The sequence below is a fragment of the Lontra canadensis genome, unplaced genomic scaffold (genome assembly GCF_010015895.1).
Source record: "Lontra canadensis isolate GAN:19392208 unplaced genomic scaffold, GSC_riverotter_1.0 scaffold100, whole genome shotgun sequence".
NCBI classification, from domain to species: Eukaryota; Metazoa; Chordata; class Mammalia; order Carnivora; family Mustelidae; genus Lontra; species Lontra canadensis.
The window spans coordinates 7,336,666-7,408,754 of record NW_022631094.1 but is presented as its reverse complement, the minus strand read 5'-3'; the positions used below and the strand labels follow the sequence as shown (position 1 = coordinate 7,408,754).

Here is a 72,089-nt window from a genome sequence, read left to right as displayed (position 1 = left end):
CTTCCAAAGAACAAGCTTCTGGTTTCAGTGATGTGTTCTGCTGAATCTCTAGTTTCTATCTCATTGATGTCTGCTCTAATCTTGATTATTTCCCTTCTTGTGTTTGGGGTTGGCTTAATTTGTTGTTGATTTTCCAATTTTTTAAGGTGTAAAGAAGGCTGGTAGAGTTGGGGTTGTTCAGTTTTTTTGAGTGAGGTTTGGATGGCTATGTATTTCCCCTTAGGACTGCCTTTGCCATGTCCCATAGATTTTGGACCTATGTGTCTTAATTCTCATTGTTTTCCAGGAATTTTTTAGGTTCTTCTTTTATTTCCTGGCTGATCCAAACATTCTTAATCAGGGTGGTCTTTAGCTTTCAAGTGTTTGAATTCCTTCCAAACTTTTTCTTGTGGCTGGGTTTCAGTTTTAGAGCATTGTGGTCTGAGAATATGCGAGAATAATCTCAATCTTTGTTGAGTTGAGGCTTGATTTGTGACCCAGTATGTTTTCTATTCTGGAGAAAGTTCCATGTGCACTTGAAAAGCATGAGTATTCTGTTGTTTTAGAGTGGAATGTTCTGTGTATACCTCTGAGGTCCATATGTTACAATATATCATTTAAAGATCTTGTTTCTTTGTTGATATTCTGCTTGTTGATCTATTACTGATAGTGTCATGTTAAGATCCCCTAGTATTAATGTATTCTTGTCAATATGACTCTTTATTTTGATTCATTGTTGGCTTATGTACTTGGCTGCTCCCATGTTGGGGGCATAAATATTTACAATTGTTACATCTTCCTGGTGGATAGACCCTTTAAGAATGATGTATTGTCTTTATTTATCTCTAACTATAGTCTTTAGTTTACAAGACCAGTGCTCTATCCCCTGTACTATGGAGCCTAGACTTTAGTTTAAAATGTAATTTGTCTGATATGAGAATCACTACCCCAACTTTCTTTTGAGGCTCATTGACATGAAAGATGTTTCTCCATCACTTTCAGTCTGGATGTATCTTTATGTCTCTTGTAGATTGCATATGAACAGGTCCTATTGTTTTATCCAATCTGCAACCCTGTGCTGTTTTATGGAAACATTTAGGTGGTTCACATTGAAAGAGATTATTGAAAGTTACATTTTTATTGACTTCATGTTGCCTGTGAAGTCCTTGTTTCTATAGATTGTCTCTGTACATTTCTGTTCTATGTCACTCTTGAGTTCTTCCTTCTTTTATAGAAACTCCCCTTTAAAATTTCTTGTAGTGCCAGCTTGGTGGTCACATGCTTTTTTATACCTTGCCAGTCTTGGAAGTTTTTTATCTTTCCAAACACTTTGAATGTCATCCTTGCTGGATAAAGTATTCTTGGCTGCACATTCTTTTCTTTTAGTGTCCTGAATATGTCTTGCCAACCCTTTCTGGTTTGCTAGATTTCTGTGGACAGGTTTGTCATTATTCTGATGGACTTTCCTCTGTACATAAGGAATCTCTTCCCCCTAGCTGTACTCAGAAGCTGTGGTCTAAAATTATGATTTATGGGTTTCACAATTAAGTGTCTTGATGTCTTTGTAGAATTGTTGATCTTGGTAGGTGTTCTTTCTGCCTCCAGGACACATACGGTTGTTCCATTCCCAGACGGGAAAATTTTCATCCAGAATTTGTTCAAGTATTTCTTCTAGTCTTCTCTCTTTCTCCACCCCCTCAGTGATCCCAATAATTCTGATGCTGGAATGTTTCATGGAATCATTTCTCCCCTAATTCTGTTTTCATGGCTTCGAAGCTGTTTATTCCAGTCTTCCTCCTGATTCTTTTTCTTTATCAGTTTGTCTTCTAGATCACTAATTCTATCTTCTGCCTCAGTTACCCTAGCTGTTAGAGTATTTAGATTAGATTATATCTCATTGATAGCATTTTTAACTTCTGTCAGGTCAGCTCTCACTTTTGCCCTTAGAGATTTTATGTTGTCACTAATGGTTTTCTCCAACCTAGCATTTGCCTCAATAATTATTGCCCTGAATTCCCTTTCCAACATATTGTGTCCATAACCAACAGTTCTAATGGAGAGGACACAGTCTCTGAATTTCTCCTCTGTTGGGTGTTCCTCCTCCTAGTCATTTTGGTTAGAGATGGTTGAGGGGATGTATATCTGAATATATTACCCACAATCCAGGCAAGATACACCCTGGAACGTTTCAAAGCAATTGGAAGTCACCACTAAAAAGAAAGAAAAAAGAGAAAGAGAAAAAAAGAAAATCCAGCCAAAATGATTCCCCAAAGTAAGATTTATAAGGTATATAAACTAAAACGGACAAATAAAAAGACCAATAAAAATTAATGACAAAAAAAAAAAGAACCTAGCCAAAATGAATCCCAAGAATAGGATTTATATAATACCAGAACAAAACACATGCACAGAAGCACTGACAGAAGAAAAAGATGGGAGAGTGGTTATAAATCTTTGATGTAGTTGAAGAAGTTTATTTTGATTCTTCCTTGATGTATCTTGATATCTTTGTTAAAGGACTCAACTTTCCAGAGATAAAGGGAAATTAAAACTGGTTTATATATCGTGGTAATATTGACTAGGGAAAGAGGATTACCTTGAAGTTTATATCTATATGTACATTAAAAAAATAGAAAAGAAAAAGAAAAAAACACAGGTATATGTATGAAAAAAGTTCAAGTTAAAAGGTTATTATGGAATATATTGTATTAAACCTCTAGTTGTAATGGTAACTAGGTTAAAAAAATTAGAAAGAACAAGAAGAGCAAGAACGAATTAAAAATAAAAGTTGTATCTGTGAAATATACAGGTTTTAGGGCAATACCATGAGCTTAATATACTGTTTTCCCCTGACACTGGGGTTTTACAGTCTTATGGAAACCCTGTGGTGGTTGTCCTCTCATTCTTTGGGCTGGCTTTCTGGGGGAGGGGCCTGCCTCTTTGTTTTTCAGGAAGTCTTGCTTGAGTTGAGTCCTCCTTTCCTCTATCAAAGGGCTGGGCTCTGTGGAAACCAGTTTTTCAGGATTTTATTTTCTGTAGGTTTTTGTTCTTTGGCAGCTTTTTGTGGCATTTTGGAGCTTTAGTGGAAAGCAAACTGCACCCAGACTTCCACCTCAGAGAGAAGCCTCAGTATCCTACCCTCTGGGTGGTCCAGAACACACTGACTCCCCATTTGCAAACTTCGCTGAATAGCGCAGCCTCCTACAGGCAATGCCCATCCCCAGCCACCATCTCAATGGTCGCCTGAGGTGCCCTCTTGTGTCTACACCCCTTTACCACAAAACCACAAGCAATATTGGTCCAGGGAGCTGACTTTTGGTTGCTGCCTTTGTTGGGACTGCTGTCTGGGTTCCAGGCCCATGCAAAAAACACTCAGACCCTTTTGTTTTACAGGTTGCAGAAGACTAACCCAACCAGAGAGCACGCCAGGTTCTCCTGCAAGGGCTGGGAGAATCTAGACCTTGGCCAGTCCTAGAGATTGTGCCCATACCAAGTTCTCTCAGGCATGGGTGGGGAATACTCTCTGACCTTGGGCACACAGTACTCACAGAGCAGAAAGGCTGTGGTTGTAGAGAGGTCTGGCTTGTGCCCACACCAGACTCTCTCATGTGCAGATGGAAGTGAACCTAGCTGAGTGGTGGTGCAAGCAGCGCAAAGCTGGGGGCTCGGGGACCAGGAACTGTAGGCTCTGCTGCACTCTTCCTGGGATGTGTGGTCACCAGCAGTGGCCATCCTCTGTCCATGGGCGTAGGCTCATGCCAGTGACCGCCCAATTCCACCAGCTCTCCCTTAAGATCTTTGCTCTTTTTGAGTGCTTTTAACCAGACTCCAAGTTAATGCTGGTCCCCAACCACAGGGCACTTTCATATGGGGCATTACTTTCCAATGGGTCACTTCTGGTGGCTCCCCCCACTCTGTTTATCCTCCAATATCAGTCCAAGTGTTCCCACTCTGCTTTACCTCTCCACTGATGTCTTCTGCCCCCGTAGAGATCCAGAAGTGTATAATCTTACATCTCAGGCTGATTTCATGGGCATACAGTGTGTTCTGGTAGATATTTAGCTCACTTTAGGGGACGAATTGTAACAGAGTCTTGTACTTCTTTGTCATCTTGCCTCTCCTTCCTACACTTTCTTTTTAAGTGAATGTGGAACATTCTCCATCATGGATCAAGTATTAGGCCATAAGACAAAACTCACCAAATTCAAGAATATTAGAGTCATACAATGCATCTTTTCTGACCACAACTCTGTAAAACTAGATGGAAGAATATTGACATTTTATCACTTTTTTTGTGTATTTCTTTTTTCTTTTTATCTTTTCTGTGATATTCTCTTGTCTTTATTTCATGGTATGCTGATTTCATTTAGTGATATACTTGGATTCATTTTTAATTATTCTTTGCATATCTATCAGTGGTTTTTTATTTATATTTACCATTAGGTTTATACATAACCTTTTCTGCATATAGCAGTCTATATTAAGTTGATGGTCATTTAAATTTGAACCCATTCTTTTCTCCTTTCTTCCCCATGTTTTAGGTGATTGCTATTATATTTTATATCTTTTTTGGTGAGCTTCTTCACTGATTTTTTACAGAAATATTCACTCACTGTTTTTTGTTTCTTATGTCTATACTGTCACATTTGGTCTCTCCATTCCATTCAGAGTCCCCTTTAATATTTCTTGCTGGGTTGATTTAGTGGTCACGAATGCCTATAGTTTCTCTTTCTCTGGGAAATTTATCTGTCTTTACAAAGGGTTTTTCTTTGTAAACTAATGACTTATTTGTCTTGCTACTTCTAAGATTTTTTTTTCTTTATTGCCATATTTTGCCAATTAAATTACAATTTGTCTTGGTATGGGTCTTCTTTTGTTGATTTTGATAGGAGTTTTCTCTCTCTCCTGAATCCGGATATGTGTTTCCTACTTCAGTTAGAGAGGTTTTCAGCTATTATTTCTTCAAATAAATGACCTGCCACCTTCTCTCTTTTTCTTTTGGGTCACCTCTAATGTGAATGCTATTACATTTGCTGGAGTCACTGAGTTTCCAAAGTCTTTCTTCATTTTGCATAACTCTTTTTTCTCTTGTTCAGTTTGATTACTTCCCATTACTCTGTCTTGTAGGTCAATAATCATTCCTCTACTTCTTCCATCCTGCTATTAATTCCATCAAGCGTGTTTCTCATTTCATTTATGTCATTCATTATCTTAGTGTTAAGTGTTTCACTCATGTCTTCCATTAGTTTCTCAAGTCAATGAGTATGCTTATGATTATTGCTTTAAATTCTCTATCAGGCATATTACTTTTATCTCTGGTTGTCACCTTGTCTTGTTCTTTCATTGGATATAAATTTCTGTCCTCTCATTGTCTGCTGCTCTGTGTCTGTTTCTGTATGTTGAGAAAGTCAACTATATTTTCTGCTCTTGAAAGCAATATTTTTTTAAGATTGTATTTATTTATTTGACAGAGAGAGATCCAAGTAAGCAGAGAGGCAGGCAGAAAGAGAGGGGAAGCAGGCTCCCTGTTGAGCAGGGAGCCTGATGTGGGGCTGGATCCCAGGACCCTGGGAACATGACCTGAGCCAAAGGCAGAGGCTTTAACTCACTGAGCCACCCAGGTGCCCCAAAAGTAGTAGTTTTATAAAGAGATCCTGAAGTGCCCTGCAGTGCAGTATTGTCTGTTCACCAGAACTTAAGAGGGCATCCTATGTGTGTTGCTTATATCTTACTGTTTTGTCTGACTTTTCTTCTTAGTGCAGTCATCTTCACTGGCTCTCTGTGTGTCATTATTTGTACGTGTTTTCTGTGGTCTCGTTGGAACCCAAGCAGGTCAGCTGTGAACTTGAGAGTGAGGTTGCTAGTTGCACACAACTGAGCATATTTTGGTGGCTTGGCATGGTGCATGCTAACAAAATTTGACCTGAGTATAGAGTCAAAGATAGCAGGCTTTGAGTGGGTGAATTTATTGGGCATGGCACAATCATGGACATGGCACACTGTTACCAGCTTAGCTTGCAAGCATCTCTCCAGTTTCACCTCCTGCAGGTGGCTCTATGTTTAGGCTTGAGGGTGAGGAAGTAAATGGTGCCTTCAAGTTCTCATGTTTTCAGCAAAGTTCTTAAACATGCTCTGAAATCTGTATGAAAAGAAAAAAATCTGTCATTTGTCCCTGACATTGCATACACTGCCATTTTAATGATGTTCTCAGCTCAGGCTGTTCTCTCTTTTAGGGTGGCAACACAGCTATCTCTTGCCCTTCCTGATCACTGAGTGCTGAGTCAACTAACTTTCAAATCTTTAGGCTCCAAGTCTCAGTTGTTTTTGAAACACATGGAATTCAGCTCCTCTGTTTTTTCAAGCCATACATTATGGAAATGAATTTTCCCCATGTCAGCTTTCTGGTATGACAGCCCATTCCTCTGCCACTCTTTGCAAAGCTCCCTCCCTCCAATGGACAGCCTCCCTCCATTTTTCTAACCTTCCTAACCTTGCAGATCCAGCTTCTTCTCTATATTTAATTATGGAGTTTGTCCTGTCAGTTTGGATCATTCTCTCTGGTGTATTGACTTGGATGTGGATGATACCTAGTTGTAAGCATGGGACAGGATGGTAATCTTCTCACTGGATAAAATCAGCATTAAAACAAGGACTGTAACAAAAGACAAAGAACAACACTATGTAAAAATAAGAGGACAATCCATCAAGAGGATGTAATAGTTGTAAATATTTATGCACTAACATGGGAGGAGCATAATACATACAACAATTAGTAAAAAACATAAAGGGACACATCAATAGTCATACAATAATGGTAGGAGACTTTAACACCATACTTAGATTAATGATCAGATCATCCAAAAAGAAAATTAACAAGAATACATTGACTTCAAATGACATACTGGAGCAGATGGATTTAACAGATATATGCAGAACATTCCATCCTAAAATAGCAAAATACACATTATTTTTAAGTGCATGGGGAGCATTCTCCAGAATTGATCACATATTAGGCCAGAAAACAAACTTTATCAAATTCAAGAAGAGTGAAGTTATAACATGCATCTTTACTAAACACAATTATTATAATTATTATTATAATTATTCCATAAAATAAAATAAATAAAATAATAAAATCTGGAAAGACAACAAATACAAGGAGGTCAAATAATATGTCACTAAATAATGAACAGGTCAACCAAGATATCAATTAAGAAATCAAAAAGTACACAGCAACAAAAGAAAATGAAAACACAACAATCTAAAAAACCTTTGGGGGGGGGGAAACAAAAGCAGTTCTAAAAGGAAAGATTATAGCAATAGAGGCTTAGCTCAAGAATCAAGACAAATCTCAAATAAACACCTTACACCAAAAGATCTAGAAAAAGAACAATGAATGAAACTAAAACTAGCAGAAGGAATGGAATAATAAATAGTAAGAGAGAAAAAAATGGTACAGAGACAAGGAATAAAAAATAGATTAATGAAACCAGGAGTTGATTCTTTGATAAATTCAGCAAACTTGTTAAGTTTCCACACAGACTCATGAAAAGAGAGTGAAAGAGAGAGAGGGAGAGAGACAGTATTTAAATAGAGTCACAAATGAAAGAACAGAAATAACAACAATCACTTCAGAAATACAAAAAATTGTAAGGGAATATTAAGAAAAAATGATAGGCCAACAAAGCAGACAACCTATAGAAAATGGATAAGTTTCTAGAAATAAACAGAAAAAATATCAAGACAAAAGATAGAAATTTTGAACAGATCATTTACCAGCAAGGAGACTGAATCAATAATCTAATAAAAGAACTCCCAACAAACAAAATTCCATGACCAGTTGGCTTAAATTCTATCAAATGTTTAAAAGAGTCAATACCTGTTCTTTTCAACTTATTCCAAAAAATAGAAAAAGGAAAACTTCCAAATTTATTCTATGAGGTCAGTACCTTGCAGAAGACATGGACAGACACTTCTCAAAAGAATGCATAAAAATGACTAACAGACACATGAAAAAATGTTCTTCATCATTATCCATCAAGGAAATTCAAATCAAAACCACATTGAGATACAACCTTACACCATTGAGATACACCTTACACCTTAATGTGGCAGGAAACAACAAATGTTGAAGAGGCTGTGGAGAAAGGGGAAAACTTTTACACTGTTGGTGAGAATACAAGTTGGTACTACCACTTTGGAAAACAGTTTGGAGGTTCCTCAAAAAATTAAAAATAGAGTTATCCTCTGACTTGGCAATTGCACCACTGTGTATTTACCCCAGAGATACAGATGTAGTGAAAAGAAGGGCCATATGTACCCTAATATTTATGACAGCAATATCCACAATAGTCAAACAGTAGAAAGAGAGGAGATGCCCTTCAACAGATGATTGGATAAAGAAGATGTTGTCCATATATACAATGGATATTACTCAGCCATCAGAAAGGATGAATACCCAACTTTTTCACCAACATGGTTGGGACTGGAGGAAATTATGCTAAGTGAAATAAGTCAAGCAGAGAAAGTCAATTATCATGCGATTTAATTTATTTTTGGAACATAAGGAATAGCATGAAGGACATTAGGAGAAGGAAGGGAAAAATGAAGGAGGAGGGAGAATCAGAGAGGAAGATGAACCATGAGAGACTAAGGGCTTCAAAAAACAAACTGAGGGGTTTAAAGGGGAGGGGTGTGGGGAGATGGTTAGCCAGGTGATGGGTATTAAGGAGGGCATGTATTGCATGGAGCATTGGGTGTTATACACAAAAAATGAATCATGGAACACTACATCAAAAACTAATGATGTACTGTATGGTGACTAAGATAATATAACAAAAAAATTAGCAAACCAAATCCAACAATATTCTAAAAATTTATTCACCATAATTAAGTGGGATTTATTCCCAGGATGTAAAGGTGGTTCAATATTCACAAATTAATCAATGTGATACATCACATCAATAAATGAAGGATAAAAACCATATGATCATTTCATTAGATGCAGAAAAAAAATTGGCAAAGTATAAAATCCATTCATAATAAAAGCCCTCAACAAAATAAGTATAGATTGAACATACTTCAACATAATAAAAACCCACAGCAAACATCACACTCACAGGGGTAAAACTGTTGAATAAAGGGTGTGAGAGTAGACATTTTTGTCTTGTTCCTGACCTTAGACGAAAAGCTCTCAGTTTTACTGAGTACTGGAAATCTCACTACAGCAATCAGACCACAAAAAGAAATAAAAAGCGTCCAAAGGAATGCCTATGTCAAAATTTCACTCTTCCCAGATAACATATACTCTACATTGAAAACCTTGGTGAACAAATTCAGTAAAGTTATAGATTACAAAATTAATGTTTACAAATCTGTTACATATCTATAGACAACTAATAATTAAGCAGCAGAAAGAGAAATTAAGAAAACAATCATATAACTGAAATATGAGAAAAGTCTAAAAAAGTGAAACTGTACCAGTTTCCTTCACCATACACAAATATAAACTCTAAATGGATCAAAGATCTAAATGTGACACCTGTAATTGTAAAAATCCTAGAAGAAAGCACAGGCAGTAATATCTCTGATATTGTTCATAGCAACATTTTCTAGATTTGTTTCCTGAGTAAAGAGAAACAAATGCAAAAGAAAAGTTTGGGACTATGTCAAAATAAGAAGCTTCTACAAGTAAATGAAACAATCAACAAAACTAGAAGGGAACCTACTGAATAGATGAAGGTATTTGTGAAAGACATAAGCAATAAAGGATTCTCCAAAGAAGACATACAAATGGATAAGAGACACATGAAAAAAGGCTTATGATCATTAGCCATCAGGGAGATTCAAATCAAAACCACATTTAGATACCACCTTACACAAGTTAGAATGGCAAAAATTAACAAGACAGCAAACAACATGTGTTGAAGAGGATGTGGAGAAAGGGAGGCCCTCTTACACTGTTGGTGGGAATGCAATTTGTTGCAGCCACTTTGGAAAACAGTGTGGAAATTCCTTAAGAAATTAAAAATAAGGAGCACCTGGGTGGCTCAGTGGGTTAAGCCTCTGCCTTCGGCTCAGGTCATGATCCCAGGGTACTGGGATCGAGCCCCACATTGGGCTCCCTGCTCAGTGGGGAGCCTGCTTCCTCCTCTCTCTGCCTGCCTCTCTGCCTACTGTGATCTCTCTCTGTCAAATAAATAAATAAAATCTAAAAAAAAAAAAGAAATTAAAAATAGAGCTTCCCTGTGACCCTGCAATTAATTGCACTACTGGGTACTTACCCAAAAGATACAGATGTAGTGAAAAGAAGGTCCATCTGTACCCCAAAGTCCATAGCAACAATGGCCACAGTCACCAAACTGGAAAGAACCAAGATGCCCTTTAGGACAGATGGATAAAGAAGATATGTTCTATATATACAATGAAGTATTATGCCTCCATTAAAAAGGATGAATATTCAACTTTTGTATCAACACGGACAGGACTGGAAGAGATTATGCTGAGTGAAATAAATCAAGCAGAGAGAGTCAATTATCATATGGTTTTACTTAGTTGTGGAGCATAAGGAATAACATGGAGGACATGGGGAGATGAAGAGGAAAAGTGAGTTGGGGGAAATGGGAGGGGGAGACAAATCATGAGAGACTGTGGACTCTGAGAAACAAACTGAGGTTTTTGGAGTGGAAGGGGGGGTTGGGTGAGCCTGGTGGTGGGGATTATGGAGGGCACGTATTACATGATGTGCTGGGTGTCGTGCATAAACAATGAATTTTGGAACACTGAAAAAAATAAAATAAAAACTTTTAAAAAGTATTAGTATTCAAAATATATAAAGAACTTATAAAACTTAATACCCCCCCAAAATAATCCAATCAATAATGGTAAGAAGACAAGAATGGACATTTTTCCAAAGAAGACATTCATATGTCAAAATCATCAGGGAAATGCAAATGAAAACTACAGTGAGATATCACCTTACACTTGTTAGAATAACAAAATCAACACATACAAAAGGTGCTGGTGATAATGTGGAGAAAGGAACCCTCTTGCATTGTTGGTGGGAATGCAAACTTCAGCAGCCACTGTGGAAAACAATACAGAGGTTCCTTAAAACATTAAAAGTAGAAGTACCCTATGATTCAGCAATTGCATTACTGATTATTTCCCCAAAGAATACAAAAACAGTAATTCAGAGAGATAAATCCATCCGTATGTTCCTAAGATCATTATTTACCATAACCAACATATAGTTGCAGCCTAAGTGCCCAATGACAGATGAATGCATAAAAAAGATGTGATATATAAACATATATACAATGAAATATTATTCAGCCATAAAAAGAATGAAATCTTACCATTTGCAATGATATGGATGGAATTAGAATGTATAATGTTAAGAAAAATAAGTCAGTCAGAGAAAGACAAATACCATATGATTTCACTCATATGTGGAATTTAAGAAACAAAAAAATTGTGCAAAGGAAAAAAAAAAAAGAAAGAGAGAAAGAGAGAGTGACAAACCAAGAAACAGACTCTTAACTACAGAGAAAACAAACTGATATTTACCAGAGAGGAGGTGTGTGAGGGGATAGTTAAGATAGATGATGGGGATTAAGGAATACACTTGTCACGTTGAGCACTAAGGGATGCATAGAATTATTGAATCACTATATTGTGCATATATATAATGATATATATAAATAATGATATATATTTATATATAAATGATAAGTAATATATATTTATATATAAATAATAATATAAATTATATATTAATATAAATAATGACAATGAATGATAAATAATAAATACACAAATAATGATATAAAATTATGTTTAAATAATTATTATTATTAATATGAGAAATAGAAGTGGTACCATCACTACTAATCTTTTTGACATTAAAAGGATAATAAAATATTAGGAACAAATTTATGCTCACAAATCTGATAACCTAGATATAATTGGTCAATTTCTTGAAAAATACAACCTATCAAAACTCACTCAAGAAGAAATAACCTGATCTGTTAGAGAAATTGAATCAATATTTAGTAACCTTCCTAAAAGGAAGACGCCAGACTCAAATGGGTTCACTGGTGAATTCTGTCAAACATGTAAGCAATAAATTATTCTAATTCTTTACTATATTTTGTGAAGATAGAATCAGAATAAATACTATCTCATTCTTTGTAGTCAGGCTTACCCTAATACCAAAACCGGACAAAGATATTATCAGAAAAGAAAACTATAGACCAATATAGTTCATGTTATAAACTGAATGCTCTCATCCCCCAAAATTCATGTGTTGAAAGTCTAATCATTAAAATGATGGTGAAAGAAGTGAGGCCTTTGGGAGTCAATTGGATTGACTATGATATGAGCATGAAATTCCACGAATGGGATTAATTCCCTTATAAAAGGAAACCCCAAGGAAGAGTTTTCATCCTCTTTGTATCAAAAGAGAATACAAGGAAAAACAGTCTATCTGCAACCTGGAAGGTTGCATTTGCATTTTTCAGAAACTGACTATGCTTACTCCCTGATCTTAGATTTCCATCTTCTAGAATTGTGGGAAATAAATGTGTTGTTTAATTCATCCAGTTTATAACTTGTTACATCAACTGAACCTAATACATCTCATAAAGATACAAAAATCCTCAATAAAATATTTACAAATTAAATACAACATTGTACAAAAAGAATTCTACAACATAACCAGTGGGATTTAACTCAGGTGCTCAAGCTGGTTCAACTTTCAAAAATCAAGTAAACTATCAAACCAACAGGTTAAAAAAGAAAAACTATAATCATATCAATATATGTAGGAAAAAAAATATTTGACAAACATCAATTCATGATAAAAATTCTCAGCAAAGTAGGACTAGAGAGGAGGATCCTTAACATTAAAAAGAACATCTAGGGGTTCCTGGGTGGCTCAGTCATTAAGTGTTTGACTTTGTCTCAAGTCATGATCCCAGCATCCTAGGATGGAGCCCTATGTCAGGCTCCCTGCTCAGTGCAGAGCCTGCTTCTCCCTCTCCAGCTCCCCTCTGCTTGTGTTCCCTCTCTCATGGTTTCTCTCTGTCAAATAAGTAAATAAAATCTTTAAAAAATAAAAGGAACTTCTACAAATACTCTATAGCTAAACATCATACTTAATGGTAGGAAACTAGACACTTTCTCATTAAGATCCAGAACAAAACAAGGATGTCCCCTCTTACCACTCCTTTGTTAACACTATATGAGAAGTTAAAACCAATGCAATAAAACAAGAAAAGGAAACAGAAATTTATAAAGAGTAGGGAGGAAAAACAAAACTTTTTGTCACATTTGGCATGATTATCCATGTACAAAATATGAAAACATTAAAGAAAAAAAAATAAACTTCCTGCAACTAACAAGTAATTATAATGAGGTTTTAGGAGATTGTATACACACACACACACACACACACACACACACGTATGTATGCATATATATTTATATATTAGTGCAATAAAGTGCAATAATTTAGGTAATGCAGTAACTGAATTTTCAAAAGACTAATCCACCATTTTATGAAGATAGCTACTTTGAATAGTGGGGAACATGGCAAAAACAGTGATTTCCATAAGCATGAGCTCATTGCTGCATTTGCATTTGTTGTGAAGTCCTTGACAATGAAAAGATTCTTAATGCCATACATCACTAGGGAATTACAAATTAAAACTATATATGTATTATTATATGTATTAGATATAAATGTATTAGAATGACTAAAATTCAAATCACTGCCAGCACCAAAATCTGGTGAGGGTATGGTCAACAGAAATTCTAATTCATTGTTGGTTGGAATTCAGAATGGTACAGCCACTTTGGAAGACACTTTGGCAATTTTTTTTGGGGGGGGGGCACTTTCTCATTTTATTTTCCTTTTTATTTTTGTTTTTTTGGAAATTTTATTTTTTTTCAGTGTTTCAAGATTAATTGTTTATGCACCATACCCAGTGCTCCATGCAATACATGCCCTCCATAATACCCACCACCAGGCTCACCCAAGCCCCCACTCACCTCCCCTCCAAAACCCTCAGTTTATTTCTCAGAGTCCAGAGTCTCTCATGCCTTTTCTCCCCCCTCCAATTTTGCCCAACTCACTTCTCCTCTCCAACTCCCAATGTCCTCCATGTTATTGCTTATATGCCACAAGTGAAACCATATGATAACTGACTTTCTCTGCTTCACCCATTTCACTCAGCATAATCTCTTCTAGTCCCGTCCATGTTGATACAAAAGCTGGGGATTCATCCTTTCTGATGGAGGCATGATATTCCATTGTAAATGGACCATATATTCTTTATCCTTTCATCTGTTGAAGGGCATCATGGCACTTTCCATAGTTTGGCAACTGTGGCCATTGCTGCTATGAACATTGGGGTACAGACAGTCCTTCTTGACTTCATCAAGCTCAAAAGCTTCTGCACAGCAAAGAAAACAGTCAACAACAACAACAAAAAAGAGTCAACCCACGGGATGGGAGAAGATATTTGCAAATGACACTACAAAGGGCTGATATCCAAGATCTATAAAGAACTCCTCAAACTCAACACGCACAAAACAGATAATCACATCAAAAAATGGGCAAAAGACATGAATAGACACTTCAGCACTTTCTTACAAAATCAAATATACTGTCACTATAGGATCCAACAATTGTGCCATTGGTATTTACCCAAATTATTTGGAAACTAATGCACACTTATAAACCTGCACAAGCACAGTTATAGCAGTTTTATTTATAATTGTCAAAATTTAAAAGCAACAAATATGTCCTTTGACCAGTGAATGGTTAAATAAACTGTGCTACATCAATAAAGTAGAATATTATTAGTGCTGAATAGAAATGAGCCACCTAAAAAGAACATGGAAAAATCTTAAATGTAAGTGAAGAAAAAAAAAACTGAGAAAGTTACACACTACGTGATCCCAACTGTATAACATCCTAGGAAAGAAAATAATACTATTAAGCAGTAAAAAGATTAGTGGTCTAGATTTTTTGGGAAGTGGTGGCGGGGGATAAGAATGAACTGATGGAGCACAGGGGAGTTTTAGGGAAGGGAAACTATTCTGTATGATATAACAATCAATATATGCTATCGTGCATTTCTTAAAACCTCTAAAGAAGTACAACACCAAGTTTGAGCCCCATTTGAAACTATGAACTATGGTGGATAACATGTGACTATTCATCCTCTAATTGCAGCAAATGTACCACACTGATTTGGAATGTTGATGGTGGAGGAGATTGTGTATTTATGTGACAGGGATCATGTGAACTCTCTCTGTACTTAGTGTTCAATTTTGCTGTGATCCTAAAACTTCTCCAAAAACCTCAATATATTAATTTTTTTGGATAGTCAAGATGGCGGAGAAGTAGGAGACCCTGTTTCAACTGGTCCCCTAAAATGAGTTAATTATCTACCAGAACACTCTGAACACCCATGAAATCAGCCTGAGATGTAGGATTATACACTCCTGGATCTCTGTGGGGACAGAAGACTCCAGTGGAGAGGTAAAGTGGAGTGGGAATGATCAGACTGATATCAGAAGATAAACAGGAGGGGAAGAGAGCCACCAGAAGTGACCCATTAGAAAGTAATATCCCAATATGAGAGTGCCTTGTGATTGGGGACCAGCATTAACTTGGAGTCTGGTTAAAAGCACTGAAAAAGAACAAAAGATCTTAAGGGGAAACTGGTGGAATTGGGCAGTCACAGGTACGGACCTAAGCCCATGGTCCCAGAATGGCCACCGCGGTCAACCACCCATCCGAGGGAGAGTGTAACAGAACCCCCGGGGTCATGCATGTTGCATCATGGTTGGGCTGGGCACACTCCTGCCCTCTCATGAGGGAGCCTGGTAATAGCGCCAGCCTGCTTTCCCTAGAACTTTCACACACTGCTTGGCCAGGGTCTGACCCACTCCCCACTGGTGCCTGAGAAAGCTCCACCTAGAAGTAGCTGGAGGTCTCTCAGACCCTCTGAAGTTTCTTTCCACCGAGGTTGGGTAGAAAGAAACTCAGTGCAATCTCCTGTGATGGCAATCTGAGGTCTGGACCCCAGCAGTCCTGGCAAAGGCAGCCACCTGAAGCAGGCTCCCTGGACCAATATTGCTCATGGTTTTAGTAGCATGGGGGTGCAGGGACAAGTGGGTGCTTTGGGTGACCCCTGAGATGGTGGCTGTGGATGTGTTCTGCCTGTGGGAGTTTTTGTGGCTCAGTAGAGTTTGTAGAGGAGGTATGTGTGTTCTGGACCACCCAGAGGGTAAGATACTGAGGCTTCTCTCTGAGGTGGAAGTCTGGGTGCAGTTTGTTTTCCACTAAACCTCCTAAAAGCCACAAAAATCTGCCAAAGGAAAAAAAAAACCTCCAGAGAACAAAATCCTGAAAAACCAGTTTCCACTGAGCTCAGCCCCTTGAGAGAGGGCAGGAGGACTCAACCCAAGCAAGACTGCATGAAAAACAATGAGACAGGCCCCTCCCCCAGAAAGCCAGCCTAAAGAACGAGAGGACAACCACCACAGGGTTCCCATAAAACTGTAAAACCCAAACATCAGGGAAAAACAGTATATTAAGCTCATGGTATTGCCCTAATACCTAATTCCACAGACACAACTTTTATTTTTAAGTCATTCTCACTATTCTTATTCTTTCTAACTTTTTTAACCTACTTACCATTATAACTAGAGGTTTAATACAACATATTCCATAATAGCCTTTTAACTTGAACTTTTTTCATATATATACCTGTGTTTTTTTCTTTTTCTTTTCTATTTTTTTTTATATACATATAGATACAAGCTTCAAGGTAATCAATACTACTCCTATATATAAACCAGTTTTAATCTCCCTTTAACTCTGGAAAGTTGAGCCTTTTAACAAAGATACACCAAGGAAGAATCAAAATAACCTTTTTTGCCCACATTGAGGATTTATATAACCACCCTCCCATCTTTTTCTTCTGTCATTGTTTCTCTATTTGTTTTTATTCTGATATTATATAAATCTTATCATTGGTGTTTATTTTGGCTGGTTTCTTCTTCTTCTTCTTCTTTTTCTTTCTCATTTACTTTTGTCAGTCTTTTTCTTTGTCCGTTTTTGTTTGTATACCTTATAAATCTTACCTTTGGGGACCATTCTAATTGGGCCTTCTCTCTTTTTTTTTTTTTTCCTGTCTCTCTCTTTCTCTCTTTTTTTCCTTTTTTTTCTTTCTTTTTGTTGTTGACTTCTGATTGCTCAAAGCATTCCAGGGTGCACCTTGCCTGGATCACAGTTGATATATTCAGCTACACATCCCCTCAACCACCTCTCACCAAAATGACTACTGAGGAACACCGAACAGAGGAAAAATTCAGAGACTGTGCCCTCTCCATCAAAGCTATTGGATATGGACATAAACAATATGTTGGAAAAGGAATTCAGGGTAATAATTATCCAGGCAATGGCTAGGTTGGAGAAAACCATTAGTGACAACATGGAATCAATTAGGGCAGAAGTGAAAGCCACCTAGGAAGAAGTTTAAAAATACTGTCAATGAGGGGCACCTGGGTGGCTCAGTGGGTTGGGCTGCTGTCTTTGGCTCAGGTCATGATCTCAGGGTCCTGGGATTGAGCCCCACATCGGGCTCTCTGCTCAGCAGGAAGCCTGCTTCCCTTCCTCTCTCTCTGCCTGCCTCTCTGCTTACTTGTGATCTCTCTCTGTCAAAGAAATAAATAATATCTTAAAAAAAAATGCTATCAATGAGATCCAGTCTAATCTAAATACTCTTAACAGCTAGGGTAACTGAGGCAGAAGATAGAATTAGTGATCTAGAGGACAAACTGATAGAGAGAAATGATCAGGAGCAGGCCTGAAACAAATAGCTTAGAAGCCATGAAAACAGAATTAGGAAAATAAATGATGCTATGAAATGTTCCAACATCAGAATTATTGGGATCCCTTAGGGGGAGGAGAAAGAAAGAATATAAGATATAGTCAATATATTAATTTTTAAAATTTAAAGAAAATAATTGTTGAGTTGTTTGAACATGAAGCACAGATTCAGAAGACCTGAGATTCTAATTTACTTCTTGAAAATTCCATAGATTTGGACATGTCTTCAAATATTTATTCCTTAATGTCTTCTTTTAAAAAGTGATATCATGTTTACAACATCCTATACATTTTTGCAAAGGTATTTACTAATTATCAATTTAGGTGGAAAAATAATCAAGATATCTTTATTCTCAGGAATCCTAGGTACTTCTTTTTTTATTTTACTGTATCTGTCATATATAATAACTCAATTTAAACTTAGAGTATGTGAAGACTCTCAGATGTTAAAGGCTAAATTATCTCATTCAATGCTTCATCTCTTTTTACTTCAAAATAATAAGAGAATGGTGCACCTGGGTGGCTCAGTGGGTTAAAGCCTCTGCCTTTGGCTCAGGTCATGATCCCAGGGTCCTGGGATCAAGCCCTGCATTGGGCTTTCTGTTCAGCAGGGAGCCTGCTTCCCACTCTCTCTTTTTGCCTGCCTCTCTGCCTACTTGTGATCTCTGTCAAATAAATAAATAAAATCTTTAAAAAAATAATAAGAGAATGTGGGAAAAAATGAGAGACAATATTTTGTAATTTAATGCTTAGATTCTATCTATCTGTGAGATAGAAAATGACTTGCAATCTGTACTAAACTCAAAGGATGTGGAATGGATAAATCGATTAATTAAAAATTAAAAAATGTCAAGGTGCCTGTAATCAATAGTATGAATTTAATCTCTCATTAACAAGAGAAAAAAAATAAAAACTAAAAAATGTCAAGATTCCTGTAATCAATAGTATGAATTTAATCTCTCATTAACAAGAGCCTTGAAACATAAATCTATTGCCTTTTGTAGCTAGTCATTCAATGCACATGGACAGTGACACTGATATGAAAACTCAAGAGGCCAAATTGATATTTCTGTTTTGAATGTAAATTTTAAGAAGACTTTTTTTAAGGGATGCCTGGGTGGCTCACTGGGTTAAACCTCTGTCTTCAGCTCAGGTCATAATCTCAGGGTCTTGGGATCAAGCCCCACATCGGGCTCTCTGCTCAGCAGGGAGCCTGTTCCACCCCCCTTTTCTCTGCCTCTCTGCCTTTGTGATCTCTCTCTCTCTGTCAAATAAAGTCTTTAAAAAAATAAAGTCTTTTAAAAAAAGACGTTTTTAGGTTAATTATTTGTGAATTCTTTGGTAAATTGATAAACCACCTGGGAAGCTTTCAGGGTAAAAGCAGATTATAACATATGTTAAGATGAGCATTTGGTAATCAGTGCTATCTCTGTTGAGCCCAGAAAAAATAGAGAAGCATAGACATCAATCAGTGTCTCAATAAACAATAATTTATCATGGCTGTGTAATTACTGTAGTGTTCATTATACTTTTTTTTTTTTTTCTTTTTGGAGGTTTGTTATAAATGAAAGTAGAAATTTGATAATACACTTTCTACTGATTTAAAAAATCTTCACAACAGGGTGTCTTCTCTGCCTTCTTTTTAATACTGACTTGGATGGCACCTTTGACTCATACATTAAGAGAAAATAGAAAATTAAAAGTATCCAAGTGAGGTGAAAATGAGTTCAGGAAATGAATATTATATAGCAAGCACCCTATTGTTATCAGGCTAAGAAGTTCCCAAACAGCAGCCAAAATATGATAGCACTTAAAATTAGATTCTGCTTATTCAAAGTTAACTGAAAATAAGAAGTTTTGAAGTAAGGAATCTATCAAAACAAAAACAAAAACAAAAACACCACAAAGTTTCAAATGATCGCCAGAGGGCATAATGCACTTTTGAATAACTGTTACAAAGTACTTTAAATTTGTTCAGACAGGATAGCAAGACTCATAAATGCTATAGTGTGGGCAGCTAAATATATGACCAGCTTCCTTTGTTACCATAAAACATATATAGTTCAATGTAGTACTTATGAGTATAGATAATTACCTTCTTTACCCAGAGTCACATAGAATAAAGGAAATTTTTATTCTATTTTAAGGGAAGAATAAATGAACCTTAATCAATACATAATGGTTAAATGTTTACTTCACTTGAGTTTATCATCATGGATGTTATTTCAAAGTGCATCTAACATGACCATATTGAATTTTCTTTAAAAACAAATAAAATGTAACTATATCATTAAGACATAAAAATATATTGATAATGGATTTTTTAGACTCATAACTGCATAGGAAAATAGGATTGACATAATTATATTATCACCCCATTTCAAAAATTTAATCACTTACCTACAACAATAATACTCAACATTTTGGCTTCAGGAATCTTATACTTCTATGAATTATTGAGGAACTCAAGCAACTTTTGCTCATACATATTATGTGTGTCTAACTCCATGTACTATGTTAAATTGTAAAATTGAAAACATTTTAAAAATAAGAATACATAAACTCACATTGCATTTCCCATCAAAATAATGATTTCATTGCAGGTCATGTAGATTGGAAAACTTCACTGGATCTCATGAGAGAAGAAGAGGAAAAATTAATATATTGTTTTAGCATTTTTGCAAAAATAGTTTTGATGTCATGAATGTCTTGAAAGGGTCTCAAAAAGCCCTGTGGCACCACAAAGACTTTGGGAATTGCTGGCTTAGGAGACAAAAATTCTTGCTATAATGTACTTCACAACCCCTTCAGGTCTTCTTTTTCAGAACTATTTCTATCCATTATTCTTCTGTATCTCTTACCATACTATGTATACTTTAGTAATTTCAATTTATTCATCCTTTAAGACAAATGTTTACTGCATACCTATTTGCCTGGCTTTCATTTAGGAAAATAAAAAAGTTATAATCTTTGATCCCATAATGTGAGATTATACTGAGCAGATAACTTAATAATTACATATATTTTGTAGTTTTTATAATAGAGACATATATACAGTGGTGCAGAAACAAAGGAGAAAGTCTTGTCAGATTATTGACCAGCCATAATGACTCATTGTCTTTCCTGACCTTTTTTGCTTCCCCTACTCCTACAAACTGAAAATTCTTATCTATCATCCAAGTCCATGGTCAAAGATTTCTTTCCCTGTAAGTTTTATCCTGATGCTATAATCAACTTCAACTATGCTTTTTTACTACATAACACAACAGTAAGGACATAAGGGATATTGACATTAAGTGCTGTGATGGATATTCTATTTTACAAGGTGAATTCTCCTTAAAAAGTTGGTACAGCTTATGCAGATCATCTAGGAGGAAAAGAGCCACAAGGAATGGATATCCAAACCAATGTAGAACTAGTGGCCCTGGTGGGGCTTGTGCTTCTAGTAGTGGGAAGTAAGAGACACAACACCAGACATCTGCTTGTTTTTGACCTCCCTTGGCTTTTAAGGAAGAGATTTGTTTCCCACTGAAGTCTCAGGATGGCAGAGTGCCCTCCCCTTAGTAACTGGCCTCAAAGGAAAAATTCTGAACAGAACTGATAAAGCAGCAAAACATCATACTATAATGGTTATATTCATTCATTCTAGAACTAGTTTGTGTGAGTTCAAATTAACCCCTTACTAGCTATGGAAAACTGAGCAAATTATTTAACCTGTTTGTGTTACACTTTTCTCATTTATAACTTTGGGATAATAATTTTTCTTCATTGGAAAGAGTATCTATCTATATAAACATACATAGTATCTGATGTTAAATGTTATTGTCATTAGAATGTAAGGTTTGTAAAAACAAACACCATTGTTTGTCTAGGTGCTGTATTTCCAGCATTTAAAACATAAATATAATTATAACATCAATTAATAATACTTGTTGAGTGAATAAAAGAATCAACAGTCAAAATGCACAGGATGCATTGTCAATAGCCACATCCTTTTACTGAATAATAAATTCTAGTTGCAGATCTGTGTCTCACCATGGTTGTGAAGTAGAGCAGCATCCCCACATTTAGACTGTGGAAATCTCTTTGACCTTTGATGCATTTAGGAGATAGAGAAATTCGACATAGAGATAATGGATTTATAGCAATTTTGACATGTGGGTTCAAACCAGTATTAATATAATTGGAATAAAGTATAAGGTGACCATTTTTTCCTAAACAAACAAACAAAAAATTTGTTTGAGTATAGTTGATACACAATGTTACATTAGTTTCAGGTGTACAACTTAGTGATTTGACAAGTTTATATATCATGCTATGTTCACCACAAATGTAGCTACCATCTGTCCTGTTACATTGCTATTATAATATTATAATGTTGACTATTCCTTATGACTATATTTTATCTTTGTTTTGTGATGTAGTTTTGTTGGTTTTATCACCATTGCAATACTTATCACATTGTATTATACTTTCTACATGTACATATCACAAACTAACAAGAAAAATATGATAGATTTATAGAAACCAAACTAAGTTTTGAGGGAGAGATTTTACCTTCCTTGTGCTATTAGGCAGGGGGATGAATTGCTGAGGAAAAGGAAGGGGTCTTCTTTTATGTAAATCTCCCAGAATAAGACGTTGCTCAATTTGAATACTAAAAATTTATGTTGTCTTTTAAAAATATTCCCTTTTGCCTTTATCCTCTGTTCTACCCATAGTATTGTGGGAAGATAGATCACATTAAATGGAAAAGAAAGCTATTTCCAATAGCTCTCTGACAGTGTTGTAATTTAGAAATGTCCTCCTTTTAAAGTATATATATTTTTTTCATAGGAAAACACTGAAAGGTAAACAAGAATTAAATACATATTAGATTTGGTAAAGGAAAATTTGTGGGTACAAAAAAAATCTACAAAACCATTGCAGGCATTATGTTGTCAATATATCAACCAAAAGGAAACACAGCCTTTATAAACACTGTAATGGTCTTGAAATTCTTCCTATGTAAACAAATGAAATGCCAGCCCTTTAGGAGGAAGAGTTACAGAGTTGCTTACACAGGGGAAAAAAATAAAAAAGATTTAAAAGTGATTCAGGGTTGAAATAAATTTTAAAATGGGAGACATTAAATACAATGATAGAGTAAATTAGCCAGAATTATCTGATATGTGGATTTATAGAACACTGATTTAGAAATGTGAAGTTTGTGAATCATTTGTCCTTTCTTTAACTCATCTTTTCACTTTATATTTTCTTAGTATATGTTTTAACTCATCTTTTCACTTTATATTTTCTTAGTATATGTATTTTCTTAGATCATTTTTTTTTTTTGTAAGTTAGAAATTTCTATGCATTTACTAGGGATCTACTACATGCAGTTTTCTGGGTTCATTATCTTATTTAATCCTCATTGCTGTTCTGTAAAGTACACACTGTTATCCCCAGTGTGTATAAGACAGATGAAGTTATAGAGGTTAGGTGCCTTACCAAGGTCATACAAGTTTAGTTGAAAGAGGTAAAATTTGAGACCATGACTCATAACTTTTGCTTGATGTTAATTAAAGATTAAATCTCAGGTGCCTGGGTGCCTGTCAGTTAAATGTCTGCCTACAGCTCAGGTCATGATCTCAGAGTCCTGGGACTGAGCCCCATGTTCTCAGGCTCCCTACTCAGAGGGGAGCCTGTTTTTCCCTATGCCCCTCTCCCTGATTTCTCTCTCCATTTCTCTCTCTCAAATAAATAAATAAAATATTTTAAAAGATGAAATCTAGATCATATATTTATAAAGACTTGCATTTTTATTTTATTGCTTTTATAATAATATAATAATTTGGCAAATGTATTCACAAAGTCCCTATTATTTATCTTCTAGTGCAATTATTATAGCATCTTATAGTGAAATTTGGATATGATTAATCATATTCTCCACAAATAAAGTAATGCATTTTGTTTCATTTGATAATGATAAGAGTTATACAAATATAAGATATGAATTACTTCTACTACTTTGAGAGAAGCAAATATTATGGAAAAAAACTATTATGAAAGAAGGTGATAGAATACTTATATTCTCTAAATGGACATTAATATATAGAGACAAAAGAAACATATCAGCCTTAAAAAAAAAAAAGTAGAATGGGAGTCAAGTTTATCTAAAAACTTGTAAAATAGCCATCTTATTTTCTAGACAATTAAGTCTGAATCATCTTCTTTGCCCATCTATATTTGGAAATCTCCATGGAAAAAGCTGAGAACTTACTCTTGTTTGCATCTATCAGAGATTTTAATTCCCTAGCTTGTTGGTTATTTCTAAGCTTATCAAGACAAGATTCTACTTTTTGGCTCACTAGAATATAAAGGTATTACATTCTTTTGCTCAAAATGCAAAACTTATGCTGTACTGGTAATGCTGTAGACAAATATAACAAAATGCACAGATGACTTAAGGATATTTTGCCTAGGAGCAGTTGGGTAGCTCAGTCAGTTAAACTTTGCCTTCAGTTCAGGTCATGATCTCAGGGTCCCGAGATGGAGCTCTGTGTCAGGCTCCCTGTTCAGCAAGAGTTTGCTTCTCCCTCTCTCTCTCTCTGCCCCTTTTCCTGCTCATGCTCTCTCTCTCTAATAAATAAAATTTTAAAAATCTTTAAAAAAAAAAAAAGAGAAGATGATTTCCCCTGGACTTACTCTGTTCACTGAGTTTCTGTCATGAAATGAGATGAGCTACAGTCTCGGGGCCAGATAACAATTTGCTGATAAACATCTCACTCTTGGATGCCCTACAGATTCTTTTGTTGCTCTATATCTTTTCCCTGATTACTGGAAAAATAATTGTGAATGTGCTGTTCAGTCTATTTAATACTATTAACATACATTCATTTTCAAGAAGAATGTTGCATTTTTTTTGAGAAATATAATCCAATATGCTCTTTTGAATAACACATAATTTGTAAAGCAGCTAATGTCTTAGACAGATGTTAGGTCAAGGCTGACTTGTTACTCTTCAAAAGGTTACAGATATAGACATTTTAAATAGACATCTAAGTTTTCAGAGACTAATGAACCACAGATACTTCAGCTTTTTCGGCACATATTATAGGAAATTTTGCATACTGTCAGATCAATTTGCTTCTTAAGAACTAAAGTGTGATACAATTATGTACAAGAATATGTTGTTTTATTTTTATATTAAAGATCACATTGACAAAATGTGTCCTTCAATGAAATAAGAGGTAAATATACTTCAAGTTTTGAGCATCTGGTTTCTGTTTCTATCATTTTTATTTTGCTTGGAGTTATTTTTCATTGGTTTATTGGGCCTGAGAACAAATTACCTAGCTATATAACCAGAATTAATCACCATATGAAAGTGGAATTCTTTGAAACCTCCATGGTATTCAACATCGCTACAGGGCTCCAAATACACCATCTGGTCATCTGGAACTGGTCTGTTTCCCAGGCCAGGAATTAGATCAACAGGGTAAGACTAAGACAGCAAGTGAAACGATTCACCATAGTGCAAGGATATGGAAGATAAATAACAAGCAATCATCAGTGATTAATGAAAACCCTCATATTTTTATTTCACAATCTGGATTATAATCTAAGAAATAAAAAGAGAAAACACATGACAGTTTCTGGTAAAAGCACGCTTTTTAAAATTTCTTTTCAGTGTAACAGTATTCATTGTTTTTGCACCAAAAAGCACACTTTTGATTATTGTGTACTGTGGCATTGAAGTGCAAATGCCCAAGGTAAGGGAGGGTGAGAAAAATATGCAGAATTGTATCTGGGAATGTGGGAATTGAATATTGTTTCTGGCCTTTCCTAGACTTTCATAAGTACAGTAAGATACCATAATATGTGGTTAATATAAAATCAAATTTCATGTTGAAAATGTAGCTTTATTCTCCTCAAAGAGGTTAGTTTATAGATTTGATTTCATTTTATAACCACAAAAATGAATTGTCTCCCTACTGTGAGAATATTTACCATAATATTAGGAGAGAAGTGAAGCTAGATAACAGTCTTGGAAAAGTTAAATGTTCCAAAAAAAAAAAAAAAAAAAGGAAAGAAAGAAAGACAAGTTAAATGTTCAAGTAACTTTATACTGTGATTGCTTGAATCAGATCTCAACATATCAAGTCACAGCTCACTTTCCTTTGTGTAAAAAAAAAACTGGTAACTACAGGAAAACAACAACAACTGCAGTGTTTAGAATCTGTAATCAGGTGATAAGTACTAAAGGTAAAGCAGCATCATACTTTTTATATTATTGTTTTTGTGTTCTTTTCTATAACCTAACAGTACTGTATAACCTCTGATTTCTTTCTTTTTTTTTTTTAAATATTTTATTCATTTATTTGACAGAGATCACAAGTAGGCAGAGAGGCAGTCAGAAAGAGAGAGGGGAGGAAGCAGGCTTCCTGCTGAGCAGAGAGCCAGATGTGGGGCTCAGTCCCAGGTCCCTGAGATCATGACCTGAGCTGAAGGCAGAGGCCTCAACCCACTGAGCCACCCAGGTGCCCCTATAACCTCTGGTTTCTTGCATGATTAAGATTACCTCTCTTCATGAATAAGATAGTTCAAATCAGAGTATTTTTCTTTGACTCCTGTAATGAAAAAAGAAAAAACAAAGAAAAAACAAAGCTTTGAAATAGTTGGACAAAAATGTTTCTACTTTACAATATTTACACAATTAGAAATAAAAAAGTTGGATTAGAACATATCTTGAATTGGAGCCTGTAGTTTCCATCTATCATGGAATGGTTCATATTGAAGGCTAGATATTCTATTTAAAATAATTGAAGTGTTCAACAGGATGATATTTAATGATTGTAAGTAAAAATTATGAAAGAGATGTAGAAATTGTTTGTAGGTTTATGATAGACTAATAAATTAAAGTAATATGGTACATGGAGTGAATGTACTATGCTTTTAACAACTAAAAATGAGTAATACAAGTTAATATGTACAAATTAAACTGATAGAATGTTTTTATTTATTTATTTATTTATATATTTTTAAAGATTTTTATTTATTTGACAGACAGATCACAAGTAGGCAGAGAGGCAGGCAGAGAGAGAGAAGAGAAGGAGTCAGGCTCCCTGCTGAGCAGAGAGCCTGATGTGAGGCTCCATCCCAGGACCCTGGGATCATGACCTGAGCCAAAGGCAGAGGCTTTAACCACTGAGCCACCCAGGCGCCCCTGATAGAATGTTTTTATTTTTTTTTAATTTTAGATATCATATTTTCTTTAATATTAAAACATTCTGAGGAACTAACTGAGGGTTTTGGAAGGGAAGGGGGTGGGAAGTTGGGTGAGCCTGGTGGTGGGTATCATGGAGGGCATGTATTGCATGGAGCACTGGTGTGGTGCATTAACAATGAATTCTGGAACACTGAAAATAAATTAAAAAAAAAATAAGCAAAAACTGTCCTCACAGCTGTGTTACTTTGTAAATCCAAGCTTGAAGGGGTCTGGCTTCGTGCTTTCACTGGAGCTGGGCCTTTTTCCCGTGTAAAAGCCTCTACTCAGAATCTACATTGATGCTTTCCAATTTTGATTTTTACTTGGGGGGGCACACCAATAGGGACTCACAGGAAGTGGTTTACTCTTCTGGACCATTTAATAAATCATTAAAGATACACCAGAAATGTTTCCAAGTAATTTAAATGCATCACTAAACAAAGTTTAATATTACAGAAAACAAAAAATATGCAGCAACCAAGATGATAGCATTCACATTGTGTGGCATCCCATCTGACAGTTTGAGGTCTGCAGACAGGGGAAATGAGCCCTCATGAAGAGATGGGTCACTCATCTGAAAATGACCCAGAGCTGACACCAAGGTGAGAATCACCAGAGGACAAGAAAGCATTTGTTATAACTGCATCCCATCAGTTCAAAACACTCAGCAGATACATGGAAAATGTAAAACAAAACAAAACAAAACAAACCCCCAATCTCACATTAAGAGATGAAAACCACAACATCTGGGGTGCCTAGGTGGCTCAGTGGGTTAAAGCCTCTGCCTTTGGCTCAGGTCAGGATCTCAGTGTCTAGCGTCCTGGGATCAAGCCCCGCATCAGGCTCTCTGCTCAGCAGAGAGCCTGCTTTCTCCCCCTGCCTCTCTTCCTACTTGTGATTTGTCAAATAAATAAATAAAATATTAAAAAAAGAAAAATAAATAAATAAATAAAAATTTAAAAAACATTTTGCTAATATTTTATTTTTTAATCAAGTCAATGATAATTGTCCACATAATGTTAATATAATTGGTTTATAAATATTTAATTTAATGTACTTCAGACACTTCAATAAAACAAGGTATAGAAGATAGGAGTGATTATCAACAAGATAGTGGAGTAGGAAGACTTGAACACTCTTTTCCCCAATGAATACATTGATTCAGCAACAATTCATGGCCACATTCTCTTCATGAGAAATCCAAAAACTAATTGAAAGGCTCTAGTACCTTATGCAAACATGAAAACCAACCTACTGAATGAAGCCAGTAGGGAGATATAGGACCTACTCTTGCCAGAATCCCTAATGTTAGCACATAACTCTATGGTTGAGAAAATAACTCAATGGGAGGGTAAGAAATACCAGTCTGTGAACAACAAGAACAGTGCCTGCTTTGTTTATTGCACAGAAACCAACACAGATAGTCAAGAAAAATAAACAAATAAGTAAATATATTCCTCCCAAATTACAAGATAAATCTCCAGAAATTGCTACTAATAAAACATAATTATATGGTTATGATTCACCTGATAGAGAATTCAAAATAATTGGCATAAAGAAGCTCAATAAGTTCAAGAAAATGATGCATAAAAATGGGGCCCATGGATGGTGCAGTCAGTTAAATGTCCGACTCTTGGTTTTTGCTTATGTCATGATCTCAAGGTACCACTTAAGATTCTCTCTCCCTCTCCCTCTTCCCACCCCACTCATGCTCTCTCTCTTTCGCAAATAAATAATAAATCTTTAAAAAAATAATGCTTCAACATACTGAGAATTTTAACAGGGATAGAATAGAAATCAAAGAATTGAAGAACACAATACCTAAAATGAAAATTCACTAGAATGATTCAAAATCAGACTAGATCAAGCAAAAGAAAGGCTGAAAGAATTCTGACTCTAAGTCATTGGAAACAGTTCAGTCAGGAAAGCAAAAAGAAAAAAAAAGAACAAAAAGAGTAAGAAAAGATTAAGGGATTTATGGGACATAATTAAAAAGAACAAGATATGCATTATGGGAATCCAAGCATCTCAGCATGAAAAGGAGGAGGGAAAGAACCAGAAAGTCTCTCCAAGGAAAGAATGCATTAAAAACTCCCCAAACTGGGGGAAGAAAATGTGGACATCCAAATCCATGATGCCCAAAACACACCAATTAAGATGAGCTCAAACAAACCCACAAGACACCTTATAATTTAATCACCAGAAGTCACAGAGAATATTGAAAATGGCAAAAGTAAAGTAGTTCTGCAAGTAATGTAACTTGTCATATACAGGGGACTCTCTTTAGATATTCAGTAGATTTTCAGCAGAAAACTTGCAGACCAGAAGAGAGTGGGATGATATTGTCAAAGTTTAGAAATAAATAACTTACCAACCAAAAATGCTATATTCAGAAAAACGATGCTTTATAACTGGAGAGATAAAGTCTCAGACAAAAAATTCTGAAGAGTTTATGGCCACTAGACTGTCTCATAAGAAACGGTAAAGGTAACAAAGGGATACTAAAAACAAAAACAAAAACAAACAAAAAACCCAAAAAAATCCAATGATAGTGAAGAATGAAACTTGTTGGTTAAGATATATATGAAAGTACTTAAATCTAAATACTTAATTTTAAAAAATAGACATTAAAAGACAAAACTTTTAAAAATAACTAGAACAAAAGTACAATAGATGCATGTTATAAAGAGTTGTAAATTGCAACAACAAAAGCGAAATGTTGAGGAGGGAGAATTAAAAGAATTAGCTTATATAAACTTAACTTATATTAAAAGAATTAACTTAAGTTGTTAGCAGCTTAGAATGGAATGCTATGACTATAAGAAGCCTGTGGTAGCAACAAAGAAAACACCTAAAGGGGTTACACAAAAGAAAAAGATAAAGGATTCAAACATTAATACAAAAATTTAGCAAAAAAACAAAAAGGCATCAAGGAGAGAAAAGATAGATAAAAGAATTGAAAAGCCAATAAAAAAATTAAAAATGGCAATAGTTTATCTTTTCTAGTAATAGTTACTTTACTTACTTTTTTGTTACTTTTTAATTATTTATTTATTTTTAATTTTTAATTTTTTTTAAATAAATGTAAAGTGTATTATTAGCACCAGGGGTACAGGTCTGTGAATCGCCAGGTTTACACACTTCTCAGCACTCAACATAGCATATACCCTCCCCAATGTCCATAACTCCACCACCCTCTCCCGTACCCCTCCCTGCCAGCAACCCTCAGTTTGTTTTGTGAGGTAAGCGTCTCTTATGGTTTGTCTCCCTCCCAATCCCATCCCGATCCCATCTTGTTTCATTTATTCTTTTCCTACCCCCTAAACCCCTCACGTTGCATCTCCACTTCCTCGTATCAGATATCAGGGAGATCATATGATAGTTGTCTTTCTCTGATTGACTTATTTCTCTAAGCATAATACCCTCTAGTTCCATCCACGTCATCGCAAATGGCAAGATTTCATTTCTTTTGATGGCTGCATAGTATTCCATTCATCTGTTGATGGACATCTAGGTTCTTTCCATCGTTTGGATATTGCGGACATTGCTGCTATAAACATTTGGGTGCACGTGCCCCTTCGGATCACTACTTTTGTATCTTTAGGGTAAATACCCAGTAGTGCAATTGCTGGGTCATAGGGTAGCTCTATTTTCAGCTTTTTGAGGAATCTCCATGCTGTTTTCCAGAGTGGTTGTACCAGCTTGCATTCCCACCCACAGTGTAGGAGGGTTCCCCTTTCTCTGCATCCTCGCCAGCATCTGTCATTACCTGACTTGTTAATTTTAGCCATTCTGCCTAGTGTGAGGTGGTATCTCATTGTGGTTTTGATTTGTATTTCCCTGATGCCGGGTGATGTGGAGCATTTTTTCATGTGTCTGTGGCCATCAGGATGTCTTCTTTGCAGAAATGTCTGTTCATGTCCTCTGCCCTTTTCTTGATTGGATTATTTGTTCTTTGGGTGTTGAGTTTGCTGAGCCCTTTATAGATTTTGGATGCTAGTCCTTTATCTGATATGTCATTTGCAAATATTTTCTCCCATTCTGTCAGTTGTCTTTTGGTTTTGTTAACTATTTCCTTCGCTGTGCAAAAGCGTTTGATCTTGATGAAATCCCAATAGTTCATTTTTGCCCTTGCTTCCCTCGCCTTTGGCGATGTTCCTAGGAAGAAGTTGCTACGGCTGAGGTCGAAGAGGTTGCTACCTGTGTTTCCTCAAGGATTCTGATGGATTCCTTTCTCACATGGGGGTCCTTCATCCACTTCGAGTCTATCTTGAAATTTTTCTGCATGTGGCTGTCCAATTTTCCCAACACCATTTGTTGAAGAGGCTGTCTATTTTCCATCGGACATTCCTTTCTGCTTTGTCAAAAGTTAGTTGACCATAGAGTTGAGGGTCTATTTCTGGGCTTTCTATTCTGTTCCATTGATCTATGTGTCTGTTTTTGTGCCAATACCCTACTGTCTTGATGATGACAGCTTTGTAATAGAGCTTGAAGTCCGGAATTGTGATGCCACCAACTTTGGATTTCTTTTTCAATATTCCTTTGGCTATTCGAGGTCTTTTCTGGTTCCATATAAATTTTAGGATTATTTGTTCCATTTCTTTGAAAAAAAAATGGATGGGATTTTGATAGGGATTGCATTAAATGTGTAGATTGCTTTAGGTAGAATAGACATTTTCACAATATTTGTTCTTCCAATCCATGAGCATGGAACATTTTTTCCATTTCTTTGTGTATTCCTCAATTTCTTTCATGAGTCCTTTATAGTTTCCTGAGTATAGATTCTTTGCCTTTTTGGTTAGGTTTATTCCTAGGTATCTTATGGTTTTGGGTGCAACTGTAAATGGGATTGACTCCTTAATTTCTCTTTCTTCTGTCTTGCTGTTGGTGTATAGAAATGCAACTGATTTCTGTGCATTGATTTTATATCCTGACACTTTACTGAATTCCTGTACAAGTTCTAGCAGTTTTGGAGTGGAGCCTTTTGGGTTTTCCACATATAGTATCATACCATCTGCAAAGAGTGACAGTTTGACTTCTTCTTTGCCAATTTGGATGCCTTTAATTTCTTTTTGTTGTCTGATTGCTGAGGCTAGGACTTCTAGTACTATGTTGAATAGCAGTGGTGATAACGGACATCCCTGCTGTGTTCCTGACCTTAGCGGAAAAGCTTTCAGTTTTTCTCCATTGAGAATGATATTTGCGATGGGTTTTTCATAGATGGCTTTGATAATATTGAGGTATGTGCCCTCTATCCCTACACTTTGAAGAGTTTTAATCAGGAAGGGATGCTGCACTTTGTCAAATGCTTTTTCAGCATCTATTGAGAGGATCATATGGTTCTTGTTCTTTCTTTTATTAATGTATTGTATCACATTGATTGATTTGCGGGTGTTGAACTAACCTTGCAGCCCGGGAATAAATCCCACTTGGTCATGGTGAATAATCCTTTTAATGTACTGTTGGAACCTATTGGCTAGTATTTTGGTGAGGATTTTTACATCTGTGTTCATCAAGGATATTGGTCTGTAATTCTCTTTTTTGAAGGGATCCTTGTCTGGTTTTGGGATCAAGGTGATGCTGGCCTCATAAAATGAGTTTGGAAGTTTTCCTTCCATTTCTATTTTTTGGAACAGTTTCAGGAGAATAGGAATTAGTTCTTCTTTAAATGTTTGGTAGAATTCCCCCAGGAAGCCGTCTGGCCCTGGGCTTTTGTTTGTTTGGAGATTTTTGATGACTGTTTCAATCTCCTTACTGGTTATGGGTCTGTTCAGGCTTTCTATTTCTTCCTGGTTCAGTTGTGGTAGTTTATATGTCTCTAGGAATGCATCCATTTCTTCCAGATTGTCAAATTTGTTGGCATAGAGTTGCTCATAATATGTTCTTATAATTGTCTGTATTTCTTTGGTGTTAGTTGTGATCTCTCCTCTTTCATTCATGATTTTATTTATTTGGGTCCTTTCTCTTCTCTTTTTGATAAGTCTGGCCAGGGGCTTATCAATCTTATTAATTCTTTCAAAGAACCAGCTCCTAGTTTCGTTGATTTGTTCTATTGTTTTTTTGGTTTCTATTTCATTGATTTCTGCTCTGATCTTTATGATTTCTCTTCTCCTGCTGGGTTTAGGGTTTCTTTCTTGTTCTTTCTCCAGCTCCTTTAGGTGTAGGGTTAGGTTGTGTACCTGAGACCTTTCTTGTTTCTTGAGAAAGGCTTGTACCGCTATATATTTTCCTCTCAGGACTGCCTTTGTTGTGTCCCACAGATTTTGAACTGTTGTATTTTCATTATCATTTGTTTCCATGAATTTTTTCAATTCTTCTAAAGAATGAATGGGTCAACCAGGAAATTAAAGAAGGATGCTGTTTAGTCGCCATGTATTTGGGTTCTTTCCAAATTTCCTCTTGTGATTGAGTTCTAGCTTCAGGGCATTGTGGTCTGAAAATATGCAGGGAATGATCCCAATCTTTTGATACTGGTTGAGACCTGATTTAGAACCAAGGATGTGATCTATTCTGGAGAATGTTCCATGTGCACTAGAGAAGAATGTGTATTCTGTTGCTTTGGGATGAAATGTTCTGAATATATCTGTGATGTCCATCTGGTCCAGTGTGTCGTTTAAGGCCTTTATTTCCTTGTTGATCTTTTGCTTGGATGATCTGTCCATTTCAGTGAGGGGAGTGTTAAAGTCCCCTACTATTATTGTATGATTGTTGATGTGTTTCTTTGATTTTGTTATTAATTGGTTTATATAGTTGGCTGCTCCCATGTTAGGGGCATAGATATTTAAAATTGTTACAGCTTCTTGTTGGACAGAACCTTTGAGTATGATATAGTGTCCTTCCTCATCTCTTATTATAGTCTTTGGCTTAAAGTTTAATTGTTCTGATATAAGGACTGCCACCCCAGCTTTATTTTGATGTCCGTTAGCATGGTAAATTGTTTTCCACCCCCTCACTTTAAATCTGGAGGTGTCTTGGGTCTAAAATGAGTTTCTTATAGGCAGCATATTGATGGGTTTTTTTGTTTTGTTTTGTTTTGCTTTTGTTTTTGTTTTTTAATCCATTCTGATACCCTGTGTCTTTTGATTGGGGCATTTAGCCCATTTACATTCAGGGTGACTATTGAGAGATATGAATTTAGTGCTATTGTATTGCCTGTAAGGTGATGGTTACTGTGTATTGTCTGTGTTCCTTTCTGATCTACTACTTTTAGGGTGTCTCTTTGCTTAGAGGACCCCTTTCAACATTTCCTGTAGAGCTGGTTTGGTGTTTGCAAATTCTTTCAGCTTTTGCTTGTCCTGGAAGCTTTTTATCTCTCCTTCTATTTTCAATGATAGCCTAGCTGGGATATAGTATTCTTGGCTGCATGTTTTTCTCGTTTAGTGCTCTGAATATATCATGCCAGTTCTTTCTAGCCTGCCAGGTCTCTGTGCATAAGTCCACTGCCAAGCTAATATTTTTACCATTGTATGTTGCAGACTTCTTTTCCCGGGCTGCTTTCAGGATTTTCTCTTTGTCGCTAAGACTTGTAAGTTTTACTATGAGGTGACAGGGTGTGGACCTATTCTTATTGATTTTGTTGGGGGTTCTCTGTGCCTCCTGGATTTTGACGCTTGTTCCCTTTGCCATATTAGGGAAATTTTCTACAATAATTCTCTCCAATATACCTTCTGCTCCCCTCTCTCTTTCTTCTTCTTCTGGAATCCCGATTATTCTAATGTTGTTTCGTCTTATGGTGTCAGTTATCTCTCGAATTCTCCCCTCATGGTCCAGTATTTGTTTGCCTCTCTTTTGTCCAGCCTCTTTATTCTCTGTCATTTGGTCTTCTATATGACTAATTCTTTCCTCTGCCTCACTTATCCTAGCAGTAAGAGCCTCCATTTTTTATTGTACCTCATTAATACCTTTTTTAAATTTCAACTTGGTTAGATTTTAATTCTTTAATTTCTCCAGAAAGGGCTTTTATCTCTCCAGAGAGGGTTTCTCTAATATCTTCCATGCCTTTTTCGAGCCTGGCTAGAACTTTGAGAATCATCATTCTGAACTTTACATTTGACATATTATCAATGTCCATATTGATTAGGTCCCTAGCCTTCAGTATTGCCTCTTGTGTGTTTTTTTGTTTGTTTGTTTGTTTTTTTTGTGGTGAGTTTTTCCACCTTGTCATTTTGTCTAGATAAGAATATATGAAGGAGCGAATAAAATACTAAAGGGGTGGCAAAGACCCCAGAAAAATGTGTTTTAACCAAATCAGAAGAGTCCCCAAATCATGGGAGGGAGAAAGGGTATAAAAAGAAGTTCAGAAAAAAAAAAAGTTAAAAAAAGAAAACAAATAAAGAAAAAATATTAAGAAAGAGAAAAAACATATATATATATATATATATATATATATATATGACTGGTGACTAGAACAGGGTCACCCACTTAATTTTGGGAGTATTTTGGTCTCTTAGAAGAAACTGCATCCCAAAATTTTAAGAATGAAAACATATGTAAGGGTAGACACAATGAAGGGATGGGATATACCTATAAAGATGAGAAAAAAAATTTTTCAATTTCTAAAAAAGGAGTTGATAAAGTAAGTTAGATACAATGTAGGATAAAATATTACTATAATAATGAAGGTTCAATAAAGATTATTAAATTTTTTTAATGAAAGTTATTGTTAAGATAAACTTGTTAAAAAATGTTAAAAGAGGAAAGAGTAAAAGTTAAAAAAAAAGTTTAGCAGAAGAGAAAAAAAAAAGTTAATTAACTGCAGGAGAAAAGAATCATGGTGAGAAAGCCATGGATTCTATGCTTTGCTTTCTCCTCTTTTGCAATTTTGCTGTTCTCCTTGGTAAGTGAACTTAGTTTGGATGGATTATTTGTTGATCTTCTGGGGGAGGGGCCTGTTGTAATGATTCTCAAGTGTCTTTGCCTGAAATGAGATTGCCCTCCCCTTACTGGGGGCCAGGCTAAGTAATTTGCTTGGGTTTGCTTTCGGGAGCTTTTGTTCCTTGAATGCTTTCTGTAGAGTTCCGGAGGATGGGAATGATAATGGCAGCCTCTCAATCTCCAGCCCAGAGGAGCTGAGAGCTCACGCCACTGCTCCTCAGATCACCCTCAGAGAAAAGCGCTCAATCGCTTCCGTCTTCTTGGACTATGGCCACACTCCAAGCTCACCCAGCCTGTGACCGGTTCAAGGTAACCCTGAGATGAGAGCTCACTCCTCAGCTTTGTCTCTGTAGCCAGTTCCCCGCTCTAATACCTGAGATCTCTGGGACACTCAGACATTCCCTATCCTTCTGTGACCCCACAGGACCTGGGGCCATGCTGGTTCCACGTGAGTTACACCCCGGTTTAGCCTCTGAAGTGATGTACCTCAGTGGAGCAGGTTTTTAAAAGTCCCAATTTTGTGCTCCATTGCTCTGCTGCTTGCTGGGAACTGGCCCCTCTTCCCATGGTCTATCTTCCCGTCGCTTTTGATTCACTTCTCCACCAGTCTTACCTTTCAGAAAGTGGTCGATTTTCTGTTCTAGAATTGCTGCTCTTCTTCTCTTCCATCTCCTATTGGACTTGTAGGTGTTCGCAATGGATTGATAAACTATCTAGCTGATCTCCTGCTACCTGATGTAGTCTCAGCCTGCTACTTTTCTGCCATCTTGACTTCTCCCCTCCTGTGGTCACACACTTTTTTAAATCTTTCCCGTCTTGGAAGCTCTTTATCTCTCCATCCATTTTGAATGTCAATCTTGCTGGATAAAGTATTCTTGGCTGCACATTCTTCTCATTTAGTGCCCTGAGTATGTCTTGTCAGCCCTTTCTGGTTTGCCAGGTTTCTGTGGACAGGTCTGACATTATTCTGATGGATCTTCCTCTGTACATAAGGAGTCTCTTCCCTGTAGCTGCCCTTAAGACTTCCTGTCTGAAATTAAGATTCATGAATTTCAAAATTAAGTTTCTTGATGTCTATACTCGTTGATCTTGGGGGCTATCCTTTCTGCTCTAGGCACGAAAACTTGTTCCATTTCCCAAATTAAGGAAATTTTCATCCATGCTTTTTTCAAGTATATCTTCTAGTCTTCTCTCTTTCTCCAACCCCTCAGGGATCCCAATAATTCTGACATTGGAACTGTTATACCTGAGTTTTGACGTCTGAGAGACCACCAAGGAGCCAACACTGATGCAATCACACGAGGGTTTACTTAACAAGCTTAAGCTTGGGTCCAAGTATACCTGAAATAGCAGAGTAGGAACTTGGATCCCGAGCTTAGTTAAGGCAGGGGAATTTGTGGGTTCATGTTACTAAAGCAGGGTGGGGATTTCTGTTACTAAAGCAGGGTGGGGTTTCCTGTTACTAAAGCAGGGTGGAGGTCTCTGGAAGTAAAGCAGGATGGGGCTTCCAGTTATTAAAGCAGGGTGGGGGTCTCTGGAACCAAAGTAAAGTAGGGGAAAGTTTGGCCCTTGTGCACAGGGGTCTGAGATGGCTGCCAGAACTAAGATGGCTGTACTTATGCTAAGGCTAAACCTGAGGTGGGATGGCCTTAATTTTTCTCGGCCTCCACATTTCCCCTTCTCAGAGGAACCTAAGGAAAACCCAATCATGGGTCCAGGCTGGCCTCAGCAACAAGGTCTGGTGGTTGGTATTGCTGTCTGAGTACCATGAGCTGAACTGTACTGACTCTGTCTTTGATAAAAGTAAGCAGCATTAGTGGGGTAAGTGAGAACAGTACAGTCTTAGCTTTAGGGGATTATCCTTCTTGGGCTGACTTTTCCATTCTGGGATGAAGTCCTTGAGAATGGCATGTGGGTCAGCTGGCCAGACGTGGTTGTAGTGGACCCAGGGAGTAATCCCATCAACCTTGAGAGCGGTGGGAGTGGTCAGGATCACGATGTAGGGTCCCTTCCAGCATGGTTGGAGTGTCTGATGTTGGTATCTCTGGATGTACACCCAGTCACCTGGCTGATATCGATGTGGGTCTGGGGGTGGCCCAGTCTCGTAGAGGGCCCTCAGCTTAGGCCACACCTGTTCATGGGTTCATTGTAATGTTTGGAGGGAGAAAAGGAGTTGGTGATCATTAAACTCAGCAAGCACCTCAGATTTTAAATTGGGAATAATAAATGAAGGAATACCGAACATGATCTCGTAAGGGGTAAGTCCCATCTTATATGGGGAGTTTCACACCCTACATAGGGCGAAGGGGAGGAGAGTCATCCAATCCATGCCAGTCTCCAAGGCTAATTTATTCAAGGTCTCTTTTAATGTTCTTCTCATCCTCTCTACCTGTCCTGAGCTTTGGGGCCTATATGCACCATGTAATTTCCAACCTGCCGCAAGTACTAGTGCCACTCCCTGTGTTACCTTAGAGATGAATCCTGGTCTGTTGTCTGATCCAATATTAATAGGAAAACCATACCTCAGTAAGATGTTTTCCAGCAGTTTCTTGGTCACGGTCTGTGTGGTTTCATCTTTGGTGGGAAATGCCTCTGTCCATCCTGAAAAAGTATCTACAAATACCAGTAAATACCTGTATCTGTATTTTCCAGGTTTTATCTCGGTGAACTCCACTTCCCAGTAGGCTCCTGGGTGGTCCCCCCGAGCTGGGTGCCCGGGTTAGATCCATGGGTGGTGGCATTAGTTAATTGGTATGCGTGGCAGCTTGCCACAATCTGTTCGATCTTTGATCAGGAGTCTTTGATAGTGATCTTTACATGTCGCACCAAGTCTTCCATTTTTTTTTTTTTTTTGTTCCCATATGTGTACTCCTGTGCATTTTGGATAGGAGTCGCTGACCCAGTTCCTCTGGTAGGATTATGCTGCTATCTGCAGCTCTCCACCAGCCATGTAGGCATTGTGTCTCGGGCAGAGGCCTAATCCATTGTAAGTATGCATCAGCATAGTTGGGGTTATCTGGCAAGCTCAGTGCTCCCGGATCGGGCAGTGTGGTCACTAAGACATGGTCCACTGAAAGAGCTGCCTCTTTTGCCTTTAAGTCAGCCAGCCTGTTTCCCCTGGCCACTGGTGTGTCTGCTTTTTGATGTCCTAGACAATGGATAATGGCCAGTGCCTTAGGCAGCCAGAGGGCCCTTAGGAGCTCGAGGATTTCTGCCTTGTTTTTAATAGTCTTTCCTTCTGCTGTTAAGAGCCCTCTTTCTCTATAAATGGCTCCGTGGATGTGGGCTGTGGCAAAGGTATACCTGCTATCAGTATAGATGTTTATCCACTTGCCTGCTCCCATTGCTAGTGCCTTGGTTAGTGCAATCAGTTCTGCACGTTGGGCAGAAGTCCCAGCCGCCAATGGTTCTGGCCAGACAGTCTCTGTCTCTGTGGTCACAGCTGCCCCTGCATACCTGATTCCTTCCTGGACAAAGCTACTGCCATCTGTATACCAGGTGTCATCTGCATTTGGCAGCAGTTGATCCTGGAGATCAGCTCTGACTCTGTGCACCTGATCCAGGATTTCTTGGCAGTCATGTGTGTGGGGGGGGTCCCCGTCAGGGTTAAGGAGCAGTGTTGCTGGGTTTAGGGCTGTTGGCGCCTGGAACAAAATTCTGGTAGGGTTCAAAAGCAAGCTTGGTAATGGGTCAAGCGGACATTGCTGATCCAACAGTCCGGGAGTTGTTTGAGTACCCCTTCAATGGCATGTGGGGTAGTGACGTATAGTTCCTGCCCATAGTCAGCTTATCTGCATCTTTAACCATGGTGGCCACTGCAGCAATAATTTTTAAACATGGAGGCCATCCAGCAGCCATGGCATCTAATTCCTTTGAGAGGTATGCCACTGGTCTCTTCCAGGGGCCCATGTATTGAATTAGGACTCCCTTTGCCACCCCTTCCTTTTCATCCACGTAAAGATGGAAGGACTTAGATCAGGCAGTCTGAGTGCTGGGGCCAAAAGCAAGGCTTGTTTAAGGTCATTGAAGGCTTTGTCCATGGCCTCAGTCCATACAAAGCCCCACTTTTGTTTCGTGGCCTCGTAGAGGGTCTTAGCTATGTCAGCAAAACCTGGGATCCACAATCGGCAGAACCCAGCTGACCCCAGGAATTCATGTACCTGGCAGACATTTCAAGGCTGTGGGATTTTCATGACGGTCTCCTTCCGTGCATCCATTAACCATCTTTGTCCATCTTTTAACTTGTACCCCAGGTAGCTCACCTCCATTCTGCAGATCTGGGCCTTCTTAGCTGAAGCCCGGTATCCCAGAGTTGCTATCATTTGGAGCAAGTCCTTGGTGCCTTGTAGGCATGTTTCCTGGTCCTCTGCTGCCAACAGGATATCATCTACATAATGTAATAGAGTCAGATTAGGGTGTTTGGCACGGAACTCACCTGTCTTCGTGCAGTGCCTCGTCAAAGATGGTGGACGAATTCTTGAATCCTTGTGGTAGTCGAGTCCAGTTGAGTTGGCCATTGATGCCTTTCTCCAGGTCTGCCCATTCAAAAGTGAAGAGGTCTTCACTCTTTGGGGCCAAGCTGAAAAAGGCATCATTTAGGTCTAGCACTGTATACCAAGTCTTGTCTGGGGGCAAGGTGGAGAGGAGGATGTAGGGGTTTGTGACCGTAGGGTGCATGTCCATCACCCGTCAGTTAACTTCCCTCAAGTCCTGGACTGGTCTATAATCATTAGAGTGTGGCTTTCGTACTGGCAGCAAGGGAGTGTTCCATGCTGACAAGACCAAAGTATGCCTGAGTCTAGCAGTCGCCGGATGTGTGGGATGATCTCCGTCTGTGCTGTGAGAAGCATGGGGTATTGGCGGACTCTGACTGGTTCTGCTCCTGGCTTTAGTTCAATGTATATCGCTGGCTGATGTTGGGCCAATCCCATTCCCTCGGTTTCTGCCCACGCTTGGGGAAACTCCTGCAACCAGTGGTCAATGTCAGTCATTCGTTCTGGGGGCATTTGGTGAAGACGATATTGATATTCATGACAAGCACCTGGATTGGGTGTCCCTCTTTATCCAGAACCTTTGCCCCTTCAGAGTGGAAACTAATTTGGGCTCCCATCTTGGTGAGTAGGTCCCAGCCTAACAGGGGGTAGGGGCACTCAGGAATGACCATGAAGGAGTGGGTTACCCGGCCCATGCTGAGATCCACTGTTCTTCAGGTAGTCCATGAATATTGTTTAGTGCCTATGGCCCACTCTACCCATGAGGTCTTATTTGCCAACTTCTCTTGAGGTGGTAGCAAGACAGAGTGCTGTGCCCCAGTGTCTACTAGGAATTTAATTGGTTGCCCCTCCACTTTAAGGGTTACCCTGGGCTCAGGGAGGGTTGCTGAACCCAGACTCCCCTAATCATCTAACTCTTCGACCTCCAAGATAGTAGTGGAGGCCTTTGGTCTTTTGTCGGGGGATTCCTTTAACCAGGGGCAGACCTTTGCACAGTGGCCTTCTTTCCTGCAATAAGCACACTGGTTTCTATTCAGTTTGGGGCATTCTCAGTGGGGGCCATCCCCCTTACCTTCTTTTGAAGCCAGCTTCTTGAGACATCTCTGTTTTTCATGTGGGTCATCCATGGTCATGGCCAGTAGGATCTTAGCCAGGTTCTGAGTCTGACGGTCACTTATTCTAGCCTGTTGCTCCTCCAGGGTCTCTCTGTTATTGTAGACTCTTTCTGCCACCACTATCAGATCCCATAGACTCTTTTCTCTTAGTGTTTCTACCCTCTGTAATTTCCTTTTAATGTCCGGAGTGGCTTGGTTAACAAAAGCCATAACTATGACAGCTTTGGTCTCTGGGGCCTCTTCATTCATAGGGTCTGAATGCCTCTATGACCCTTTCTAGGAATGCCACTGGACTCTCATCTTTACCCTGTTTTACATCATATACCTTGGCCAGATTGGTAGGCTTGCATGCTGCAGCCTTGAGACCTGCCATTAGAGTCTGGCAGTAGACCTGGAGCCTCTCCTTACCTTCTGCCAAGTTGTAGTCCCAAGCAGGGTGAGACAAGGGGAAAGCTGCATTTATGAGATTGGGAGTTCTGAGCTGGCTGTCTGTCATCACCTAGGATGGACTTCTGAGCTTCCATCTGGATTCGCTCTCTTTCCTCAGTGGTAAAGAGGACCTGCAAGAGCTGCTGACAGTCATACCAGGTGGGCTGATGGGTGAAAAGAACAGTATCCAAAAGACCAATCAGATCTTTTGGTTTATTGGAGAACTTTGCATGTTGAGTTCTCCAATTGTATAAATCACTAGTAGAGAATGGCCAGTATAACATTGGTTGTCCCTCTGTTTCATTGGGGGGTCCCATGGTGCAGAGGGGAAGGACAGTGGAATTGGCCAGTCCCAGGTTTGAGGCTGGGGCCGCTCAATGGGTCCGTCCACGTGTCCCTGCCGCCAGCCCATGCATGGGGGCCCCTCCATCTGAAAGGGGGGGTGGCACTCTCTCGACAGCCCCTGATGCCTCTGCTGGAGGGGCAGACGTGGGGGGGGACCTGGTAGGGTGGCGCAAAAATCAAGTCCTCCATGGGAGTGTCCTGGAAGACCAGGTAAAGTGGAGTCTTTGATTTGGACTCCACTTTCTTGTTAGACTTAGGAGTTGGTTTCCACAGGACCAGGATCTTGGGTGTAGGTCCTGCTTTGGGAGGGAGAAAAGGTTTAAGCCAGGAGGGAGAATTCTCTATCATGTCTTGCCAGACCAGTATATAAGGTATTTGGTCAGGGTGGCTGTGTGGTTTTTCTCTGAAGATGACGGCCTTAACCTGTAGGATAATATGCAGTTGAAAGGTTCCTTCCTGTGGCCATTTTACATTAAAAGCTGGCCACTCAGACATGCAGAAAGTCCAAAACTTTCCCTTTTGTACATCTGTGCTCAGATTATGAGCTCTCTCCCTGACAGAGAAGTGGTTAATCATCAGGGACAGAGGGGTAGTCAGTGTCTGTCCCATCACACCTTTAGTCCACAACAAGGCACATATACTTACAACAATTAACAAGAACACACTCACCCAGACAAATAATCCCATGGGCTGCAAAGACAAAACTGAAAGGAAGTTAAGGGAGAATACGACCGCCACAGCAGCCGTCTCTCCTCACAGATGAGGATCTTGTCCTCCAGGTAGGGGTAAGGGATTCCTCTTCCAAAAATTCCCATAAACTTAACAACCAGCACAACAGACAAAATTCCCATACATTTAACAAACAGCACAACTGACAACAAAAACAAGACACCCTACCGCCTAGGGGAACTCTAACCCCTTGAAACGGCAGGGGACTCGAACCCCCTTGTGACTGCCTAGGGGGACTCGAACCCCCTGCCGTGGCAAGGGACGTCTCCCAAGACTCCTGGTTGATGGCCCACCATGCGTCCACTTGAGCCAATGTCGACCCAGATACAAGTTGGAATTCTTACGGGTAAAAATGCAGACTGGAGCTTCCAAAGTACATGTGCAAATAGATAAAAATGAGTGCACTCACCAGCCGGCACCAGACCCTCTGGTTTGGGGTCCTGGGAGTCTCCCAGATCTCAGTGGGACCTCCAAATGTTGCACCTGAGTTTTTGTGTCTGAGAGACCACCAAGGAGCCAACACCAATACAATCACATGAGGGTTATTTAACAAGCTTAAGCTTGGGCCCAAGTATACCCGACACAGCAGAGTAGGGACTTGGACCCTGAGCTTAGTTAAGGCAGGTGTATTTATTGGTTCCTGTTACTAAAGCAGGGTGGGGGTCTCTGGAACTAAAGCAAGTTGGGACTTCCTGTTACTAAAGCAGGGTTGGGGTCTCTGGAACCAAAGTAAAGTAGGGGAAAGTTTGGCCTTTGGGCACAGGGGTCTGAGATGGCTGCCAGAGCTAAGATGGCTGTACTTATGCTAAGGCTAAACCTGAGGTGGGATTCATTTTATTAATTTTTCTTGGCCTTAATTTTTCTCGGCCTCCACATTGGAACGTTTCATGGCATCATTTATTTCCCTAGTTCTGTTTTCAAGACTTCTAAACTGTTTGTTCCAGGCCTCTTCCTGAACCTTCTTTTCCATCTGTTTGTCTTTTAGATCACTAATTCTATCTTCTCTCTCAGTTACCCTAGCTGTCAGAGTATTTAGATTAGATTGGACCTCATTTATAGCATTTTTAACTTTTGCCAGACCAGCTCTCACTTCTGCCCTTAGTGATTCTATGTTGTCACTAATAGTCTTCTCCAAACTAGCCATGCTTGGATGTTTGCCTTGAATTCTTTTATCAACGTACTGTTTATGTCCATAACCAACAGTTCTGATGGAGAGGGCACAGTCTCTGAATTTTGCCTCTGTTGGGTGTTCTTCCTCCTAGTCATTTTTGTTAGAGGTGGTTGAGGGGATGTATAGCTGAATATATCTAATACGATCCAGGCAAGGTACACCCTGGAAAGTTTCAGAGCAATCAGAAGGCACCACCAAAAAGAAAGAAAGAAGGAGGGAAAAAAAAAAAAAAGAGAGAGAGAGAGAGAAAAAACCCAGCTAAAATGAGGCCCCAAATTAAGGTTTATAATGTATATATACAAAAACAAACAAAAAGGCTGAGAAATGTAAAGGACAAGGAAAAAAAGAAAAAAAAACCCACCTAAAATGAACCCCAAGAATAAGGTTTATATAATATCAGAACAAAAATAAATATACAGAAACACTGACAGAAGAATAAGATGCGAGGTTGGTTATAAATCCTCCATGTGGGTGAAGAAGGTTATTTCAGTTCATCCTGGGTATATCTTGTTATCTTTGTTGAAGAACTCAACTTTACAGAGATAAAGGGAGATTAAAACTGGCTTATATGTAGAGGTAGTATTGAAAAAGGAAAAAAGATTACCTTGAAGCTTATATCTAAATGTATATTTAAAAAAAAGAAAAATAAACACAGATATATGTATGAAAAAAGTTCAAGTTAAAAGTTATTTTGGAATATATTGTATTAAACCTCTAGTTGTAATGGTAAGTAGGTTAAAAAAAATTAAAAGATCAAGAATCATGAGACTGAATTAGAAGAAAAAAAAAGAAAGAAAAGAAAGAAAGAAAGAAAGAAAGAAAGAAAGAAAGAAAGAAAGAAAGAAAGAGAAAGAAAGACTTGTATCTATGAAATATACAGGTTTTAGGGTAATACCATGAGCTTACTATACTGTTTTCCCCTGATGTTTGGGTTTTACAGTTTTATAGGGACCCTGTAGTGGTTGTCCTCTCATTCTTTCAGCTGGTTTCCTGGGGGAGGGGCCTGCCTCATTGTTTTCCAGTCAATCTTGCTTGGTTTGAGTTGCCCTGCCCCCTATCAAGGGGTTGGGCTCTGTGGAAACCGGTTTTTCAGGCTTTTGTTCTCTGAAGGTTTCTGTTCTTTGGTGGCTTTTTGCAGCTTTTCAGAAGGTCAGAGAACAGAATCTGTCTGCCCCCAGATCTCTGCCTCAAAAAGAGCCTCAGGCTTCCCCTGACTCCTCCACTGCAAACTCCACTGAACACCGTAACCTTCCACAGGCTGTGTGTACCCCCAGCCACCTGAGACCTCCGCTTGTCTCTGCACCCTGGTTCCACTAAAACTGTGAATGATATTGGTCCAGGGAACCTGCTTCTGGTGGCTGCCTTTGCTGGGCCTGCTGTCTGGAGTCCCAACCCACACCAGGTACATTCAGACCCCACAGCTGATCAGGTCACGGAAGGCTGCAGGCTGAGGGACTCCCAGTGGAGTTCAGGCTGGGTTCTCTCAGGCACTAGCTGGGTGCACTCAGACCCCATGATTACGCAGGTTACAGAGGCTGTGGGCTGTGGAAGGCTGCAGGCTGACGGATCCCAACTGGAGTTCACACTGGGCTATCTCCAGTGTGGTGGAAGTGCACCCAGACCAAGTGGTGGTGCAAGCAGGAGAAAGCCTTGGGCTCAGGGAACACTGACTAGAGGCCACCCAGACTCTTTCTGTCATGGGTGGTTGCCAGTGTTAAACATCCTGGAACCATTGGCTTAGGCCCATGCTGACAATCACCCAATTCAACCACCTGCCCTTTAAGATCTTTTTTTTTTTTTTTTTTTTTTTGAGTGCTTTTAACCAGACTCCAAGTTAATGCCAGTCCCCAGTCACAGGGCACTTTCATATTGGGGTATTACTTTCCATTGGGTCACTTCTGGGGGCTCCTTCCCCCTTCTGTTTATCCTCTAATATCAGTCCGTGCATTTCTACTCCAGTTTACCTCTCCACTGATGTCTTCTGCCCCTGTAGAGATCCAGAAGTGTATAATCTTACATCTCAGGCTGATTTCATGGGTGTTCAGAGTGTTCTGGTAGATATTTAGCTCACTTTAGGGGACTGGTTAAACAGGGTCTCCTATTTCTCTGCCATCTTGCCCCTCCTCCCTATTTATTTATTTTTAAAGATTTTATTTATTTACATGAGAGTGAGAGAGCACAAGCAAGGGAGTGGCAGAGGGAGAGGGAGAAGTAAGCTCCCCACTGAGCAGGGAGTCCAGTAAGATCATGACCTTAGTAGACGCTTAACCTTAGCAGACACTTAACCAACTGAGCCACCCAGGTGCCCCTTTTTCCCCATTTAAATGTTTAGTTTACCTGGGAATTAATTTTGCATATGGTTAGAGCTAAGAAACCAAATTTATGTTCATCAATACAGATAATCAGTTATTCTAGAACCACTTAATTTGTTGCCCATATTTTTCTCCTTTTGTTCAATGACAAATTTTTCTTTAATGAAGTTCATATTTTCCTGATTCTCTGTATTTTTTTCATTAGTGTCTTTGTCTCTGGTCATTCCATACTGTCTTAATTTTTATGGTTTTATAATAGCTTTAATATATGTCTTGAAACCTAATAGGACAAATCTCCCTATCTTCCCCTCTTTGGGAAAGACTTTCCTGTTTCTGGATCTTTGCTCTACATTTATATTTAAGAATAAATGTTGTGGAGCTCAAAAAGTAAACCTATTTTTCATTAGAATTATAAATTAATCTATAGATAAATTTTGGAAAAATTGGCATCTTCATGAAATTGAATTTGCTCTTCTCTGAAGTTGGAATGTTACTCAATTTATTTAATATTTTAACACCTTAAGATCCAATTTATCATTTTATTTTGCACATCTTTTGTTAGATTGATGTCTAAATAACAAATTGAGGGTAGTTATTATTTACTTCTTTATATCTACATGTTTTAGCCTTCCTATAATTGGCCAAGAATATTTCAATGGAGTGGTCAACAGGATATATAACTGGATCATTTAATGTTTATAAATATATGTGTGCTTATATAAATTTATAGCAAATGTGTAAATGTGTGTGTAAAAATACAAACATATATGTATCTTGAGACACTCACACTGGAGAATCAACAAGATCCATGCTTTATGTAGAACAATATAATCTCCTTTTTATATAAAAAAACAAAAATATCTCCTATGTATCATGAAACCAGGTATTTTCAAGGTGCTACCTATTACACTTCAGACTTGCTTATATAGAAAATTCTGTAACAATTCACACCAAGATGGTAATCATAAAATATTTTCTGTAATATTTTTTAAATTTATTGATTTTTTTTAAGAATAAGAAATATGAGATCTCTGTTCTTAATTTTAAGTGTATAATAAGTTATGTTAATTATAGGTACAATGTTGTATAGCAGATCTCTAGAACTTATTCATCTAGCTTAAGTAATGCATGTTGATTAACAACTTTTCATTTCCCCTCTCTCCAGATGCTGGAAACCAATATTCTATTCTTTGACACTTTTATATATTTCTTATTAGGGAATCATGCAATATTTGACCTCTGCAACTGGCTTATTTCACTTAGCATATTGTCCTTAAGGATCATCCATGTTGTCACATTTTACAAGATTTCCTTTTTAAAGGCCAAGTAGCATTCTATTGTATATGTGTAGCACATTTTCTTTATACATTCCCCCATGAATGCACATTTAGGTTGTTTCCATTGTTGGCTATTGTGAATAATGAGCATGGGGCTGCTAATATTTCTTCTACATCTGACTTCAGTTCTTTTAGATAAATACCCATTAGTGAAAATAATGGAGCATATGGTGGCTTTATTTGTAATTTTTTCAAGAATCTCCATACTGTTTTTCATAACGGACACACCATTTTGTTTTCACATTACAATACCAGTGTTCAATTTTTCCACATCTCAACAGTGTTCTTTTGTTTGTTTTCTTTTTCCTTTTTAAAATACCAGTCATTTTGATACATGTGAGGTGATATCTTCTGGCATTGATTTGCATTTCCCTGAAGATTGGTGGCACTGAACAGATTTTCTTATACCTATTAGCAATTTGTATGTCTTCTTTAAAGAAATATCTATTCAAGTCCTAGCTCATTTTTCAGTCAAGTAATTATCTTTGTCTATTTTTGTTTTTGTTGTTTGGTTGAAGACACTCCTTCTATATTTTTGAAATCAACTCCTTATCAGATATACAGCCTACAAATACTTTCTACCATTCCCTACCTTTCCCTACGTTGCTCTTCCCAATCACTTTACTTATTGTGGAGAGCTTTTTATTTTGATGTAGTACTACTCCCCTATCCTTGTTACTATTGTTCATGCTTTGCTGTCAGATTCGTGATCTCATTGCTAATACTGTCATGAAACTTCCCCATGTTTCCTTCTAGAAGTCCTATAGTTCCAAGTCCTATGTTCAAGTCTTCAACCTATTCTGAATTGATTCCTCTATAGGGTTTAAGACTAGGGTCCAATTTAACTTTCTGCATATATACATCCAATTTTCCAGCACATTTTGCTGAAGAGACTATCCTTTATTCACTGCACATTCTCAGCCCCCTTGTTGAGGTTCAGACAACTGTACAAGCACGGATTTATTTTTAGGATTTCCCCTCTGCCCTTTTGGTCTACATATCTATCTTCATAAATACAACACACTGTTTCAATTACTGTAGCTTTGTAATAGATTTAGGAATTGGTAAGTATGATAACTCCAGCTTTGTTCTTGCCCAAAATAGTTTTGACTATTCAAGTTCTTTTGTAGCTTTGTATGAACTTTAGAATTGTTTTCTTATTTTTACTATGATTTTTAATGATAAATTCTATCATTGAGATGTGAAACATGATTTGATATACACATGCATAGTGAAATGATTATTATACTCAAACTAATTATCTTATGATCTCACATAGTTATCATTTCTTGTGTGTATTGTGAGAGAACCTAAAATCTGCTCTCCTAGAAAATTTCCAGAATCCAATACAGTATTATTAACCATAACATCATGTTGCACATTAGATCTCTAGACTTATCCTACATAACTGCAACTTTGTACCCTTTGACCAACATGTTGTTTCTCCCACTCCCATATCTGGTAATCATTGTTCTACTCTCTAATTCTACATATTTGCTCATGATTTTAGATTCTATGTAAAATGAGACCATATATCTTGATTGAAGTGTTCTGCCCACTTACATTTAAAGTAACTATTAGCCTTTCTGCCCGTGGATGCCACAGAGCAAACATCGTTAAAATCTCCCCTCCCACTGCTGTCTAAGTCAGAGTCTCCCAAAGAGCCTGAACAGATGTGAAAGCTCTTCATCGGAGGTCTCACCTTTGAAACAACCAATAATAGTCTGAGGAGCCATTTTGAGCAATGGGGAACACTTATGGGCAGTGTGGTAATGATAAATCCAAACACTAAGCACTCCAGAAACTTTGGGTTTGTCGCATATGCCACTGTGGAGGAGGTGGATGCAGCCATGAATGCAAGGCCACACAAGGTGGATGGAAGTGTTGTGGAACCAAAGAGGGCTGTCTCAAGAGAAGATTTTCAAAGACCTGGTACCCACTTAACTGTGAAAAAGATTTTTATTGGTGGCATTAAAGAAGACACTGAAGAATATAATCTAGGAGATTATTTTGAACAGTATGGGAAAACAGAAGTGATTGAGACGATGACTAACCAAGGCAATGGCAAAAAGAGAGGTTTTGCTTTTGTAACATTTGATGACCATGATTCTGTAGACAAGATTGTCATTCAAAAATACCATACTGTAGGGACGCCTGGGTGGCTCAGTGGGTTAAAGCCTCTGCCTTAAGCTCAGGTCATGGTCCCACGGTGCTGGGATCGAGCCCCGTGTTGGGCTCTCTGCTCCGCAGGGAGCCTGCTTCCTCCCCTCTCTTTCTGCCTGCCTCTCTGCCTACTTGTGATCTCTCTCAGTCAAATAATTAAATAAAATCTTTAAAAAAAATACCATACTGTGAATGGCCACAAATGTGAAGTAAGGAAAGTGCTCTCTAAGCAAGAGATGGCTAGTGCTTCATCCAGCCAGAGGTCTAAGTGGTTCTGGAACTTTGGTGGTGGTCATGGAGGTGGTTTTGGTGGGAATGACAAGTTTGGTCATGGAGGAAACTTCAGTGGTCGAGGTGGCTTTGGTGGAAGTTGAGGTGGTGGTTGATATGGTGGCAGTGGGGATGGCTATAATGGATTTGGTAATGATGGAAGCAACTTTGGAGATGGAGAAAGCTATAATGATTTTGTCAATTACAACAATCAATCCTCAAATTTTGGGCCCATGAAAGGAGGCAATTTTGGAGGCAGAAGCTCTGGTCCTTATGGTGGTGGAGGCCAATACTTCACCAAACCACAAAACCAAGGTGGCTATGGTGGTTCCAGCAGCAGCAGTAGCTACAGCAGTGGCAGAAGGTTTTAATTACTTCCAGGAAACAAAGGTTAGCAGGAGAGGAGAGCCAGAGAAGTGAGAGGGAAGCTACAGGTTACAACAGATTTGTGAACTCAGCCAAGCACAGTGGTGGCAGGGCCTAACTGCTACAAAGAAGACATGTTTTAGACAATACTCATGTGTATGGGCAAAAAACTCGAGGACTGTATTTGTGACTAATTCTATAACAGGTTATTTTAGTTTTTGTTCTGTAGAAAGTGTAAAGCATTCCAACAAACGGTTTTAATGTAGATTTTTTTTTTGCACCCATGCTGTTGATTGCTAAATGTAATAGTCTGATCATGATGCTAAATAAATGTGTCTTAAAAAAAAATAGGGGGAGGAGTCAAGATGGCAGAGAAGTAGCAGGCTGAGACGACATCAGGTAGCAGGAGATCAGCTAGATAGTTTATCAAACCATTCTGAGCACCTAAAATCCAACAGGAGATCAAAGAGAAGAAGAATAACAATTCTAGAAACAGAAAATTGATCACTTTATGAAAGGTAAGACGGGTGGAGAAGTGAATCCAAAGCAATGGGAGGATAGACCATAGGGGGAGGGGCTGGCTCCCAGCAAGCGGTGGAACAACAGAGCACAAAATCAGGACTTTTAAAAGTCTGCTCCACTCTGGAACATTGCTCCAGAGGCTAAACTGGGATGAAGCCCATGCAGGATCAGCATGGCCCCAGGTCCCATGGGGTCACAGAAGGATCAGGGGTATGTGAGTGTCTCAGAGCTCTCAGGTATTAGAGAGGGGAAGCTGGATACATAGAAAGAGCCAAGGAGTGAGCTCTCAACTTGGGGTCATCTTGAACCATAATCCATGGCAGAGGCCACTACTCTGTGAGTGGGGTCCCCACAAGATCCAGGGAGACACCCCCTGGAAGAGCTCAGGGATCTGTGGGGTTCGAAGACTCCAGGTGGAGCTGTGTGCCAGAGACAGAGATGCTTGGTCACAGGCTGGGTGAGCTTGGAACGTGGCCAGAGGCCAGGGAGACAGGAGTGATTGAGCACTTTTCTCTGAGGTTGCACTGAGGAGTGGGACCCTGAGCTCTTGGCTCCTCTGGGCTGGAGATTGGGAGGCCGCTGTTTTCATTCCCATCCTCCAGAACTCTACAGAAAGCACTCAGGGAACAAAAGCTCCCGAAAGTGAACCTGAGCAGATTACTTAGCCTGGCCCCCAGTAAGGGCCGGGCAATCCCGCCTGGGGCAAAGACACTTGAGAATCACTACAACAGGGCCCTCCCCCGGAAGATCAACAGGAAATCCAGCCAAGACCAAGTTCACTTACCAAGGAGGACAGCAGAATTCCAGAGGAGGAGAAAGCAAAGAATGGAATTCATGGCTTTCTCACCATGATTCTTTTCTCCTGCAGTTAATTTTTTTTATTTTATTTTTTTCTACTGATATACTTTTTTAACTTTTACCCTTTCCTCTTTTAACCTTTTTTAACTAGTTTATCTTACCTTTCATAAAAAATAATAATAATCTTTATAGAACCTTCATTATTATAGTCATATTTTATCCTTCATTGTATTTAACTTTATTTTTTTTCTATACACATAGTTTTTTCTTCTAAAAAGTTTGGGGTACAAATTCTTCTAAGAGATCAAAATATACCCTAAATCTAGCTCCGGGCTTGTTCTAGTCTCCAGCCCAGCAATTCTCTCCACTTCCATTTTCTTTATTCTCCCAACCAACTTACTTTATCAACTCCTTTTTTAGAAATTTAAAAAAAAAGAAAGATTTTTTTAAAATCTGTAAAATCTGTATAGGCATATTTCATCCCTTCATTGTGTTTGCCCTTACATATGTTTTTCATTCTTTAAAATTTTGGGATGCAGTTTCTTCTAAGAGACCAAAATACTCCCAAAATTAAGTGGGTGACCCTGTTCTAGTCACCAGTCATATATATATATATATATATATATATATATATGTTTTTTCTCTTTCTTAATATTTTTTCTTTATTTGTTTTCTTTTTTTAACTTTTTTTTTTCTGAACTTCTTTTTATACCCTTTCTCCCTCCCATGATTTGGGGACTCTTCTGATTTGGTTAAAACACATTTTTCTGGGGTCTTTGCCACCCCTTTAGTATTTTATTCGCTCCTTCATATATTCTTATCTAGACAAAATGACAAGGTGGAAAAACTCACCACAAAAAAAACAAACAAACAAACAAAAAAACACACAAGAGGCAATACCGAAGGCTAGGGACCTAATCAATATGGACATTGATAATATGTCAAATGTAAAGTTCAGAATGATGATTCTCAAAGTTCTAGCCAGGCTCGAAAAAGGCATGGAAGATATTAGAGAAACCCTCTCTGGAGAGATAAAAGCCCTTTCTGGAGAAATTAAAGAATTAAAATCTAACCAAGTTGAAATTTAAAAAAGGTATTAATGAGGTACAATAAAAAATGGAGGCTCTTACTGCTAGGATAAGTGAGGCAGAGGAAAGAATTAGTCATATAGAAGACCAAATGACAGAGAATAAAGAGGCTGGACAAAAGAGAGGCAAACAAATACTGGACCATGAGGGGAGAATTCGAGAGATAACTGACACCATAAGACGAAACAACATTAGAATAATCGGGATTCCAGAAGAAGAAGAAAGAGAGAGGGGAGCAGAAGGTATATTGGAGAGAATTATTGTAGAAAATTTCCCTAATATGGCAAAGGGAACAAGCGTCAAAATCCAGGAGGCACAGAGAACCCCCAACAAAATCAATAAGAATAGGTCCACACCCTGTCACCTCATAGTAAAACTTACAAGTCTTAGCGACAAAGAGAAAATCCTGAAAGCAGCCCGGGAAAAGAAGTCTGCAACATACAATGGTAAAAATATTAGCTTGGCAGTGGACTTATGCACAGAGACCTGGCAGGCTAGAAAGAACTGGCATGATATATTCAGAGCACTAAACGAGAAAAACATGCAGCCAAGAATACTATATCCCAGCTAGGCTATCATTGAAAATAGAAGGAGAGATAAAAAGCTTCCAGGACAAGCAAAAGCTGAAAGAATTTGCAAACACCAAACCAGCTCTACAGGAAATGTTGAAAGGGGTCCTCTAAGCAAAGAGACACCCTAAAAGTAGTAGATCAGAAAGGAACACAGACAATACACAGTAACCATCACCTTACAGGCAATACAATAGCACTAAATTCATATCTCTCAATAGTCACCCTGAATGTAAATGGGCTAAATGCCCCAATCAAAAGACACAGGGTATCAGAATGGATTAAAAAACAAAAACAAAAGCAAAACAAAACAAAACAAAAAAACCCATCAATATGCTGCCTATAAGAAACTCATTTTAGACCCAAGACACCTCCAGATTTAAAGTGAGGGGGTGGAAAACAATTTACCATGCTAACGGACATCAAAATAAAGCTGGGGTGGCAGTCCTTATATCAGAACAATTAAACTTTAAGCCAAAGACTATAATAAGAGATGAGGAAGGACACTATATCATACTCAAAGGTTCTGTCCAACAAGAAGCTGTAACAATTTTAAATATCTATGCCCCTAACATGGGAGCAGCCAACTATATAAACCAATTAATAACAAAATCAAAGAAACACATCAACAATCATACAATAATAGTAGGGGACTTTAACACTCCCCTCACTGAAATGGACAGATCATCCAAGCAAAAGATCAACAAGGAAATAAAGGCCTTAAACGACACACTGGACCAGATGGACATCACAGATATATTCAGAACATTCCATCCCAAAGCAACAGAATACACATTCTTCTCTAGCGCACATGGAACATTCTCCAGAATAGATCACATCCTGGGTCATTAATCAGGTCTCAGCCAGTATCAAAAGATTGCCATCATTCCCTGCATAGTTTCAGACCACAGTGCTCTGAAGCTAGAACTCAATCACAGGAGGAAATTTGGAAAGAACCCAAATACATGGAGACTAAACAGCATCCTTCTAAAGAATGAATGGGTCAACCAGGAAATTAAAGAAGGATTGAAAAAAGTCAAAGAAACAAATGATAATGAAAACACATTGGTTCAAAATCTGTGGGACACAGCAAAGGCAGTCCTGAGAGGAAAATATATAGCGACACAAGCCTTTCTCCAGAAACAAGAAAGGTCTCAAATACACAACCTAACCCTACACCTAAAGGAGCTGGAGGAAGAACAACAAAGAAAGCCTAAACCCAGCAGGAGAAGAGAAATCATAAAGATCAGAGAGGAAATCAATGAAATAGAAACAAACAAGGAAACAAACAAAAAACCAATAGAACAAATCAATGAAACTAGGAGCTGGTTCTTTGAAAGAATTAATAAGATTGATAAACCCCTGGCCAGACTTATCAAAACGAAAAGAGAAAGAACCCAGATAAATAAAATCATGAATGAAAGAGGAGAGATCACAACCAACACCAAAGAAATACAAACAATTATAAGAACATACTATGAGCAACTCTATGCCAACAAATTCGACAATCTGGAAGAAATGGATACATTCCTAGAGACATATAAACTACCACAACTGAACCAGGAAGAAATAGATAACCCGAATAGACCCATAACCAGTAAGAAGATTGAAACAGTCATCAAAAATCTCCAAACAAACAAAAGCCCAGGGCCAGACGGCTTCCCAGGGGAATTCTACCAAACATTTAAAGAAGAATTAATTCCTATTCTCCTGAAACTGTTCTAAAAAATAGAAATGGAAGGAAAACTTCCAAACTCATTTTATGAGGCCAGCATCACCTTGATCCCAAAACCAGACAAGGATCCCTTCAAAAAAGAGAATTACAGACCAATATCCTTGATGAACACAGATGTAAAAATCCTCACCAAAATACTAGCCAATAGGTTCCAACAGTACATTAAAAGGATTATTCACCATGACCAAGTGGGATTTATTCCCGGGCTGCAAGGTTAGTTCAACACCCGCAAATCAATCAATGTGATACAATACATTAATAAAAGAAAGAACAAGAACCATATGATCCTCTCAATAGATGCTGAAAAAGCATTTGACAAAGTGCAGCATCCCTTCCTGATTAAAACTCTTCAAAGTGTAGGGATAGAGGGCACATACCTCAATATTATCAAAGCCATCTATGAAAAACCCACCACAAATATCATTCTCAATGGAGAAAAATGGAAAGCTTTTCCGCTAAGGTCAGGAACACGGCAGGGATGTCCATTATCACCACTGCTATTCAACGAAGTACTAGAAGTCCTAGCCTCAGCAATCAGACAACAAAAAGAAATTAAAGGCATCCAAATTGGCAAAGAAGAAGTCAAACTGTCACTCTTTGCAGATGGTATGATACTATATGTGGAAAACCCAAAAGGCTCCACTCCAAAACTGCTAGAACTTGTACAGGAATTCAGTAAAGTGTCAGGATATAAAATCAATGCACAGAAATCAGTTGCATTTCTATACACCAACAGCAAGACAGAAGAAAGAGAAATTAAGGAGTCAATCCCATTTACAGTTGCACCCAAAACCATAAGATACCTAGGAATAAACCTAACCAAAAAGGCAAAGAATCTATACTCAGGAAACTATAAAGGACTCATGAAAGAAATTGAGGAATACACAAAGAAATGGAAAAAATGTTCCATGCTCATGGATTGGAAGAACAAATATTGTGAAAATGTCTATTCTACCTAAAGCAATCTACACATTTAATGCAATCCCTATCAAAATCCCATCCATTTTTTTTTTCAAAGAAATGGAACAAATAATCCTAAAATTTATATGGAACCAGAAAAGACCTCGAATAGCCAAAGGAATATTGAAAAAGAAATCCAAAGTTGGTGGCATCACAATTCCGGACTTCAAGCTCTATTACAAAGCTGTCATCATCAAGACAGTAGGGTATTGGCACAAAAACAGACACATAGATCAATGGAACAGAATAGAAAGCCCAGAAATAGACCCTCAACTCTATGGTCAACTAACTTTTGACAAAGCAGAAAGGAATGTCCGATGGAAAATAGACAGCCTCTTCAACAAATGGTGTTGGGAAAATTGGACAGCCACATGCAGAAAAATTTCAAGATAGACTCGAAGTGGATGAAGGACCCCCATGTGAGAAAGGAATCCATCAGAATCCTTGAGGAAACACAGGTAGCAACCTCTTCGACCTCAGCCGTAGCAACTTCTTCCTAGGAACATCGCCAAAGGCGAGGGAAGCAAGGGCAAAAATGAACTATTGGGATTTCATCAAGATCAAACGCTTTTGCACAGCGAAGGAAATAGTTAACAAAACCAAAAGACAACTGACAGAATGGGAGAAAATATTTGCAAATGACATATCAGATAAAGGACTAGCATCCAAAATCTATAAAGGGCTCAGCAAACTCAACACCCAAAGAACAAATAATCCAATCAAGAAAAGGGCAGAGGACATGAACAGACATTTCTGCAAAGAAGACATCCTGATGGCCACAGACACATGAAAAAATGCTCCACATCACCCGGCATCAGGGAAATACAAATCAAAACCACAATGAGATACCACCTCACACTAGGCAGAATGGCTAAAATTAACAAGTCAGGTAATGACAGATGCTGGCGAGGATGCGGAGAAAGGGGAACCCTCCTACACTGTGGGTGGGAATGCAAGCTGGTACAACCACTCTGGAAAACAGCATGGAGATTCCTCAAAAAGCTGAAAATAGAGCTACCCTATGACCCAGCAATTGCACTACTGGGTATTTACCCTAAAGATACAAAAGTAGTGATCCGAAGGGGCACGTGCACCCAAATGTTTATAGCAGCAATGTCCGCAATATCCAAACGATGGAAAGAACCTAGATGTCCATCAACAGATGAATGGAATACTATGCAGCCATCAAAAGAAATGAAATCTTGCCATTTGCGATGACGTGGATGGAACTAGAGGGTATTATGCTTAGAGAAATAAGTCAATCAGAGAAAGACAACTATCATATGATCTCCCTGATATCTGATACGAGGAAGTGGAGATGCAACGTGAGGGGTTTAGGGGGTAGGAAAAGAATAAATGAAACAAGATGGGATCGGGATGGGATTGGGAGGGAGACAAACCATAAGAGACGCTTACCTCACAAAACAAACTGAGGGTTGCTGGCAGGGAGGGGTACGGGAGAGGGTGGTGGAGTTATGGACATTGGGGAGGGTATATGCTATGTTGAGTGCTGAGAAGTGTGTAAACCTGGCAGTTCACAGACCTGTACCCCTGTGGATAAAAATACATTATATGTTTATAAAAAAATTAAAAATTAATAAAATAAAAAAAGAAAGAAACTAGCCAAAGAATAATAAATCGACCCAAATAAGCCAAAGAAAATAAATATCAGAGTAGATATCATTAAAAGAGAAAAAACTGTAGAGAAAATCTATATAATCTCTCTATATATATCTATATAATCAGAAGCTGGCTTCTTGATATCAATAAAAATAATAAAATTATAACCAGACCAATCAGAAAAAAGCAAAGACATAAATTATAAATATCAGGAATGAGGGTTTACATGACAAAAAAAATCCATTAAAAGGATAATGAAAGAAAAAAAAGTCTGTGACTACAAAGCTGTAACTATAAGAAATATTAAGGGGTTTCTATAAAATAAGAACCCAATAGTCACATAGAACAAAAACTTACAGAGACATTCTCTAGAAACAAGGACTTCATAGGGAATGCAATGTCAATAAAAATGTATCTTTCAAAATCACTCTCAACATGAATGGCCTATGTGCTCCCAAAGAACAGTGCAGGGTTGCAGACTGGATAAAACAACAAGACCTGTCCATACGCAGTCTAGAGAGACACATTTGGAACCTAAAGATACTTCTAGCCTAAAAGTTAAGGGATGGAGTAGCATCTTTCATGTTAACGGGCCTCAAAAGAAAGTTGGGGTAATGATTCTCATATCAGATAAGTTAGATTTAAGCTAATGACTGTAGTCAGAGATAAAGAAGGACACTACATCATTTTATTTATTTATTTATTTATTTATTTATTTGACAGAGAGAGATCACAAGTAGACAGAGAGACAGGCAGAGAGAGAGAGAGAGAGAGAGAGAGAGAGGGGAAGCAGGCTCCCTGCCGAGCAGAGAGCCTGATGCGGGACTCGATCCCAGGACCCCGAGATCACGACCTGAGCCGAAGGCAGCAGCTTAACCCACTGAGCCACCCAGGCGCTCCACACTACATCATTCTTAAAGGTCATTCTTAAAGATCATTCTTCTATCAACCTAGGGGATCTTAACATGACATTCTCAGTAATAGAAAATCAACAAAGAAACAAGAGCTTTGAATGACACATTTGACAACATGAACCTCATTGATATATACAGGACATTCCACCATAAAAGTAGAGAATACTCATTCTTCTTGAGGGCACATGGAACTTTCTTTCCAGATTAGACCAGATACTGGGTCACAAATCAGTTCTCAACTGATACCAAAAGACTGATAATATTCCCTGCGTATTCTCAGACCATAATGCTTTGAAACTGGAACTCATCCACAAGAAAAGATATGGAAGGATTCAAACACTTGGAAACTGAAGACCATCCTGCTCAAGAATGTTTGGATCACCAGGAAATCAAAGAAGAACTTAAACAATTCATGGAAACCAATGAGAATGAAGACACATTGGTCCAAAATCTATGGGATATAGCAAAGGCTGCCCTAGGGATGAAATTCATAGCCATCCAAGCCACACTCAAAAAAATGGAAAAATCCAGAATACACTAACTCTCTTTACACCTTAAAGAACTGGAAAATCAACAACAATTGAGCCAACATCATGCACAAGAAGGGAAATCATCAAGATTGGAACACAGATCATTGAGTTAGAAGCTAGGGATAACAGTAGAATACATCAATGAAACCAGAAGCTGGTTCTTTCAAAGAATCAATAATTCTAATGAACCACTGACCAAACTAATCCAAAAGAAAAGAGAGAGGACCCAAATTAATAAAATTATGAATAAAAGGGGAGAGATCATGACTAACACCGAGGAAATTGAAAAAATAATAATCAGAAATTATTATCAAAGTTATATGCTAATAAGTTAAGCAATCTAAAAGAAATGGATGCATTCCTGGAAATCTATAAACTTCCAAGACTGAATCAGGAATAAATTGACAACCTGAATAAACCAACTTCCCGAAACAAGAGCCCAGGACCTGATAGATGCCCAGGGGAATTCTACCAAACATTCAAAGAATAAATAATACCTACTCTCTAGAAGCTGTTTCAAAAAATAAAAACAGAAGGAAAACTCCCTGACTTTTTCTATTATCCTAATCCCTAAACCAGGCAAAGACGCCATTAAAAAGGAGATTTCAGACAAATATTCCTGATGAATATGGATGCCAAGATTCTCACAAGATCCTAATGAGTAGGATCCAACAGTACATTAAAAAGATTATCCACCATGACCAGGTAGGATTTATCCCTGGGATGCAAGGGTGATTCAACATTCGCAACATTAATGTGATAGAACACATCAATAAGAGAAGAGAGAAGAACCTGATGGTCTTCTCAATTAATGCAGAAAAAGCATTTGGCAAAATACCACATAGTTTCCTGATGAAAACTCTTCAAAGTATAGGGATAGAGGTAACATTACTCAACTTCCTAAAATCAATCAATGAAAAACCCTCAGCGAATATCATCCTCAATAGGGAAAAGCTGAGAGCCTTCCCTTTGAGATCAGGAACACGACAAGGATGCCCCCTCTTGCCACTCCTATTCAACATAGTACTAGAAGTCCTAGCAACAGCCATCAGACAAATAAATAAATAAATAAATAAATGGTATTCAAATTGGCAAAGAAGAAGTTCAACCTCCTTCTTCACAGATGACATGATGCTTTATATGGAAAATCCAAAGACTCCACCTACAAACTACTAGAACTCATACAGCAATTCAGTAATTTGGCAGGATGCAAAATCAATGTACAGAAATTAGTTTTTTTTTCTTATACAGTAACAATTAAAATATAGAAAGGGAAATTAGAGTAACAATTATGTTTACTATAGTACCAAGATCCATAGGATACCTTGGAATAAACCTAACCAAAGAGTTAAAGATCTGTATTCAAATAACTACAGAACACTCATGAAAGAAATTGAAGACATAAAAAGATGGAAAAACATTCCATGTTCATGGATCAGAAGAATAAACATTGTTAAAATGTCTATACTCCCCAGAGCAACCCACACTTTCAATGCCATCCCAATCAAAATTCCACTGGCATTTTTCAAAGTGCTGGAACAAGAAATCCTAAAATTTGTTTGAAACTAGAAAAGACCCCAAATTGCTAAGGAAATGTTGAAAAAGAAAAACAAAACTGAAGGCACCATGTTGCCTGATTTCAAGTTTTACTACAAAGCTGTGATCACCAAGGCAGCATGCTACTGGCACAAACACAGATATGTAGACCAGTGGAACAGAGTAGAGAGCCCAGATAGGGACCCTCAACTATACAGTCAAAAATCTTTGACAATGCAGAAAAAAATTTCCAGTGGACAAAAGATAGTTTCTTCAATAAATGGTGCTGGGATACTGGATAGGTATGAATAAAAGAATGAAACTTGACCATTCTCTTATATCATACACAAAGATAAACTCAAAATGGATAAAAGACCTGAATGTGAGGCAGAAATCCATCAAAATTCTACAGGAGAACATGAGCAGTAATCTTATTGCCAAAACAGCTTCTTTCAGGACATGTCTCCAAAGGCAAAAGAAACAAAAGCAAAATGAACTTTTGGGACCTCATCAAGATCAAAAGCTTCTGCACAGCAAAGGAAACAATCAACAAAACAAAGAGGCAACCCACAGAATGGGAGAAGATATTCTCAAATGACACTACAGACAAAGGGCTGATGTCCAAGATCTATAAAGAACACTTTAAACTGAACTCTCAAAAAACAGATAATCATTTCAAAAAATGGGCAGAAGACATGAATAGACACTTCTCCAAAGAAGACATACAAATGGCTAACAGACACCTGAAAAAATGTTCATCATTATTAACCATTGGGGAGATTCAAATCAAAACCACATTGAGATACCACCTTACACCAGTTAAAATGGCCAAAATTAACAAGACAAGAAACAACAAATGTTGAAGAAGTTGTGGAAAAAGGGGAGAACCCTCTTATGCTGTTGGGAATGCAAGTTGGTGCAGCCACTTTGGAAAACAGTGTGGAGATTCCTTAAGAAATTAAAAATAGAGCTACCCTATGACCTGGCAATTGCATTTCCGGGTATTTACCCCAAAGATACAGATGTAGTGAAAAGCAGGGCCGCAGGAACCCCAATGTTCATAGCAGAAATGGCCACAGTGGCCAAACTGTGGAAAGAGCCAAGATGTCCTTCAACAGATGACTGGATAGAGAAAATATGATCCATATATACAATGGATATTACATCTCCATCAGACAGGATGAGCAGCCAACTTTTGTATCAACATGGATGGGAATGGAGGAGATTATGCTGAGAGAAATAAGTCAAGGAGAGAAAGTCAATTATCATATGGTTTCATTTACTTGTGGAGCATAAGGAACAACACGGACGTCATTAGGAGAACACAGGAGAAGGAAAGGAGAAGTTAGCTGGGACAAATCAGAGAGGAAGAAAAATGAGAGACTGTTGACTCTGAGAAAGAAACTGAAGGTTTGGAAGGCAGGGGAGTAGGGGATGGGTGAGCCTGATGGTGGCTATTAAGGAGGACAAGTATTGCATGGATTATGGGGTATGGTGAATAAACAATGAATCTTGGAACACTGAAGGAAATAAATAAATAAATAAATAAATAATAAGTAGGGAAGTGAAAGCTTTAAAAACTGCAGAAAAAAATAGGAACTGGGTTTGCCAATTACTTAGATAAGAAGCGTGATTAATAAATTTGACTTCATTATAATTAAGTGAATCTGTTTATAAACAGACACCACAAAGCACACTTTCATTCATATATGAAACAGACATTTACACTAATCAAAAATGTGACAGTAACATGAATAATCATTTTCAGAGGAAATAATGAATTACATAATTATATATGAAGATGTTCAATTTCAATAGTAATCTGAATCATGAAGTCATCAGTTAACTTCAGTCCTTCTTATAAAATATTGAATTATATCTAATAGGAAAAGAATATTGGGGAACTCACCTGCACATTGACAGAAATATAATGTGTTTGCATTATATTTATAAAATGAAATATTCTGCAATAGTAAAAACATATGTACAGTGTGAAATGACCTTAAAAATATTATTTTAAACATAAAGGCACATTATACAAAAGATAACAATCCATTTAAAATTTTGAAATATGCAAAGCTACTCAATATTTAGTTTTAACATACAGAAATCATTATCAATATAAAGAGAAGCAAGAGAACTATAAATGTAATTGAAGACACCATTTCTCTCTAAATTAGAAGGAGTATAACATACTTTAAAGATATTGACAATGTTCTGTTTCTTGCATTGTGTCATATGTATGTATCATCATTTTTATTCCTTAGGTATTTTGTATTTGTAAATTATTTGATAGTGAAATCTTTTAAAAACTAAGAAGTCATGCTTATTTCCCTTGTTTTCCAATAACAAGAACTCAGTCAAAAGGTCACACAAGAAAGATGTCAAATGTTGTTTGGTTTTATACACCAAAATGGAAATGGGTTTGTGGTTCCATCTTTAGTTTCTACAAAAGTCTGTCCTTCTTTTCATAAAATATGAATTTAACTGTTTCCCACGTTCCTTTTACAAATAAGACAAGACAAAACCCCACCCTATTACGACATCTCCTGGTGACGCACAATTTTTCCTATCAGGAAAAATTTCCTATGAAGGAAGTCCAATCTTTCCAATTTCACATCTAAGTTTCAAAGGCTCATGGTATAGTTTGTGGAAAGCAGTATTTCCTTTAACTTAGGATTTTATTTTTGAGTTGAAATTGCTTCTTAAATGCCAATTTTATATACTTTTAAATTAGTTAAGTAATACAAGTTTACAGATTTTTATTTTTTTTAAGGTAGCAAATCTTTAAAATAAAATGAAGATATCATTGGTAAAGGTGCATGCCCTGTTCTGCAGAAAATGACAAAATATTTTGAAACATAAAGAAAGTAAAAACCTATCTGGGTTTCTCATCCTTACAATGTAGAGAGAGAGAAAAAACAAAAACAAAAACAAAAACCTCTGTGTGTTGGCATATAACTTCTTAGAGAGGTTTGAACCAAGAATTTAGTAATGTTCTACTTCTCTCTATAAAAGTTCTGTGAGCCATGATACTAAGAAAAGCAATTGGACCCATTGCCTCTGAATTTTGGGAATTTGTCATGTATGAAGATGGAGGAAGTCCATTTCATTTTTTGTCCTAGGCACTTATGTGTGTGTTTTCTTCTTGGCTTCATATTTTCTTAGGAAATTTTCAAAACTTGATTTTCAGGAATGTAAAATCTAAAACAGATTGTTAACTTCACTGTTTATACACTGAGTCATTTAAGCAAGAGTAATTCACTGCTGTTAGTTTGGGTTACAGTTTTGGAAAGCTTTGTCTCAGAAGAAAATGCACCTTTTCTTTGAATTTCTATTCATTGCAGTATTCTAATTTTGTAGGAATAGTCCAATCTTTTCAAATGTCTCAGAATTCTGCTTCTTGAGTAGGTTTATTCTGTTATTTGTAGAGATCACAGAGCTTAATCACGTTATTTAATTCTCTTAGACTTCTTATACAGAAAAGTCCTAATTCTTCACATCTCAAGTACACAATGTAGTCATATGATAAATATGTTTTTATTATCATAAAAATGGTGGTAAGAAACACTTAAAATAGGTTAAGTATATAAAAACTAACTTGCATTTATTGTAAAACAAAATAAAACATTAATTTGTATGAAGTTAAAAATAGAAATCTGTCTTCATTTTTATCTCTCTTCATTGATCTCCATTTTTTTTATTTTTTTATTTTTCAGCATAACAGTATTCATTATTTTTGCACCACACCCAGTGCTCCATGCAATCTGTGCCCTCTCCAATACCCACCACCTGGATCCCCCAACCTCCCACCCCCCGCCCATTCAAAACCCTCAGATTTTTTTTTCAGAGTCCATAGTCTCTCATGGTTCACCTCCCCTTCCAATTTCCCTCAACTCCCTTCTCCTCTCCATCTCCCCTTGTCCTCCATGCTATTTGTTATGCTCCACAAATAAGGGAAACCATATGATAATTGGCTTTCTCTGCTTGACTTATTTCACTCAGCATCAACTCTTCCAGTCCTGTCCATGTTGCTACCAAAGTTGGGTATTCATCCTTTCTCATGGAGGCATAATACTCCATAGTGTATATGGACCACATCTTCCTTATCCATTCATCCATTGAAGGGCATCTTGGTTCTTTCCACAGTTTGGTGACTGTGGCCATTGCTGCTATAAACATTGGGGTACAGATGGCCCTTCTTTTCACTACATCTGTATCTTTGGGGTAAATACCCAGTAGTTCAGTTGTAGGGTCATAGGGAAGCTCTATGTTTAATTTCTTGAGGAATCTCCACACTGTTCTCCAAAGTGGCTGCTCCAACTTGCATTCCCACCAACAGTGTAAGAGGGTTCCCCTTTCTCCACATCCTCTCCAACACATGTTGTTTCCTGTCTTGCTAATTTTGGCCATTCTAAGTGGTGTAAGGTGGTATCTCAATGTGGTTTTAATTTGAATCTCCCTGATGGCTAGTGATGATGAACATTTTTTCATGTGTCTGATAGCCATTTGTATGTCTTCTTTGGAGAAGTGTCTGTTCATATCTTCTGCCCATTTTTTGATATGATTGTCTGTTTTGTGTGTGTTGAGTTTGAGGAGTTCTTTATAGATCCTGGATATCAACCTTTTGTCTGTACTGTCATTTGCAAATATCTTCTCCCATTCTGCGGGTTGCCTCTTTGTTTTGTTGACTGTTTCCTTTGCTGTGCAGAAGCTTTTGATCTTGATGAAGTCCCAAAAGTTCATCTTCGCTTTTGTTTCCTTTGCCTTTGGAGACATATCTTGAAAGAAGTTGCTGTGGCTGATATCGAAGAGGTTACTGCCTATGTTCTCCTCTAGGATTCTGATGGATTCCTGTCTTGATTCCATTTACTATAGCACAAAAAACCTTAAGATACCTGGGAATAAACCTAACCAAAGAGGTAAAGGAACTGTACTCGAGGAACTACAGAACACTCATGAAAGAAATTGAAGAAGACACAAAAAGATGGAAGACCATTCCATGCTCTTGGATCAGAAGAATAAACATTGTTAAAATGTCTATACTGCCTAGAGCAATCTATACTTTTAATGTCATTCCGATCAAAATTCCACCGGTATTTTTCAAAGAGCTGGAGCAAATAATCCTAAAATTTGTAAGGAATCATAAGAGACCCCGAATCGCTAAGGAAATGTTGAAAAACAAAAATAAAACTGGGGGCATCACGTTACCTGATTTCAAGCTTTACTACAAAGCTGTGATCACCAAGACAGCATGGTACTGGCATAAAAACAGACACATAGACCAGTGGAACAGAGTAGAGAGCCCAGATATGGACCCTCAACTCTATGGGCAAATAATCTTCGATAAAACAGGAAAAAATATACAGTGGAAAAAAGACAGTCTCTTCAATAAATGGTGCTGGGAAAACTGGACAGCTATACACAGAAGGATGAAACTCGATCATTCTCTTACACTGTACATTGATCTCCATTCTTAATCCCTACCTTTCCACAAGCAAGTGTTCATTACTTTTGACAGTTTTAAATGTATACTTTTTTAAAAAAAGAATTTTATTTATTTTTTTTGACAGAGAGAGAGAAATCACAAGAAGGCAGAGAGGCAGGCGGGGGTGGGAGTAAGGGTGGGGAGAAGCAGGCTCCCTGCTCAGCAGAGAGCCAGATATGGGGCTCAATACCAGGACGCTGAGACCATAACCTAAGCTGAACCCTCTGAGCCACCCAGGCACCCATCACAAGTACAAGAATTGTATGAATTCTTTGCTTAGTTTGGATATAAACCACTTATTAAATATAAATTTTGCAAATATTTTCTCCCATTTAGTAGGTTGTCATTTCGTTTTGTTAATGATTTCTTTCACTGTGTAAAAGCTTTTGATGAAGTCCTAATTGTTTATTTGTGGTTTCATTTCCTTTGTTGGGGGAAACATATCCAGAAAAATTTTGCAAAGGCTGGTGCCCAAGAGTATATCGCCCATGTTCCTGCAGGAGTTTTATGGTTTCAGGTCCTACATTCAGATCTTTAATCCATTTTGAGTTTATTTTTGTATATGGTATAACAAAGTAGTCCAGCTTCATTCTTTTGCATGCAGCTGTCCAGTTTTCCCAGCGCCATTTATTGAAGAGAATATATTTTCCCATTCTTGCAATCTTTGTTATCCAGGGTTCTCTATTCTGTTCCATTGACCTATGTGTCAATGTCTTGTGCTGGTACCAGATGACTTTGATTAATATAGGTGTGTAGTATATCTTGAAGTCTAGAATTATGATACCTCCAGCTTTATTCTTCTTTCTTAAAATTCTTTTCACTATTCAAGGTCTTTTGTGATCCCATACAAATTTTAGGATTATTTGTTTTATATATATATATAGAGAGAGAGAGAGACAGAGAGAGAGAGAGAGAGAGATATTGCATTGAATCTTATATTGCTTTGGGTAGTATGGACATTTTAAATATATTAACTCTTGCAATCCATGAGCACATTATATTTCCCCACTTATTTGTGTCATCTTCAATTTCATTCATTATGTCTTATAATTTTCAGAGTATAGGCCTTTCACCACATTGATTGAATTTATTCCTAGGTATTTTATGCATTTGATGCTATTGTAAATAGGGTTGTTTCCTTTTTAAATGTTAATTCCAATATAGTTGACACAGAGTGTAACATTGGTTTCAGGTATGAAATATAGTGATTTAACAATTTCATATATCACCTACTGCTCATCATAACAAGTGCACTTTTTAATTCCCACCACAAATTTCACATCACTTCACCTCCAAATTGTTAATCATCAGTTTGTTCTCTATAGTCAAGAATCTGTCTCTTGCTTTGTCTCTCTATCACTCCCTTCCTCTCTCTCTCTCTTTAAGTTTGATCATTTGTTTTTTCTTAAATTGCACATATGAGTGAAATCATATGGTATTTGTCTTTCTCTGACAGCCTTATTTCACTTAGCATTGTACTTGTTAGCTCCATCCATGTCCTGGCAAGTGGTAAGATTTCATTCTTCTTATAGCTTCTTCTTTATCCATTCATTTGTTGATGGAAACTTGCTCTGCTTCCATATTGTAAATGATACTGTTGCATTGTATATGATTTTTTAGGTTTTAGTATTTAATTTTTTGTGTTTTTTTGGGGGAGGTAAATGCATGGTAATGTGATTGCTGGATCTTAGGTAGTTGTATTTTTTTTTTTTTAACTGTTTTCCACAGTAGCTGAACCAACAGTGCAAGAGTATTCCCCATTCTCCATATCCTGGCCAACACTAGCTGTTTTTGGCATTTTTTTTTCTTTTTAAAATTTTTTTTTCTGTTTTTATTTGTGTGTTTTTTTTAAGATTTTACTTTTTAAAATTATATTAATTATGTTAATTATGTTAATCACCAAAGATTTTACTTTAAGTAATCTACACCCAATGTGGGACTCAAACTTACAACCCTGAGATCAAGAGTCACATGCTCTACCAACTGAACCAAGCAGGCATCCCCATTTCTAGTGATTCTAGCCATTCTGAGAGGTGTGAGGTGACATCTCATTGTAGTTTGATTTGCATTTCCTTAATGATGAGTGATGTTGAGCATCTTTTCATGTGCCTGTGGGCCACTGGCATATCTTCTCTGCAGACCTGTCAGTTCATGTCTTTTGCACATTTTTAATTAGACTATTTTTATTTTGGGTGTTGAGTTATATCAATTCTTGTTGTTTCAAGTTGTTTTTTAAATCCCAGTTAGTTAATATATAGTGTAATATTGGTTTCAGAAGTAGAATTTAGTGATTCATCACTTTCATATAACAACCAGTGCTCACCACAAGTGCCCTCCTTAATATCCAACACCCATTTAGCCCATCTCCCACCCACCACCAGTCCATCAAACCTCAGTTTGTTCTCTATATTTAAGACTTTCTTGCAGCATTTGCTTAGCTCAGTCAAAAGACCAGGGACTATAGCTCCTGGGGTCATTATTTCAACCCCCAATTTGGGTAGAAAGATTACTTAAATGAAACATAAAAAAGAAGAGTCTCTTATGGTTCACCTCCCTATTTTTTTTTCCTTTCCCTACATTCATCTGCTTTGTTTCTTAAATTCCTCCTATGACTTATATCATATGGTACTTGCCTTTCTTTACCTGACATATTCACTTGCCATAACGCACTATAATTCCATCCTTGCAAATTAAAAGGCTTCATAATTTTTTGATGGCTGAGTAATATTCCCCTGTGTATATATACTATAACTTCTTTATCCATTCATCGGTCAATGGACATTTGAGCGCTTTCTATAATTTCGCTATTGTTGATAATGCTATTATAAACATTGGGGTATATGTGTCTCTTTGAATCAATATTTTTGGATCCTTTTTGTAAATACCTAGTAGTACAATTGGTAAGTCATAAGGTAGTTCTATTTTTAACTTTTTGAGGAACTTTCATACTGTTTTTCAGAGAGGCTGTACAAGTTTGCATTTCCACAAACCCTGTAAGAGGGTTCTATTTCCTCTACATCCTTACCAACATCTGTTAATTCTTCTGTTGTTAACTGTAGCCATTCTGACAGGTGTGGGGTTAGATCTCATTGTAGTTTTGATTTGTGTTTCTCTGATAAGTGATGTTAAAAATATTTTCATGCACCTCTTACCCATTTGTATGTATTCTTTAGAAAAATGTCTATTCATGTTTCCTTGCCACTTCTTACTGGAACATTTGTTTCTTGGGTGTTCAAATAAGTTATTTATATATTTTGGATACTAACATTTTAGTATTTTGGATACTAAAAATTTGCAAGTATCTTTTCCCATTTTCATAGGTTGTCTTTGTTTCCTTTCTTGTGCAGAAACTTAATCTTGATGAAGTCCCAATAGCTCATCCTTGCTTCCTGAGACATGTACAGTAAGAAGGCCAAAGTTAAAGAGGTTGCTATTTGTGTTCTCCTCCAGGATTTTGATGGTTTCCTGTTTCACATTTAACCCTTTCATCTATTTTGAGTTTACTTTGTGTATAGTGGAAGAAAGCAATCCAGTTTCATTCAACCATTTGTTGAAGAGACTATCTTTTTTCCATTAGGTATTCTTTCCTGCTTTGCCAAAAATTAGTTGACAATATGGTTGTGGGTCCATTTCTGGGTTTTCTATCCTGTTTCATTGATCTATTGGTATGTTTTTGTGCCTGTATCATACTCTCTTGATCACTATAGCTTGAACTATGGAATTGGATGCCTCCAGTTTTGCTGTTCTTCTTCAAGATTGTTTTGACTATTTGGGATGTTTTTTGGTTTCGTACAAATTATAGGATTATTTGTTCTAATTCTCTGAAAACTCTGGTGGTATTTTGATAGGAATCACATTAAATGTGTAGACTGCTTTAGGTAGTATAGACATCTTAACAATATATTTATTTTCGTCCAGTTTATGAGCATGGAATGGTTTTCCATCTCTCTGTGTCCTCTTCAATTTCCTTTATAAGTTTTCTGTAGTTTTCAGAATACAGAACTTTTACCTCTTAGGTTAGGTGTATTCCTAAGTATCTTAAGGTTTTTGGTGCAATTGTAAATGGGATTGATTCCTTGATTTCTCTTTCTGTTGTTTCATTATTAGTATATAGAAATGCAAAAGATTTCTGTATGTTAACTTAGTATCCTGTGACTTTTCTGAATTTGTTTACTAGTTCTAGCAATATTTTGGTGGAATCTTTTGGTTGTCTTTTGGATTATTTTGGTAGAATCTACATAGAATATCATGTTATCTGTGAATAATGAGAGTTTGATATTTTCCTTGCCAATTTGGATGTGTTTTATTTGTTTTTGTTGTCTGATTGCTGAGGCTAAGACTTCTGGTACTACATTAAATAACAATGTTGAGAATGGACATCCCTGTCTTGTTCCTGAATGTAAAGAAAAAGCTCTCAGTCTTTCCTCATTGTGGATTATATTAACTGTGGGTCATTATATGTGACCTTTATGATGTTGAGTTATGTTCCCTCTATCCCTACTTTGTTGTGGGTTTTTATCAAGAAAGAATGCTGTATTTTTCAAATGTCTTTTCTGCATCTGTTTGAGAGCATCATATAGCACTTATCCTTTCTTCTATTAATGTGGTGTATGTATCATGTTGACTGATTTGCAAATATTAAACAACTCCTGCAAACCTGGAAAAAAAAATCCCACTTGATTGTGGTGAATAATTCTTTTAATGAACTATTGGATTCTATTTGTTAGTATTGTGTTGAGAATTTTTGCATCCATGTTCACCAGGGGTATTAACCTATAGTTGTCTTTTTGAGTGGGTTTTTAGCCTCGTTCTAGAATCAAGGTAATGCTGGCCTCATAGAAGGGTTTTGGAAGTTTCCCTTCCATTCTTATTTATTTATTTATTTATTTATTTATTTTTGAAACAGTTTGAGAAGAATAGGTATTAACTCTTCTTTAAATGTTTGGTAGAATTCCCCTGGGAAGACATTTTTGGGAGATTTTTTTGATTACTAATTTATTTGCTGGTTATGAGTCTTTTCAAATTTTTTATTTCTTCCTGTTTCAATTTTGGTAGCTTATATGTTTCTAGGAATTTATCTATTTCTTCCAGATTGGCCTATTTGTTGGCATATGATTCTCCATAATAGTGTCTTATAATTTTATTTTTTGGAGTTTGTTGTGATTTCTCCTCTTTCATTATTATATTTATTTGGGTCCTTTATCTTTTCTGTTTGATAAGTCTTGCTAAGGGTTATAAATTTTACTAATTGTTTTGAAGAACAAGCTCCTAGTTTCATTGGTATGTTCTACTCTGGGTTTTTTGTTTTGTTTTGTTTGTTTCTATATCATTTTTTTTCCTGCTCTAATCTTTATTTCCTTTCTTCTGCTTGATTTAGGCTTTATTTATTTATTTATTTATTTAACATTTTATTTATATATTTGAGAAAGTGCAAGCAGGGGATGAGAGGTGGGAAGGGGCAGAGGGAAAAACAAACTCCCCACTCAGTAGGGAGCCTGAGGTGGGGCTTGATCCCAGGATTTCAAGATCACTGAACCCAAGTCAGATGCTTAAGTGATTGAGTCACTCAGGTGCTCCCAGGTTTTATT

General features: G+C 37.6%; 1 pseudogene; it reads left to right on the top strand.

The window, feature by feature from the left end:
• Nucleotides 1–43,416: 43,416 nt before the first annotated feature.
• Nucleotides 43,417–50,746, top strand: LOC116855291 (annotated as a pseudogene).
• The last annotated feature ends 21,343 nt before the right edge of the window (nucleotides 50,747–72,089 follow it).